This window comes from Leptopilina heterotoma, unplaced genomic scaffold (assembly GCF_015476425.1).
Source record: "Leptopilina heterotoma isolate Lh14 unplaced genomic scaffold, ASM1547642v1 Lhet_300, whole genome shotgun sequence".
NCBI lineage: Eukaryota > Metazoa > Arthropoda > Insecta > Hymenoptera > Figitidae > Leptopilina > Leptopilina heterotoma.
Window position 1 is genome coordinate 350,175 of NW_025111004.1, and position 72,089 is coordinate 422,263.

Below are 72,089 nucleotides of genomic sequence, written 5' to 3' on the forward strand. Positions count from 1 at the left end.
GCTATTTGTTCCAAATCTTCTTATCTCTTTAATGGATTATGAAAGCTTCTAATTTCCAATTCTTCAAAATTAAGTATAAAATCACGCATTTACATATTGAATTCTTTCATTTCTTTAAAGGGGAAAAGAAAAAAAAGAGGCAATTTATTTCATTTTTATCTAATTTCTAACAATTTGCTTTTATGAATAATTTAAAATTCAGTTTTTTACAATAACGGTATTGAATTATTTGAGAGATAATTGAAAATATTGAAATGGAAAAAAGGGGAAAATAAAAATTTGCTTTTAAAAATCGTGTTTTTCTGAATAATTCGTTTATGCAACAATAAAAAAAGAGGAAAAATCGGAAAAAATAATGCCAAAACTGTGGTTGACTCTTGCGCTCATTTCACACTATGTGTCAGTAAATTCAGCAAACTGAAATGTTTTAATACCTTTCGGCACAGCTGATTGCTTCGCATGTATATATATATATAAAGGTGATTCAGTCAAATCGGTTTCAATGCAACAAGCTTCAAACATTGGATTTAATTTTCATTCTTCGTAGAAATTTTGCAGCAATCATGCAATTTCATCCTATTAAGCGCAAACGATTTTCCCAATCATCAACGTTTATCCTTTAAATACCGCTTTTCATTTCATTCCTTATAGAATTTTCGTTATACCTAATCAAATATTTTTTATTATATTCCAAAGATGTGGGAATTTATTCGCGTATAGTTTATTTATTAAATACAACAATTTTAACAATTTTTTTTAAATTTAAAAGCTCTAAGAATATCAACAATATGAAACAATTATATACTTTTTTAAATTATTTTTTTTGTCTCAATTTGATATCCATAGAAAAACTGTGATTGGAAAAATATAAAATTTCTGAATTACTACAAAAAATTTGGTATTTCTGGGCCTAAAAACATTTTTGAAAAACTTGAAATCGTTAAATTCTGATAGAATTTCTTTTTCTTTCTTGAAAAATTCTGAATCAAAATCAATTTTAAAATAATACCTCAAATTTGCTTATGTAAATAAAAATTAGCTGGCTGAAGCTAGCAGTCGTACTTAGCACCAATGTTTAGGCGATAACCACTAATTAATTAAATTATTAAATTAATAAATGAAAACTTACTAAATAATGAACTATTTAGTGGTTATTGATTCTCAAATAACAAAACTCGAAGATTTTTTGAATCATTAAGTATTACTAAATTTGATAGAGAAGCATATTAGTAGTTGATGTCTAAAGATTGGTGCTGAGTACGACTGCTATAGCTTCAGCCGACTATAAAAATTACTTTTCAGTAAAATAATTAAATTTATTTTAAATAATTAGATTCTAGAATAACTTTCTTAAAGTTATTAATTATTATAATTAACTTAGTAAAACTTGAAAACTGTTGGAATTTTCAGAAATGATTGAATTTTAGAAGGTTTCAAACTAAAATCTTCGAAAATTTAAATTGCTGTGAAGCAAATAATAATTAAATGTTTATTTAAAAAATTATTTTAGTTTTAAATAACATTATCTAACATTCTGAAAAAATTAGGTTTCTAAGAAATTTTAATTCCATTTTTTAAATATACTTATTTTTAAAAAAAGTACTAAAGAAGTCTGAAAATATTCGAAATTATGTAAAATTGAATTGAAAATAATTAAATCTGTTAATGAATATCATTGAAGAATTAAAATTAAAAATAATCGAATTTTCAAATAATCTTAGTTTAATAATTGATAAATAAATGAATTTTACAAACAGCCACAAAATCGAATCTATTCATATGATTGTTCTTGAAAAAAATAGCAGGGTCTCAATTACACCAAAATAATTTAATTTTGAAAGAGAGAGAATTCAAATTTTCATTACTTAAGTAATTTTCAAATTCTTTTTAAAAATTGAATTTGCGAAAAAATTTACTTTAAGTTCTAGAAAATTAGCTTTTTAAAATATTTCAATTCTATTTTGACAACATTATTAAATTTTTATAAACAAATAATTAAAAGTAACTAATTTTATTTTTAAAATAGATAGACACTCTTAAAGATTTAAATTAAATTTTAGCTCCTAAAAAGCATATTTTTGTAATTTTTTAATTTTGAATTTTTTTATAGGGACCTTGTTACTTTTCTTTAATATTAGGTATTAATTTTTCTTAAATATTAATAATTTTCTTTATTATTAATTTTGTTAAAGGTAAAGTACACCAATGTTTTTAACTACATCAGGAATATATTTTAAATGTTCCACAAAATTATTTTTAAGGGAATTTTTTGTAAGGAATTCAATGGGCATAACATAAAATTAGTAGATTTTGAAATGGATGCGTAATTTTGTAGAAAATATGATTTTGAATCCAGAATAAAATTGCCAAACAAAAAGAATTGATTTTCATAATTTTTGAAGCATTTTATTTAAATCTTTGTTTTTATGCATAGTTTTCAAATGTTTTTTTTTTTTTTTTTATATAAACATTATTATCTGAAACTAGTTAAAAAAATAAATAAACGGATTTTCATATAAAAAATTGAATAATAATGTTATTTTTTATCATCTTCAGCCTAAAAGTAAAGATTTTTTTCAAAAAAAATGCTTCGAAAATTATAATTACCAATTTTTTCATTCGGCAATTATCTTATTGATTCAAAAACATATTTTCTACAAAATTACGAATGGATTTCAAAATCTACTAATATTTAAGAAAAATATAAATTCAAAAAGGATTAAAATATCTTCTGATATTTTAGAATATTTAAATTATTTTCTTGATGTAGTTATTCTCTTAATTTCCTCACAGAAAATTGTGGGGCATTATTTTGAAAAAATTCATCGAAGAATTATTTTTTCAAAATGTTTTAATTTTTATAAATGATTTGGTTTTGATTTAGACGCACAAAAAAAATTAATCCAAAAATTGTTTATTTTAATCTTTTTTAGTGTTAATTTAAGCTGTAATGCTTTTTAAAACCTCTGAGTTTACTGTGCTTCCGACTTATTTCACCCTCTTATTTATTCTTTTTTTAAAAAGAAGCAGATTTTCTTTTTTCTTTAGTTAAAGAAGAGATCTTTTAATTAATGTCCCACTTAGTTTGTGCGAAACGATACTTGTTTCCAGTTTCCTTAACTTCAGAGTATAGAAATGTATATATATACAATGGAGAGAGAGAGAGAGAGAGACAGTGAAGTTGTAAGCTGGAAATTTTGTTACTTGAAGATTGTAAGTTTTGTGTAACGAGACCCAGGGTGTGTGCATCCCTTTTTGTGCTATATATATATACATATATATATACATATATATAGTATAGAGCGCAAATTGGTCACGGCTGGTCTGTTCGATTCCAGGTTTGCCCTCCTTAGATTCGCCCTATATGCACAATGTCTACTGAACTATTAGTAACATTTGGCCTAAACCCATGTTACCATGCGAGCAGGTGGATAATCGTTCTGTCGAAACTACACTTTACGCCCCTCGTATTTCCACAATGTCAACCCTGGCCATTAAAACCACTTTTAATTACGTTCAAAAAATCTAATTACGAACATATTCAAACAAGAAAATTAATTTGCGCGCACACACACACATTTTTCACTGTCTCTATATAGAAGCTTTTTCATCTGAATAATAATAATAATTATTATTGTACATACAGTCGATCAATCAAAATAACTTTCAGTGAATAATTATTATTCACGGAAAAATCGTTTTGACCCTTTTTAGTAGAGGAACAAAAATTGTAAAGTTATTAATTATTATGTAAATATTCCATTTTGATAACTATATTCATATTAAGTATTAATTTATTTAATACAAATTTTTATACATAGAAAAAAAAATTATTTGATTAAAATCACCGAATACTCATATCTATTATTAAATAAGTATTTACTTGAACCAAATAACAGGGATTGCAATGATTTCTTTATGCAATATTAGATAAAAAGATTTTATTATTCAAAAAGGGGATTCTGTTTACAAAAAGGGGAATTTTTAAATTAAGTAAAAAATATTGTATTACAGCACATAAAATTTATTTTAAAGATTTTGTAACTTTTTCTTTTAACTTCAGCTTTTTTAAATCAAATTATTTTGTTTGTTAAACTTTTTCATTTATTGATATTTGTTTTATCTTTTTCCGTAGTCTGTAACTTTCTTTAAATTTTCATTCAAAATTTTTATTACAACGCTACTTTTGTTTTAAAATTACATAAATTTTACGATACTTGGAACTTGGAAAAATTTCGTTTAAAAATAGTAAAATTTAATGGTATTAAAAATTATTGTTATTTCCGAAAATAACTTATACTATTTTCAAAGACAATTTTTTTTATAAGAATTAGACAAATTTATTTCAAAAATAGTAAAATTTACTCTAAAAATAAGAATATTTAATAATAATTGAATGTTCAAGGAAAATTTGAATAATTTTTATTAAAACATACATATATTTTGACATTGAAAATAGTAAATATTGATATTCAAAATCGTCATTTACATAGTAAATTTAATAATACCAGTAGTAAATTTTATTGAAAATTAGTACCTGACACTGATATAATTAACATCAGAATCAAGCAAGTCAAGTGAAAAAGTAAATTGTTAAGACAACAGACTGAAACTATACAATATATATATATATATATGTATGTATATAAATGCGAGGGAAACTCGACTAGAAATTTTCCACTGGTGTTTCAGTATTACAGTTATTATAATCACCCCATTACGAGTGAGCGCATGCGCCCTATGTCTGCGAAACTCAACATGTAATACTCTGCACACCCTATTTTCTACCTTCATATTAAAACCGCAATTACTCCCAGCCGTTTTCAACTCAAGGACAGTGGAAAATTAGAATTACTGCTTTCCATCATAATCATCCTTCATATTTTCCACGCCACTTATTTTTCATTTCAATACAAAATACCACAATTTATATATGTGACCTGGTCTATGAAAAGGGACCTTACGTGTCAAAAAATCATTTTTTACTTTTTTGTTGATTCGGATAGGGTTTGAAACGCTCTTTAAGATGGTGAAAACCAAAAAATCATAAGTTGATTAGAAGTTTTAAAAAAAAAATTTTAAGTAAAAAAAACAAGAGTTAAAAATACGAAAAAACTGATTTTTTGTTATTATACAAATTAAAATAACAAAGACGATAATTTTTTATTATTTAGAAAAGTTGACAGTTTCTTTGACAACTGTCAACAGTTAAAATTCAAATTTGATATCATATTCGTAATCAGCGACCTCAAAAACCTTATTACTGTCTTTTTTACAAAAAACGATCACTTTTTAGAGAAGTTGACAGCAGTCAACTGTCAAATTGTCAATTTAACATCATATTCGTAATCAGCGGCCTCGAAAACCCTTACAAACATGTGTCACTTATTTATACTTATTGTTGCAAGTTAGAAAACTTAGATTATTTTTTCTATGTTTGGGGAGTTTGTTATTAATTTATATAAACAATTATTAAAAAAAAAATTTCATTACTGGTATGTTTTTTATTTAGATACTGTGATTCACGGTAAAGAAAATAAGCCTAACTTGATTAAAAAATATTAATATTTAAAAAAGTTACAAGGGTTTCTCTAAGTTAAACTTTAACTGCTGTTTTCTTAAAAACTTGTTTTCGCACGTAAGGTTCCTTTTCACTGTCCAGGTCACATATGGATAAATATAATTATTATTAAATATACCGCCCCTTAATTAATGTAATTATTATAGAAACTTTTCTTTTCTTTTAACAACTAACAAACATTACACTTTTAGGTAATTTGTAAATTAAGGAAAATTATAAGAAATAATTTCCCGGGAAGTATTTTCGAAAAATTTCTAGTGGAAGCTTATTGCAACAAATTAAACAAACTAAATTTTTTGCAAAATAGCTTAGAAAGTTAATCGTGCAAGCTTACGGAAAGCTTTCGACAAACATTCAACAATTTTTTACAGGCACATCCAAAGTTCTCATTCATCGCCCATTAGTTCCCTAGGTCAATAATTTGCACTTTATTACCCTAGGGCAATAATGTTCCTTTTATTAACACAATATTGAGCTTAAATTACTTTCGAAACCAGAATTAGTAAAAATGTTTTCTAATTTGAATTAGTGACTGACTTTCTGCTTTTGAATTAATAAATTTTACTAATAGAAATTAGTAGAAATTACTATTTATTTGGAATTATTAGGAAATTATTAGGAAAATTCACTTAACTATTATTTAGATTTTTATTTTGTAACAGAAAGCAATCTATAAATAAACTATTTAAGAAGAATTCGAATGTTGTTTATAATATAATTTTTATCTATATTGTAATAGTGAAATTCCAAAACATTATTCTAATATAATATCATGATTATTATATTATAACAATGATAAATGAATTTATATTAACTCAACTGCACAGTAGCGAAATATCTCTGAAAATTACTCAAGCTGTGAAAATTGCGAGTGAAAATTAATGATGGTTAAAGAGTCGAATTGGATCTGGTTGCCAAAATTTGCACGAAATTACCGCTTCCTTTGAATCATAATGACGTGCTGATGGCTTTTGGCGACCATTAGCTTTAAAGCTACCGGTAATTATTTACAGATACTAAATCATCATGGAAAATTAAACGCAATTTAGACTTATATACATTGATTTTATAGAATGAATCATCATTATTGCTTTTGTTGTCTTTAATCAAACTTAAAATTTTTACTATTGTGCTGATTAAAACATTATCTTTATATAAGTATAGGTATTTATGATCATGATCATGAACAATCTCAGATCTGATTGAACTTTATCCTTTTAATATTTAATAGTTTTGGAAATTGTTTTCAAATTATTTTGTCTCGTCTTCCAAAATTGAACAATGATCAATGATCAATCACATAAGTAGTCTGCCACTTAAAAATTTAGAGTCGTTATGTTATTGCTAAAATTTTTGAAAACAATGCAGATTTTATTTAAAGATATCATAAGCTAGTAAATCTACATTTTTCCAAACATTTTAACAATAACCACTCAAAATTTTCAAGTGTCTGACTTGAATATTGTTATCAAAAAATTGGAAATTGAATGTTTCCTCTTTTTTGATAAATAATCTTCAAAAAATACACAGGTGCGTTTATTATAAACAAAAATTGCATATAGAATTACAAGATTGTTATTCTTTAAATATTGATCAATTTGATGATAAAAAATCTGAGAAATTCAATCTTTCCTTTTGAATTTAAATGATTAACTTTGACTTAATTTGTTCTTAATTTGTTTGATAATTTTCTATTTATTAATAATTAATAATGTCCGTGGGGGTTAAGATTGTTTTTATTATTTATTCTTTTTATCCTTTTAGGCCACGAATCCCAAAGATGTATAGGCGCATTGCGCCTGCTTCTCTCACTGATTTTTATTTTGACTATCACTTTGACCATCGCAGTCAAAATCAAAGTCAAAGTAAACGTCAGTGAAAATGAATGTCAACGTCAAAATTGAATCAAAAATGAAAGTAAAACTACAAAATTGAACCCAAGTGTTTTATGTATATAAATATCTAGTGTTTTAACATTATGTAATCTTTTAATTATTGATAATTTAATGATTTAGAAATTTAGAATTTGATGCTTACTCTTCAATTCCAAAATGATAATTAAAAAAGTACAACACAGGCGTTTATTATAAATAATTAGCAAGATTTTTTACATCGTGAACCTATTAATCATTATTGTATAGAATGATGAATAATAATCCATAGTAATTTTACATCAACAATCGTTGGTCCAGAATTTTTACATCATTGATCCTTTAATCGTTGATCAATCTGATGATGAGAAATTTAATAGAATTCCACACTTCCCCTTCGATTACAAACAAATAATCGTCACATGGAAAGAATACAGCACTATATTTATCATCAATGACTATATCCATAATTCAAGCATCGTGATCCCTTAATCGTCGATCAATTTTGATCATCAAGAACTGTGTACAGCAGGGAGGGGGTGGACGCTTGATTGGGGGTGAAAAATAAAAAAAGTGAAGTTTATACAGTAGAATAGCCGAGATCGATTGAACCAGCAGCTAATTCGCCAACGATCGAGGGGGATCGGTGTCGCGAGCTCATCCGCTCGTACGTTCGATTGGCAGGCGGGGCGGTAGGCCAGCAATTACCTAAATGGTCGGGTAAACAATATCTGTGCGCGGAGTTAAGAGCACAGTAGCTGTGGCAGCAGTAACAGCAGTTCATACTCCCCCCACCCCACTCTCTCCTTCTGCTTCAATGTAGAAGTGACTAAATACCAATACCAACTCAATATAATGGTTGGCAACACTGCCTCGTCGTCACTCACACACGAGTGAATATTCTCCACCACCAATGTCAAGACACCATCACCATCAAAGCATCCAAGGAGCATCTATTGAGAAGGAAGCGCCCACTCTTCCGTCGCAGTGGTATAGCGGCGGTGGCTAAATCAAAGACAAACCACTTTAGCCAGTCCGATCTAGCGGGGAAGTTGTGTGTACATACCCAAGTATCTGGCGAAAGCGCGCGTGGGGGACAATCTCCCTCCCCCCTCTCTCCTTTCAATCGTTTTTGTATATATAGACACAATTTTACCATGATGGTATTCGTGAATGAACCAATGTCGTTGTGCTTTAGAGTGAGAGAGCACACGCAAAAGCGTTCAACGTAATCACGCACAACCATCAAAACCCACCACTGATACAAGCTCAGCTTTTGTACGATGCAACCCTCCGCATTTGCCTTAACTCCCATTGGCCGACGGTCGAGCTTTCTGGTAACCGTTCGAATCAGTTTCGCCACGCCCACGCCTCTAGAGGGAACAACCCCCTTTTTGGCTTTACTCTTCACTCTAATAATACCACCTATTCTGCCACCATGACTCTATAGAACCACTATAGACACCCTACGTACTAGTCACAGTCAAGACTCGCACGCCAAAAATCCAAATCATCAACGCGAAAACTACACCCCCACCCCCCTCTAATTTACTTAATTTTTGTGTTTGTGATTTTTTTTCTGGTGATTGTGAATAATCATTGAAATCTTGGATTAAGTGTCTTGTATTTGAAATCGTGTATTTAGATGATTAAAGTGACAGAATGTGTTGTTTCGAAGTATCACGTGACAGTTGATCATCATGTGGCATGCGGTCAGATAAAGAGCACTACCTCCGGGGATGTGGAGGATGCAAGAGGGTAGAACAATGTCACCTCTCGGACCGATTCTCGGTGAGGAGGTTGGAGTTCCTCTTCAGGATAGACGACACGTGTTACTTCAAGTCAGGACAGCTGATCCATTCTTTCGCTACGATCATTTACGATCAGAGCAAACAACATCGCCCCATCTTGCCGAGGACATTATCGATAATGATGGCGAGACGAAGATAAAGCAAAAAATTGAAAAAAACGAGGACGAAAATGAAAATGGTATTATCAGTGGTGATAGGCAAACAGAAAGAATCAGTGATAATCATTGTATTAGTAATAATAGAATTAAACGAATCACGTCGAAAAGTGAAGAGGACGATGATGAGGATATGGATGATGATGATGAGGAATTGGAGAAAAGAAATGGATCATTTCATGATGATGAAGATGATGATGAGGATGTGGAGGTTGATGTGTGTCGCGATGGTGACGAGAGTAATCCAAGTAGTCCCGTTGATTTGACTGCACCTTCAAGATGTTCCGATCAATTTTTACATCATCCATTTGCAACTCGTGGATTACATTCGTTTAATTGTCTTCAAAATGGTGCGAGTGGAATTGGTGTGAGTGGACAGGGGGGTCATTCGGTTTTTCTATCTGGACACGCGTCAAATGTCTCGACGACACTTGTCACTGTTTGTAGTGCCAGTAATGTTACGGAGACAAATGGACCTAGTGGTGGTAATATTATCACAACAACAACAACTTCTAGTTCTGTGCAATCAAATAAACGAGGACTTGCATTCTCAGTAGAGAATATTCTCGATCCAAATAAATTCACCGGCGGCCGCGTTATACACGGTCGTATTCAACATCGTCGACGGCGACGTGCCGGTAGCGTTCAAGAAGGTAATATTTTCATTACCGAATTTTTATATGAAAAATCACTAAAATTTCGAGAAACAAAAATATTTTAGTTGCAAAGTTGGAAATATTTTTATTAGTTTTAATAATTTTTTATTTTTATAAATAAAATATTAAAGTATACATTCATTATTGCATTGACATTCCTGGAATGTTCCACAGGAACAGTCGGAATATTTAATTAAAATTCCTGGAACTTTCCATTCTAAATCTGGGAATTTTGAAAATTATATTCCAGACACATTTTAAGAATATTAAAAATTCTGAACTTTAGAATTATATCTTAATAAGAACGCACCAACAGCATGGAGTATTTCATTCACATTCGAGAAATATTCCCTTGGGACATTGGGATTATTATATCCACATTTTTGTAATATTAAAATGTCCGAGCTTTGGAATATTCTTTTGAAAAAATGTAGTAATATTCCACTGAAATATAGTAGAAATATTTCATTGGAATATTATAGGAATATTCCTTTTAATTAATACTTTTTAAATTTATAACTTTTTGAGTTCAAAATAAAAAAAATTGATAAAATCATGTCAATTTCAAAATCAATGAATTATTTCAATATCACAAAAATTATTTATATTCTAACCAATACTGCTAATAAAAAAACTTTATTTTTACCAATCTTTAATGAAATATTCTGACAATATTTTGATGGTACATTCCCTTATTATTCCAAAAAAATATTAAAAGGTCGGACATTTTAATATTTCTAAAATATGGATTTTAGAGGTATTTTAGAGGAATTTAGAGTTTAGAATTTAGAGAAATCCTGTAGGAATATTCACAAAATTTTTCAATGGAATATTCCAGGAATGTGAATGTAATATTTCGTGCTGTTGGTTTTGTTTCTTAAGCAAACTTTATAGATAATAGTAGCAAACTCAATAAAGAACTCTATATATAGAGTTTTTTTTGCATGAAATATTCTATACACATTCCTCGAATACGCCAGTTGTACAATGTAAATATTCCCTTTGGATTATTCTGTTGGAACATTGGAAATATTTCACCAGAACGTTGCTAAAACTGATCATTGGAATATTAGGAAAGTTCTAATGGAACATTAAGAATATTCGAAAAATTGTAAATATTCAGAAAATTGGAAATATTCCACTTGAATAATGAGAACAATTCTCAGGAACATTCCATCCGTCTTCTTTAAATATTAATTTGTCCTATATTTGGAACATTTATTTGGAATATTGTAAAAATATTCCATGGAAACCTTTACAATGTTTCATTGAAACTTTTGGAAAGGTTTTATTAAAACACTGGGAATATTTCATAGGAATATTTCATCCACATTCCTAAAATATCAAAACATCCCAAATGTCGAACAATGATTTGGAAAATTGTAAGAATATTTCACGGAAACCTTCGGAATTTTTAAAGTATATGCGTATTTCATTGGACCATTGGTAATATTTCATGGGAATATTCCATCAATATTCGTTAAATGTGAATTCATATAATATTTGTAGTGTTTATTTAGAATAATATACATAAAATTTACGAATGTTCCAATGAATCTTTGAAAATATTCCATTGAACAGTTAGGAACGTTTCTTTGCAATATTTCATTGAATATTAATTTTTTTTTAAATTTAGAACATTTATTTAGAATAGTCTAGGAACATTCTATGGGAATTTTGGAAATATTTCATTGAAACTACGGAAAGATTTCATTGAAACTTAAGAAATAGTTCATTGAAATTTTGGAAATATTTCATTTCATTATTGAGAGCATTTCTTATTAGTATTCTATTCATATTCCTGGAATATCAAAACGTCTAAAAGTAATATTTATTTAAAATAATATTCCACGGGAACCTTGCGAATGTTCCATTGGAACTTTTAAAATATATATTTTTTTAACATCCCGTGTGGAAAAGCCCCCTGCGTGGCCCTCGCGTTTGCCCTCATCTTTGCCCTCGACTTACCCTCGACTTTATTTTTCAAAATTAAGTTAATAAATTAATTGTTTATTAATCAAAAACAAGTTTAACTATTAATAAATAACAATGTTATTTAACGATTTTTACTTCTTTTAATTAAATCGTGACCAAAAAAAAAAAAAATTTGACTCACGCGGGAATAGAACCTACGACCTACGGACTACTAGACAAACGCTCTAACCACTGTGCTAAGGGACCTACTTGAAAATTATTGCTTTATTGTAGGTGACTAGCTGACTTGCTTTTGATGATTCAATAAAACATTGTTGACACTAATACACCATAACAAGAAAGGTGTTTTTAATTGTTTAAAATAATTATTATCATTAATTTTTGTTATGTAAAAAAATATTTTTTGTTTGGACTTAGAAATTTTTGCAAGTCAATGATGTGGGCGATCCATGCGGGCCCCTCGCGAGGGCCCTCAAGGATTTGCCCCTATGTGAGTTCAATATTTTCGAAAAAATGTAAATAATCTGATGTTAAATATGTGTTTTTCATTGTTTATAATCATTATAAAATATAAACATTAATTTTAAAGTAATAAAAAATTATTTGAAGTTTGGACTTAGAAATTTTTGCAAGTCAATGATGTGGGCAATCCATGCAGGCCCCCTGTGTGGCCCTCATGGATTTGCCCACATGGATCAGCCCTCGTCGGGGGCCCTCACGTCGTGTGGGCTTGATGGGGGCTTTTTCCACACAGGATTAGAAATATTTTTTAGAAATTTTTCATCCATATTTCTGAAGTGTCAAAACGTCTAAAATTAGGAATACTTATTTTAAATAATATATAATTATTCTATAAGAATATTGTGAAAAATTCGAATGGAATATTATCAAATAATTAATATTGAAAATTTTACATTTAGGGCCAGTTTCACCAACTCCGATAAAAAGTTAATCAATGATTAAAGTCATTTTAACCGCCTATGATTGGTCGGTTAAGGATTTAATCATTGATTAACTTTTAATCGGAATTGGTGAAACTGGCCCATAGCCTCATAACTTTTTTATTTCAAAATAAATTGTTAGTTAATTAATACCGAACTAATTATTTCTCAATAGCACGAAATATTCCGAATGAGATTCTTAAAATATTACTTTGGATCATTACGAATATTCTAAAGGAATATGCCTACTACATTATTCCTTTAATATTCCAATAAAATATTCCTATTATATTTCAATGAAATAGTTCTACGTTAATCTAAAAGAACATTCCAAAGGTCGGACATTTTAATATTTGTAAAATGTTGATGGAATATTCCTGGGATGTGAATAAATATTTCGTGTTATTAGGGAAATTATCCATAAACTACAAAAAAATAATGATTTCTCATTTATTTAAAAAACAAATTTTTTTTGAAATTAAATGAAACGAGTATACACAAATAATTACTTATTGTGAAAATGAAAAAACATTATTATTAGATTTTTTCTCACTATTTTTAACTTTTTTTCTAATATATATTTAGAACTTAGTGCAACTATTTCGTAATTGTATAAAGATTACGAGAATGTTCATTCAAAAAATGATGTTTAAAACTCGTTAACTATTGATTTATTGAACCGTTATATTTAGCTTAAAAAACTATAACCGGTTCTTTGATCGGAATCTTCAATTAAATGTATTTTTTTTTTCTAAATTTCAATCAATAGTTCTAATTTCTAATAATTAAGTTCAAATGGAGATGAAATAATATTAATTAAAGCACGGATTAAAATTTCTGTAAATTGAAAATACTGGAAATAGATTTTTTTTAATGACAGAGGCAGCAATTCTGTTATTTGTGCTTTTGATTGCAAAATATTTTATTTCTGTTAAAAAAAGCTTTTTAAATGATAGAAATCGATTGCAAATTCCAATTAAATTCTGTCTGTTGTGATTAAAACAATTTTTATGTTTTTGTCAATTGACGAAACAATGTTCTTACAATGTTTTTTATTTGAAAAAAAATTACCAAATTTATCGTCAACATTGAAGGGGTAAAAAGTGTTTTTAAAAAAACGAATCTAATATTTTTTTGAATTACTTCTTCAAATAAATAAATAATTAAATTAGTTTCATTAATTTTAACAATTTTGGTCTATTTTTAAATATTAAATTTATTTTGATTCATTTCTATATGGGTAGTTCTACAAACGAGAGAATACATTATGTCCAAGGTTATTTTTTACATTAATTTTGAAAAAAATAAAATTATTTTCAATGGAAACTGTAGTGCTTAATGATTACTATTATGCCACAAAACGTTACCCGGTTTCAAAAAATATTTTTTGCAAAAAATAAGCATTCAAGTGCTAAATTCTCAGTTTCCTGGCATGTCCCAATGTGAAAATGAAAGTTAATAAATTATATAAATATTATTTTTAAGCGATTAAATGAAAATTTACACTTGGATAATAATTTCAAATAGTTGTACTTTACAAAGATTAAAATAATTGTTACATTACTGGATATTTTATTTAAAAGACATTATCTTGAATTATGTCCATCGAATTAATTCTCAGTTTCCTGGCATCATAAAAAACGTTAAAAATATTAAGAATTTTTATTCCGATTAATTCAATATTTTTCACAGTGCTTAGTAAAGGTTAACTAAATATGATATCACTTGCATTTTACTTAACTTGCAGTTCAATTAACTAAAATTGTGTACTTTGTGACCGAAATGGCCATTTGGTCAGACAAATTCTCAGTTTCCTGGCACGTATTTTAAAAAAAAATATTTTATGTTTTTATACTTTTGTTGTTCTAGGTGTCGTAGAACCTTATTCCCTGTTGACCAGTATTCCGAATTTTGTTATTAAGCCTTGTTTTTCAATTTTTTAGACGAAAAATGACCAAATTCTCAGTTTCCTGGTTCTCAGTTTCCTGGCACTTTCTGACAGAATTCACATGTGCTTAAGATGTAAAATTTACAATTTTTATTTTTTTGACTGGCCACTTTTAGGTAACTTTGATAATATTTTTAACTTGAATTTAACCTACTTTTTAAAACCTGAACGTAAAAAAAATATTGTGCCAAAATTTTCTTTATTTTCGTCCTTCGTTTGTAGAACTACCCATATGTTATTATTATTAAACAAATAATTTAAAAATTAATTTCCAATAAAGCTATATTGTTTACGAAAATAATTACAAAAATTACATTCGTGGATAGGCAAAAAATGAAAATAACGAAAAGGGAAATTTTCATTTATAATTTTTAATTAATAATAATTAATTAATTAATTAGTCAATAATGTACTAAAGGGCAGTTTACTTTTGCTATCGGCTTGTTTTTACTGTTATGATAAATAAGGAAATTATAACTAAATAAAAATCAAACTTTAATCCTTTAAAGATAATTGGTTAAAATAATTACTAATAATTGAGTAATAATAATTAGTCAAATATAAATAAATTAAAAATAGAGAAATTAAAAAAAAATTAAATTAATTTTTAACTATTGATTTAAATATTTCCTTACAATTAAAAAGAAATTAAACAATTAATTTAAATTCATAATTTTAATAAATTATTGTTATAAATATTTACTAATTTTATGTCTAATTAAATATTACTCTTGTAAATTGAAACTGAATTTCAAATAAAAAATTTTCGATTACCCAAATTTTGAGAGTTTAATTTTATCATCGCGACCTCACACAAAGTTTTTATTTGTCATAATAAATTTAACAAATACAGTGTAAAAAGAACGGAGATTATGAGTTTTCGACAGTCATCTAATAAATCTTACAAGACTGTCTGCTTAAAAAAACGATCCTGTATTGCCATGAAAAACAGGTATATTTCTGTCATTTCGTTGTAATTTGCTTATTTCCGACGGCTAATTTGCTTCTCATTTTATGATCCACATTCTCCGTTTATAAATAAAGTAAAACGTTAATAAAAATATTTTCAGTCTAAATATAATATTTTGACATGTATACAATTCTTAATAATATGAAAATTATTATTTTCGCAATCGTTATTATTATTTATCATTTTTTCTATTTATTCCATTTAACTCTTATTATAATTTCTGCTCAAATAATAATTTGTGTTTATAATTTACAAAATTTGATTAATTTCAGCAATAAATTGTTAATTATTTGTATCCTTTTATTACTCTATTTTATTTATTATAATATTCTCAATTATCGTTTTCAAAATGAATTGTTATTTATAAATTATATTTTCATATCAATTGTCAATAGAAAATTTTATGTATTAAACAAATTATTATCATAATAAATAACCGGTACTGTAATCATTACAAAATAAATAAAATAATACAAATAGAGAAATAATAAAATACTAAAATGATATTGTAATAATAACAGTATGATAATTAGTATATTAAGCAACAAGGGAAGAAAGGTAGCCATTTCATTACGGTGATTTTTGTGTCACGAACAGCTGTTATTTTTGTCCTAGGGTAAAAATGAACGCCATTTTCATTCGGTCGAACAAATAAATGACTTTACGCCCTGTCGTCAGCTATCTAAAAGTGTTATTTTTGTGCATGTGGGATAAAAAATAATTTTAATTTTAAATATATTTTATATATTTATTTATTTATTTATTTATTTAGTAATGTAAACGGGCTTATATTATTCTAGGGATCGATTATACAATTTCATTTCTATTTTGACTTTCATTTTTCCTTTCACTTTGAAAAATTTTTATTTATGCTTTCATTTTCACTTTTACTTTGAGTGATTTTTATTTTCACTTTCATTTTCACTTTCGCTTTTGACAAATTTTTATTGTTACTTTTTATCAAAGTGAAAATGAAAGTGAAAGCAAAAATAAAAATGTATTAAGCTGAAAGTGAAAGTGAAAGTACAAATAATAACGTAACAAAACGAAAATAAGGATGAAAATAAAAATCGATCAAAGTGAAAGTGAAAATGAAAGTGAAAATAAAAGTCAAAGTAAAAATGAAATTTCATAATCGACCCCCTGCAAAAAAATGTCTCAAATTGTTTTTTTATTTAAAAAGTTCCCTACTGCGGAAATAGTTTTATTTCGTCATTTATTTTTTGGTCTTTTTTGTAAACAAAAAAAAAACAACTGAAAAAGAAAGAAAACTTCCTCATTCTAAAAATAAGCGAACAAAAAAAATTCACTTCCTCGCAAATTTTAAGAGCAGAAGTGTATAGTTATTTGTGAAAGGCAGGATACGAGGAAAAGGACAACTAAAGTGTTGATGTAGGCGGATCTTTAAGAAACGGAAAGACGTAAGTCTTCTTTTCGAATGATGACAGTGTCTCGAGTTGTGTTAGATATTTTCGCAACTTCGTAAACTGTGCATCTTTATGACATCCGCAAAATTATTATCTCATTCTTAAAATTATATGCATTTAAGCATTTAAGATTTTAGAAACATAATCAACATCTCCGAAATTATACAAACATGAAATAAAATAATACTTGAACGAAAATAAAAATTTTATTTAAAAATTTGAGCAAATAATTTATAATTTAATTTATTTTTAATTAAAATGTTAATTAACTCCGATAGAAAAAAACGAAGTAATGATAAATAAATTCTGATGAATATAATTTACAGAATTTATGTAAATTTTTATTTATTGATTTAGTTACTCAAGGATAATTTAAGTAATTGAATAAAATAAAATTTTATTTATTAAGACATCCATTTAACTAAAATTTTCTTAGTGCGAAATGATAGATTGCTTCCGTTCGTCAACTACGAAATAACTTAATAAAGCGAATAACATACAAGACTTTTCATCGCGAAATTATCTTCAAGTGAAATTAACATGTTAACTTTTGGAACGATTTATTTTCTTTTTCTTTTTTGAAGATTGCTTGTCCGTTTTAATAGCGCTCGTTTAAAAACACTTATAACTACACTATATTCCTAAAAAGAGCCATCTGGCATTTATAATACTGGGCATGCGTTCTCAATTCCAAAAGAACCGTGAACACTCAGTATCTTCCTAATGACGGGATACACTGTTGACAAGTAAATCTCTAATATGATCGCCTCTCAACAAAAACCCACCGAGAACAGATGAAATATTGCACTCATTCCACGAACATTAATACCACTTAATTTCGGTGTTCTTCTTCAAAATTTCATTCTATCCCTCCTTCACTCTCATTTCCATCATTGTTTCCTAATAGCCAAGTGGGAAATTTTCCAAATCACTGACAGTCGAAATTTTTAAGGAAATTTTGTCGCCAATATTTTCCCATGTCAATGCCTAGTTTGAAATTTCAATACTGGTCCAATATTGGTCCAAGATTTAAAAAGACCTTTCTAACTAAGAGTGAACTATTTTACTGTTTTACTATTACCCAAGTGCGAAATGCCAAGACTGCAAAAACGGCCCATCATTGGTGCAGTAATGTCTGCCGAGAATTGGCAGTAGTTACTGGGCCATTATTGGTAACCAAAACGTCCCATTACTGGGCCAATGATGGTGCCGATGGTCAGAATTTCAAATTTTTTAAGACTGGGCCAGCTCTCGGCCCAATAACGGCACATTCATGGCAAAGTTTATCAATGTTTAATGTCAAAAGACAATTGCCAGTGATGTGCCGACCATCGGCCCAGTAATGGCTCATTATTGGCACTTTAATGGCAAAAAATTTGTATCGTTCATGGCAAATTATAATTACCAGTATTGGGGAGTAGCTTGGCTCAGTAACGGCATAATATTGGCAAAGTTGATCAATCTTTAATGGCAAAATTCAATTGCCAGTGATGTCACGAAGATCGGCCCATTAATGGCACATTAGTGGCACTTTAATGGCAAACATTTTGTATCTTTGATGGCAAATTATAATTGCCAGTATTGGGGCGTAGCTTGGCCCAATAACGGCACGTTATTGTCAAAGTTGATCAATCTTTAATAGGAAAATTCAATTGCCAGTGATGTGACGAAGATCGGCCCATTAAAGGCACATTAATGCCATTTTAATTTGGTATAATTTTTTATAAGAATTGAAATTTAAGAAACATTCAGGTATTCAATAAATTATTTATTTTGTATTTAAATAATTGAATAAGCTTGAAAAGGATTCAAATTAAAATATTTGAAACTTTGAATTTTCTATATTTTTAACTGTCAATTTTAAAGAATTAATTTTTTTGAAAAAGTTTAATTAAGTATTAATTTAAAAAAGAAGTTATTAATGTTTTCATATAATTTTACAATTAAAGAAATTCGTAAATAAATGTTACAGAAACCTTTTTTTGAGTAAAATTTTTCCTTTATTATCTAAAAATTAAGAAATTTTCAATTTCACTTTCAATTAATATTTGCAATTGACAAATAGAATTTATAAACATTTTTTTCCTTCATTTTTTAAAAATCTTTGAATTTTTCTTAAAGCAATTGTAATTAAGAAATAGAAATGATGCAAATTATTTCCTTAAGAAAATTTATTGAATAAATGAATGTTTTTTAAAATTTAATTCTCATAATTCAATTTTAAGAAACATTTAGTTATTCAATAAATTATTTATTTTTGCATTTAAATAATTAAATTCTCGTAGAATTTTGTAGTAAAAATTGATTTCAAAATGGATTCTAGTGAAATTTTCAGATAATAATTAAATATTAAAAATATACCATGAATTATGATATTAAAATTTTTTTAAATTCAATCGCCAATGATGTGACAAAGATTGGCCCATTAAAGGCACATTAATGGCACTTTAATGGCAAAAATTTTGTATCTTTAATGGCAAAATATAATTGCCAGAATTGGGGCGTTGCTTGGCCCAATAATGGCACATTCACGACAAAGTTGATCAATCTTTAATGGTAAAAGACAACTGCCAGTGTTGTGACGAAGATCGGCTCATTATTGGCACTTTAATGGCAAAAAATTTGTATCTTTCATGGCAAATTATAATTGACAGTATTGGGGCGTAGCTCGGCCGAATAATGGCACAGTATTGGCCAGTGTAGTGTAGCTTATAAGAACCCTTTTGCTTCCTCGACTTCAAGTCAGAGTAGCAGAGTGGTCAGAGTGTTAGGCTGTGGAGCGTCAGGTTCAGGTATCGATCCCCGCGAGAGGTAAGAATTTTTCAAATATTTGTAAGTTTGCGTTTAAATTAGGGAAATAAGCCGTATAAATGTTATAAATTAATTAGTTAATTGAATAAAAAAAAATTATTTTTATTTTTTTCTAATTTTGTCAACACTGGGGGAGTAATGGCAGCCAATATTGGGCCATTAATGTCTGCTGAGATCTGGCTGCCAATAATGGGCCATTAATGTCTGCCGAGATTTGGTGCCAATATTGGGACAGTAATGTCTGCCGAGATCTGGCTGCCGACGTCCAACCGCGGTTAACACCACAAGAGTCGGCGCAAAGTCGGGCCAATATTGTCTGCCAAGTCTCGATGCCAGCTTTGCCAATACTGGGCCAGTGTTGGGCCGCGTTGGTTTTCGCACTTGGGTTATTATTAAGTTGAAACTTATTTCTTAATAATAATTTAGTAAAACAGTCAAATTAATTAAGCAGTAAAAATATAACAATAAAAATAACAACAATAAAAATAATAATAATCAAAACAATAACAATAAAAACAAGTTGTAAATCCAAATGTTCATTACATGAACATTTTGCTTCGATCCTCTTTACGATCAGCAAAAAAAAGTTTGCTTCCTCGTGGAGGAAGCATTAACGACAAGTATATTTAATTTTTAAATCATTTTTAATACAATTTAACATTTATAAAATAAAGTTCATTCGTCTTAATAGAAAGAATAAAATTTTCTTATACAGTACTATGAATCTAAATAAACAAAAAAATTTTTAGTAAAAAAGTGAATTTTTCAACTTTAATTGTAATTAATTCTATAATTTTCAATATAATATAAAATTTATATATACATCAATCGATTCGTCTTGATACAAAGAATAAGACTTTTGATTTATTTTTCAACAGATAATAACATTTTATTGTACAGTAACATGATTTTTAAGAAAAAATGAATTTTTATTAAAAGTGCAAATTTCTTGTCTATAATTGGCTTTAATACTATAAATTTAAATACAATACGTATACATAATATATACCAATCGATCTGTCTTGGTGCAAAAAATAAGATTTTAGAAATAAATGAGTAAGATTTTCTTATACAACAACATAATTTTGCGGAAAGAACGCATTTTTTGATAAAAATGCGAATTTTTCAGCTTTAATTGTGATTAACTCTATAAATTCTCATACAATTTATACTTTGTATAGACCAATCGATTCGTCTTGATGCAAAGAATAAGATTTTATTATATATTAACTTGAATAACCAACTTCAAAAAATTTTTTTTTAGGATTTTTCAAAGTCCATCAATCCATTTTGAGATATTTTTATGATAAATATACTTAATGTGTCTTATACAACATAGTCCTATATAGAAGAAAATTTGTTTAAAAAATTTTTTTTAATTTTGTAAATTAAACGACTACAAAGCTTTCTCCACGAGGAAGCAAAATAACAAAAATAATAATAAATAGCAGGGACTTTCACGAAAAATTCGTGTCGTGCCCGTGCCGTGCCTTGGCACGACACGAAGTACGATTTGTAATTCGTGCCGTGCCAAGGCACGACACAAAGTTCGCTTGGTAATTCGTGCCGTGCCTAGGCACGACACGAAGTTTGCTTGGTAAATCGTGCCCGTGCCAAGGCACGACACAAAGTTCGCTTGGTAATTCGTGCCGTGCCTAGGCACGACACGAAGTTTGCTTGGTAAATCGTGCCCGTGCCAAGGCACGACACGAATTACACTTACTAAATCGTGTCGTGCCTTAAATATTGCTTTTGAGATTCTACACAATATTCCATGCGTGCCTTTAAATCGTGCCTTGGCACAACACATTTCAAAAATTTTTATTTGTGTCGTGCCTTGGCACGGCACGAATTACCAAACGTACTTTGTGCCGTGCCTAGGCACGGCACGAATTACCAAGCGTTATTCGTGTCGTGCCAAGGCACGGCACGAATTACAAAACGTTTTTCGTGTCGTGCCAAGGCACGGCACGGGCACGACACGAATTTTCGTTTTTTTTCGTGTCCGTGTCGGTCCCTGATAAATAGGTACTTGTCTGTATAAGATTAAAGTAGTTGAATATTATTATTACTTTTACCAATAAGATAAAACCAATATTCTGGCCCAAGATTTAAAAAACCAGTTGCAACTAAAATAAAATTAATTATTTTAATAATAATTAATAACAAAAATAATTATCATTAATTTCACTTTTCAATTATACTATTTGTATATATAGTTATTTTTATTTTTATTACTATTATTTTTATTATTATTTTTGTTTCTAAGATCGTGCCAATGCGTTGACCTAAAGTTCACATATCCAGTTACAACTAAAAAAAATTTACCATTCTAATAATATTAATGAAAACAATAATAATTATTAGTAACTATTACTTATGTACTTTTTACATTATTATTGTTGTTTAGTACTAAAATTGAACCAATTTTGCCCTAAGATTGGAAATATAAAAACCATTGCCAAACTTTGAATTTTATTGAATTTTAATTTAATTCAAAATAAATATTAATGAAAAACTATTTAGCCCAAAATTAATCATTATTATATTATGATTGTAACAATAAAGTATTATTGAGAATATATATCCACTTTAATTCGCTTATCGACGAGTTTTTCGCCATCTGCCGGATAGTTACATAATTATAAAGGCAGGAAATTAAAATTGAATAAAAACAAGAAAGTTCAATAGGGATAAAAATAATTCTCTGAGCAAATATTAATTTACTTTGTAATTAAAATTATTCAAATTAAAATCCAATTTAAGGCTTCACATTGGAAAATTGAAAATCTGGGCGCAATATTGGCCCAATCTTGGTAATGACCCAATAATGACAAATCTCAATTTTAAATGTAACATTCGATACTCATTTTTAATAGAGAAAAAGGATTTAACATTAAGTTAAATTAGAGAAAAAATATTTTACTCTTAATTCTTGTAGAGGAAAAAAAATTTGCCACTATAAATTGCATTAGAGAACAAAAAATCGGTACTGATTTCCAATAGAGAAATAAAATTTTATACTAAATTAAGGTAAAAGCACCGGTACTTGGACACTTTTAAAGTAGTAGCAAATTTAGCAACGATTTTTACAAAGATAATAAAGTTTTACTTGACAAAATTTTTATGCTTCGTTTGTATTATGATTAAAGGACTCAAATTAAAAGAAATTAGTCTAAATTTTTATTTTAGTTAAATATAAAATAATCTAGAAAATAAATAATTGCTTCTTTACCGTAATAGTTGGACATGCCATTTTAGGGGGTCCAGTAGTTGGACATGATAAGGACTAATAATTGTACATATAAGGAAATACGCATAATATTTATTTGCATATAATGTTTGTATTCGTATATTAGTTAATATTGTCAACTTTAAATTCATTATATATAGTAATATTAATGTTATCACTCGGTCGATAAATTAATAAAAACGATGAGATAGTCGATCACTCCAAGTCAGAATTTTTAAATTCATTTAGTTAGTCATTTTATATTAATTAATTTATTATTTAATTAGATTAATGCCTGTAAAGTTTTTGTTTTGGGTAGTTCTGACATTTAATTTTTTTGGATAAATTTTTGGCTTAGAAATTGAAAACTTGAATTATTTACAAAAGCTAATATTCAGAAAAGGTATATATTATTTTTTCATTTACATTGGAAGCAGTTTTAATTCTTTTTGTTACTGTCCATATCTATTGGTTCCATTTTTTTCAATGTCCAAGTACTGGAGCTTTTACCTTACAATAGAAAAAAATATTCGACATTATATTTTAGTAGAAGAAATGAGAAATATTTAACGTTGAATTCCAGTAGAGAACAAAATATTGACACCAAATTCCAGTGGGGAACAAAAATTTTACTCTAAATTCCAGTTGAGAAAAAATATCAACACTAATTTCCAGTAGAAAAACAAACTTTCCTTTGACTCTAAATTCCAGTGGAGAACAAAAAATTGACTAAATTCTACACGGAAAAAGTATCGGCACGTTAGATGTACAGGTTGTGTCAAATTTTCTTCTACATTTATTTTGCACGCCATCTGTGCCAGTTTGGAGTATCTGACGTGCATTATGTACGTCTGATATCTCGAAATGGCACCTTAGACGTGCAAAATGAAATGTACTGCTATTGACACTGTCCTCGGCGCATCTAATGTCCCGGAATTTTTTCCGTGTAGAAAAGAAAAATTTCACACTAAATTATAATGAAAAAAGAATTATTGAAACTAATTTCCAATAGGAAAAAATCTTTGATTTCAATAGAAAAAAAATATTTGACACTAAATTTCAGTAAAAAAGTGGAAAATATTTGTCTCTAAATTCCAGTGGAGAACAGAAAATTGACTCTAAATATCAGAGAAAGAAAAATTTAACACTAAATTCCAATGAACACAAAAAATGAACACTAATTTCTAATAAAGAAAGAAGCTTTGATTTCAAGACAAAAATATTTGACACTGAGTTTCAATAAAGAAAGTGGAAAATGTTTGTCCCTGAATTCCAGTGGAGAACAAAAAATTGACTCTAAATTCCAGAGGAAGAAAAATTTCACACTATTCCAATAAACAAAAAATTATTGACACTAATTTCCAATAAAGAAAGAATCGTATAGATTTCAAAAGAAAAAAATATTTGACTCTAAGTTTCAGTAAAGAAAAAATATTCAACACTAATTTCCAAAAGAGAAGAAAGATTTAAATTTTAAATAAAAAATAGAGAAGAAATATTTAACACTGAATTGTAATAGCGAAAATGAAGAAATTTTGACACTAATTTCCACAATAGGAAAATAATTCCAGTGGAAAGAAAAATTTTCTACACAAGATTCCAGTAGAAAAAAAAATATTCGACTCTAAATTCCAATAAAAAAAGAAGAAAATATTTTTAGTAAATAATAACTAAACGTTGAATAGACCTGACCCGTTATGAAAATACAATTAAGGATTGGAAAGGTCTCTGGGACGATAATACAAGAGGGGCGCTTGAGATTAAACGAAAATAAGATTTTGGTCGTCATAATAAGCGTGATCCGAAAAATATCCGAGACGACGACAACGTCGACGAGGAGGAGAGGCGACTGTCGGAGCGTGACGAATTGCCGAGCTAATCTGCGTTAACCAGTCTTTGAAGCCCATCATTTCACGTCCCTTTTATTCCCGTACGGGCCACCCTGCGTTGCTTTTTCCAAAACATTCGATGATAAAAAAAAGAAAAAAACCTTCTGTTCTTTTAACGCCCACGCGGGGAAATCAGGCCAAATCCATATAAAGCAATTGATTCCTGCCCCTCTCTTTTTCTTTATTTGCTCCCCAAGTCCGCAAAAATTTATTATCAACTAAATCGAAAATTGATTTCATCCTAATTCATGGAATTAGGATCCATCAATCTTATCCGATGGCCACAGCTTTTCCATTAAAAGTGCATCAGGCAGAAGATAAGGAGAATAAAAAAAGGAAGAAGAAGAAAAAGAAGAAGGAAAATAGAAGAAGAAAAAGAAGAAGAAGAAGAAGAAGGAAAAGTAGAAAAAGGAAAAATTAAAGAAGAAAAAGAAGAAGGAGAAGAAGAAGAAGAAGCGAATCACCGATTATATTTCGATTGCAAGTGCTAGTATTTTATTTTATTTTTTTAATACGCACAAGCCGAGAGAGGCGCCAAGTTTCAACGCGACGTTACCGAGAATAATATCGCATCGGTTGTTATGATAATCGTACGGCATCGCTTCGTATCAGGCCAAGCCGCCCAGAAAATTGGCTCTTCTGCATTACAATGACTTTCTCTCCCGCGTCTCTCTAAAATCCTCCCCCCTCGAGCGTTCATGCTTCACACTATGCTATATATTTATCCGCTAGATGTACATATATATGTATATAAGTGTTCGTGGGATTCAGCAACCCTCGAAATCTCGGCAGTGATTCCGCTTAGGCCAAACAACTTTTGACAGCGACAAAAAAATTTTAATCGCTAAATAATTCCTATTTTAATTGAAAAACAAAAAAAAATTCATCACTTGTAGAGCAGAAATGTTTGGATAAAGGGTTAGTTTTCGTGTTGACACATTTCAATGGTTATACACTGCAAAAATAATTGTCTTATTTGATATCTTAAAATAAGATGTAAGATGGAAAAATGGTATCTTACATCTTAAAATAAGATGTTTTCTAAAGTATCTTACTGATTTTTAAGATGTTTTATACGTCTTAGATATTTCTTCTATCTTAAAAAAGTAAGATACTTCTGTAAGTTTTTTAAAGTATCTTAAATTAAGATGTTTCTGTCTCAACAAGATGTTTAGCGATAGGATACTTGTAAATTGTAAGATGCGAAAAAAATTTAAGTTACTAAAAACTAAGATGCATAAAATGTCTTACATATAAGCCCATAGTTAACCTCAAAACTTTTTTCCCGAAAAATATGCTGAAAATGTGTATGAAGATGCTTTTAACATCTTAAATTAAGATATTTTAAATGACTAAAAAGTGACTACAATAACATCTTAGAAATGACTACCAAAACATCTTAAATAAGATACTTCTTTTTGCACACTGCAAATAAAAAAAATAAAAAAAAAAACATCTTATCAAATAAGACACTTATTTTTGCAGTGCAGTGTAACGATTTCAAACTAAAAACGAATTATTTTGTGATTGTAAACGGGTAATTCTCCAGATACTTAGATTCATTTTGCGTGTCCTCATGTTTTCCTTAATATTTGTAATGGGTCCAAAGTTAAAAAATTAATTAAAAAATTAATTTGTTTACAAAAAAAATTTTTTTAATAAAAATAGAATAGAATAGAAAAAAAATATTTTTGGCCGATTTTAAGAGGTCGACTAAAATCTCACGTGGAATTGCCCATAATTGTGTATATCACTTCGTATAAAGTGGCTCATTTCAGGTTAAACTTATTGAATAAACTATCAATTGTTTCCATTGTGTCAGTGAAAAATAAAACTATAAATTTTGTCAGTGATATTTAAATTAAAAAATTAATTATCATAATTTTTAAAATATTTTCTCCATTTCTATTATTTTAAAAAAGTTTATTTTTGTTAATCGAAAAACCTATTTGCTTTTATTAATTTTTTTTGCTTGATATGAAGTTGCCTTATATTTTGAAAAAACATCTACAAGAAATTTTAACCTCTTGCTTTTTTTACTTAGAATAAAAAATCGTTTTTAATAATAATATTACTGCAGGGTCAGTCCACTGACTTTCGTCTGAGAGTCGTTGCGACCATATTTTAAAAAAATTTAATTTTCATATATGTGAAACTCGATGATTTTCTGAGTTCATTAATTATAATATTATGTTACAAATTTTATTTCGTTTAATAATATTAATTATCAAAAGTAGGTGGTTCACGATGTGATTTCGTAACCTTAAATTTTTCAACTTTTTAAAAGACTCTTTATTATTCAAAAACTATTAAATATTAGGTGTTGGTACTTACCACAAATATAAATCTTTCCATTCTGCACGTACTAACGACCAAAATAAACTAAAAATTTTATTATTTGTGGACGAAAATTGATTTTAAAAATTTTTTTATTCAAAAAAATTACACTTTTTGTTTCACTTAATTACAACTTTTTTGTCAGACCTCTAAAAAATTTGGGGTTTTGCAAATATTTTTTTAAGAACATAATTTATCTTCTATTTAAATTTGACGAAGGTGTTTTTCTTCGTTCTTGAAATAATAATTAAAAAATTTGTGTTCAAAAAGTTTAATTAGTCGAAAGTCAGTGGACTGACCCTGCATGATTTAGGAACAGAAATGTTAAATATTTCAGAGCGTAATATTATTCTTTAGATCTTAAGAAATTAAATTTTTCTTTTTTTTATTTCCATAATTCCATAATTATTATAATTAATAATAAGAAGAAGGTAGATTTGTACTACACTGAAAAAATTCCTGTTTTAAGTGGATACCTCTTATTTTGAGGCATACTTTCCTCCCGAATGTGGCTCAAAAAACATCCTCTTATTTTAAAAGGATTATTCTTTTCTTGAAAGGATTCCTTTTAAAATGATAGTGAAGAGTAATATTCTTAATTTAAGAATAAAATTTAAGATGATTTAAGAAAAGGAATTTTCCCCTCAAAACAAGAAATAATTTTTTTCGATATAACTTAAATGTTAAATGTAAATGTAATTCGAATTTTTCTTCTTATTTGATGTTATTTATAAAGTTAAAATAGCTAAGTGGTTAGAAAACTTAAAAACTTTAATGTATAATGTAAAAATAATTCAGGTTCGATTCCGCATGGTTCTATTGTTTTTTTCCATGAAGTAAAATTATACATTCAGAAAATTGTTTCATACTTTCTATGAAATCGACTTTTATTACTTATTAAAATTATTCCCTGATTTTGAATTTTCACGAAATTGAATAAAATTTAAATTAAAGTGAAAATAAAGGGTTTCTCGCTTTTTTGGGGAAAAATAATTTAGAATAAATTGAAATATTATATTGTGATAACTTACATTATCGAAGAGACAGAACAGTCATCCTTTCTGTGTGATTGTATTGCTATTCGCTGTTTGTTGAAAATTTTAAAAAAATTGAATTCTCATCTAAAACAAAAAGAAAAAATACAAAACTATTAGTACTTTCTATTTTAAAAACATAAAATGAAATTTGTTTGAAATAAAAAAAATTCCCCCAAAAAATACCATTTTCTAAATTAAACGTAAAAAAGGCAAACATATAATTAAAATACTTAATTCGTAAAATAAACATAAAAAAATGTCATTCTAAAAAGTTAAGCTTTTTGTCAATTCACTATTTATTTTGTTTGGAAAATTATTTTTTATTATTGAAAAAAAGTAAATTTCACTGAGAAAATATTCTCTATTTAATGTGAGATTTAATGACAATATTATATCACTTCACGCTCTGTTTTTTCAATTTGTATCTCTTATCTGTATATATGTATATTGCTAAACGACTAATTAACAGGCATCTTCGATAACGAGAAGTTTTTTTTTTGTTTCCTTTGGGGAAAAGCCAGTGAAGCATGGAAAAGAAGTCTGATAATTTAGAAGCACGTGACCTTCTTCGTTATGTTCAATCACGTCACGACACAAGAGCAAGATTAATGACTCTAGACACTCGAAGCGATTCTGATGGATAAGAAAAATGTTTTGCCCGTGCAAAAGAAAAATCCTGGTGACAACCCATTAAAAATGGAGAAATATTACACTTATATAGAAGGCGTAAATTTCCTTGCCTATTACAATTTTTTTTTACTTTCTTCCAAGATTCTAATTTATTAGAATAAATTATTTCGTTGGAATTTCTTTTTGAAAATTTCTTTTATTCTCGATTTATCGATTCGTTATTATGTAGCACCAAATAAAAAATTAGTGATTCAACTAATTATTTAAGTAATTTAACAATTGTATAGTAAATTCAAAAATTGTTTGTTTATTTAACAAAATATTTTGTAGACTCAACATATTTATTTTTTTGGTTAATGAAACCATTCCTTTTGTTAATTCAATTATTTTTCCAACTTAGTATTTTTTTCTTTTTAACTTAATTATTTTTTTTGTTTTATTTATCCACTTATACGATTGATTCAACAACTTTGTTTAACTCAATTATTTTTTAGTCAACTCAATCATTTATTTAATTTAACCACTTATTTAGATAATTCAACAATTTATTTAGTAAACTCAACTTTTTTTTCAACTCAATTATTTTGTTAGTCAATCATTTATGTAGATAGTTTGAGCAATAATTTATTTGGTTAATTCAATCTATTATTTGGTTGAGTCAACATTTTGTTTCGCTATTTTCACAATTTATTTGGCTTAGACATCCAAAAGTATCTTTTCTTTGAAAGGTTTATGGAATTCTATCAAAAAGTTGTTTTTACGAAATGAATTTTTTGATTGGGTGAAAATAAAAATTTGGTTAGCTTGACAAAATTTCTACTCAAACATTTTGTTAATAAATTTTTAATGAATTAACTTATTTGATGAATGCAAATAATTCTTTTTATGAAATGGATTTTTTGGTTCGAATAAAACATTGGTTAGTTTATCCAAACTTTTTAGTCGACTGTAACCATTTATTTGGTGAATTTAACAAAAAATTGCTTTGTTGAGACTGACTTCTAAAAAAAACTAAAAAAAAAAATTGACCTAAATCTTTAATCAATTCTGTATGAAAATCCATTATTTGATCAATTCAATAAAAAATTATTTTTTTAAATTAACTTAGTCAACTTGATATTAAAATTCATTTAATTGATTAATTGAACGAAAAAATAATTTTTTTGATTGTTTCTTATAACTTTTTGGTTAACAGTATCAAATCTCTAAACAAACCAATAAATTTACTTTACTTTTATTATTAAAAGAATCTTTTGCATTCAATCAAATAAAAACTTTGGTCCATTTGACCAAACCTCGAATTTCCTATAATCAACCAATAAATTTTCATTAAATTACTCATTTATTTGATTACTTCTACAAAAAATTCTCCTATTTCGAAAATTTATTAATTTTAAACTTGAAAATTCTTTCATTTCAAAAAATGATTAACTTTAAATAAAAAAATAAAAATTCTTTCTCATCAAAAAGTGGTTCATTTTGAATTTGAAATTGTAATTTCCCTCATTTTCAATAAGAGAATTTTGGTTTCATACGGAAGTACTTCCTTTTTAAATCACACACACCCAGCCCCAAGCGAAACGCATTAAGAAACGAAATTCAATAAAGATTCAATTGCAGAACACGAAAAAAAGAGAAGAGGACAAAGAAAAAATCGCAGAGTGAGAAAATTGAATAGAAGGATATGTCAAGTAAATCAAGTGATATAATTAGATCGAGCTATCTTATGGAATAACCAACGGCATGAAATTGAATCTTGATTGCAAGTATCGTGTGTTATATCAAAACTGAAAAACTATACTGCTTTTTCTGCCACACGTACAGGGAGAAAAGAGAGAGAGAGAGAGAGATCATTGAACTGGAATCCGAATTAAAATTGGAATTGAGAAAATGATAACCGATACGATATCAAAAACCAAGTATATAGAAGGAAACAGTGCACCAGGGGGTGGAAAAAGGGAAGAAAGGGGGGAAAATGGAAAAAAATACCGAGAGAGTAGAGAAAGATAATACAGAATGGAAAAGGATTCAATTAGACACAATCAATCGGCGTCGAGCAGGTATATAGAATAGAGAAGGTCGGCTTGGCGGCCTGTATACGACGGGCAAGAACGATCGCGCGTTAACGAGATACAAATCCCATTACGGCGTAAACCTTCTCGATCCGTCGCCCCCTACGGACTGACAAACTCACCCCCTCGTCTCTCTCTGTCTCTCCCAAACCCAAAATCCCCTTATTCCTCACTCGTATGGGGTTACGGGCTATGGGCCACGAGCCACGCCAATTCGGATAAAGTCCCTTTTCTCTCTTTCTTTTCCTTCATCTCCTTCTCTCCTCTCTCTCTCTCTCTTCAACTCACCACTATTGCCCCGCGAGAACCACCCCCTTTACCCTTGTGCGAGCAACTCCCACGGGCTAGAGCCAGGGAATATCTGTCCCCGGGACATCTGCGCGTTGATTGAATCTCCAATATCCTCTCTCACCCATTGAATGAGAGAGAGAGAGAAAACGATTGTCCAACCGTTCATTCGGTTCGCATTGCTTCATACTGTTCGAATCTTTTATCGACTTGTACATAGAGAGAGGGACATACGCGAAACCAAGAATGTTTTATTAAATAAAAAGCAAAAAAGGAATTAATGAAAAACTAAAAAATTGTACATAAACAAAAAGAAAAAAAAATTTACAAGAGCGAGTTGCACTCGCAATGTTCCAAATGTTCAATTTACCCTGGATAGAAAATTTTATATCTCAACATGCTTTAATAGTTTTTTGGGTCGCTGATTTTAAATCTGGTATCAATTTTTCAAAATTCAAAATGTCGGATCCAATATGGCGGTCAAAGAAATTTAAGAAGTTGTGTTAAGCTTCTGGAAACATATTGGATCCGCCATTTTGGATTTTGAATATCTGATGACACATTTGAAATTAGCGACCCCGAAAATCCCCGAGTAACAATTTGCAAGCAAATCCAATTAATTAAAAAAATTTTCAAAAATTATCCTCCATATTGGATCTGCCATTTTGAATATTAAAAAACTGACATCGTATTCGTAATCAGCGACCCCGAAAATGTCTGAGTAACGATTTTCAAGCGAATCCGATGAATAAATTTTTTTTTTAAATATAGGCCATATTGGATCTGCCATTTTGAATTTTCAAAAACTGATACCAAATTCGTAATCAGCGACCCCAAAAACCCCCGAGTTATGAATTTCTTGCCAATCCGATAAATTTTTAAAAATTCTTTCGTCATATTAGAGACGCCATTTTGAATTTCAAAAAAAGGACATCATATTCGTAATCAACGATGCCAAAAACTCTCGAGTAACGAGTTTTAAGTAAATCTTATGAATTTTCAAAAAATTCGTCCGCAATATTGGATCCACTATTTTTAATTTTGAAAAACTGACATCAGATTCGTAATCCGCGACTACAAAACCATTCAGATACCTAGTGACAAAAAAATGTACATTTTTTTATTCGTAGATAAATGTATAAATTTATTAAAAAAGAAATTTCTTCCATTGCTATTTTAAAACCGCGATCTTAAAATTTTTTAAAGTACGGTATACATTAGTTTACATTAGTTTTCATATAGGTTAGCAGCTTATATTTTACCTTACAGTTTCCGAAAAAAATGTTTCTTTAACAAAATACTGTAAAAATTTCGTGATTTTAGTCGAAAAAATGCCCACAACTTTTTCAATTTTTATTTTCTTGCAATTTAAATGTCGAACTCTGAAAGAGAAAGAAAAAATCCATAAAGAATGGTACTGCTAAAATTTTTGCTATACGTAAATACAAATACAGTCTGTTTGATAATTCCTTTTTCTACTAATATTTCCTTATCAAGAATTATTGCCTGACCAACAACAGACATATACTACTGAAATGCATGTAAAAACTGATTCTAGAATTATGTAATTAAATTTGATTTTAAGAGGACTTTCTAGTGCAGAATTCAAATGAGATTCTTTTCGTAAAGGTTTTTTCTAGACAACAAAGCTCAAAAACTATTTTTTTGTGTTTTAAAATTTTTTATACACATGTTTTTGAAAAAATAAAAAAAATTTAAAATATTTAAAAAAAAAATTTAAAATTTAAAAAAAAAAATTTTTTTTTTTAAAATCCTTGACCAGAAAGTCCCCTTAGCAAAGTTTATTCATATTTTATTATTAATATTCATTTATTATTACTTATTTTGTGCTCTCTAAATACGAATTAGTAGTTTTCTACTAATGAAATAATGCGGATTCGTTTACCAATTAAATTAGTAACAGTTTTCACTAATTTTTAGTAATTTTCAACTAATTGCTTGTAGAAAACTACTAATTCATTAGTAAGTGAGCTTACTAATTTTAAATAGTAAAAAATACGACTTACCAATTGAATTAGCAGTTTCATACTAGGAAATAGTAGTTGTTTACTAAAAATTAGTCAAAATTGTTACTAATTCAAATTGGTAAACGAATCCGTACTATTTCATTAGTAGAAAACTACTAATTCAGATTTAGAGAGTTAATTAAATTCATAAAATAAATTTAATTTAATTTTTGTAAATTAAAGTATTCAAAGGAATGGAGACCTCTGGAAAAATAATTAATTAATATTTAAATTATTCAAAATTATTATTAATAGTATATATTCGATTTAGATTTTTAAATAAAACATGCCATTTTGAAAATATGCTTATTTGTTTAAAAAAAAGTCGAAATTTTCTTTTAAACAAATAAGCATATTTTCTAAACGGCGTGCTTGTTTAAAAATCTGAACTGTGTCGTTATAGAGAATCATTTATAAAAATCACCTAAGTCATATTATATTAAAATCCAATCGTAAAAACAAAGATATTCTTTTATCAATTTTTTTTTTGAAATTATAATATTTGTTTTCCTAAAAACACACAAAAAACTTAGTACGATTTTTTTTCGTGTGAAATTAGCTTTATTTATTCAATCATTATTAATTAGGTGCCATTTACAAGGGTAAAATTTGTTGTGTTATTTTAACACCAAATGCGGTGTTAAAATAACACTTTTTTCTGTGAAATTCTATTACTACTATTTTAATTATTTAAATTATAATTCATTCTTTTTTTAAAAGTCTGCGTTTCTTTGGATAAACGTCCTTAAGTAGTGTCTGACCGAAAATTTACTTTTACTACTTATAACTGTACTAATAAAGAATCGTAGGAATTCCTTTGTCTGTTTAAAACTGTTTCTCTTTACTGCTGACACAATAATTACAAGAATTTATCACATTGTCTGACTAAATGTAAACTTTACTACTGTGCGATTCCATGGGAGATTTCAGCTTTTTCGGAGTAAGTAAACCAATTGCAATGAAACTTAGGAATTTCAATCTACACATAAAAAGAAAGATTTTCACCAAATATTACGTCAAAATATTCAGCAGTCTTTGAGATGTCAAAATTTTGGAAAAATTTTGAAATCGTTATATCTTCTTTCCATCTTAACCAAATCACTTAATTCTTTTTGGAAAAAATTCAGCATAAAAAACGAAAACATTTTTTATATTATGTTTATAAAAAATTTTTATAAACAAAAAAGTTATTAAATAATAATTGAATAACTTTTGCACGACTAAACGAAATTGAAAGAGGCAAACACTAAACAAATCTTCGCTCTGGTTTTTTTAAGATTCCGAATAAAACATGGTACATCACGAAACATTTCTATACAATATTTTAATATTTTTGTTCACTTTTAAGCGTAAACATTAGAAGTTTCTGCTACTTTACGTGAAAATTTAGGTGCGCGCGCAGACCTCTCTCTCTGAAACCGGAAATTCGTAGATGATTAGAAAGAGAGGTCTGCGCGCGCACCTAAATTTTCACGTAAAGTAGCAGAAACTTCTAATGTTTACGCTTAAAAGTGAACAAAAATATTAAAATATTGTATAGAAATGTTTCGTGATGTACCATGTTTTTTTCGGAATCTTAAAAAAACCAGAGCGAAGATTTGTTTAGTGTTTGCCTCATTCAATTTCGTTTAGTCGTGCAAAAGTTATTCAATTATTATTTAATAACTTTTTTGTTTATAAAAATTTTTTATAAACATAATATAAAAAATGTTTTCGTTTTTTTATGCTGAATTTTTTCCAAAAAGAATTAAGTAATTTGGTTAAGATGGAAAGAAGATATAACGATTTCAAAATTTTTCCAAAATTTTGACATCTCAAAAACTAATGAATATTTTGACGTAATATTTGGTGAAAATGTTTCTTTTTATGTGTAGATTGAAATTCCTAAGTTTCATTGCAATTGGTTTACGAGTATTTAAAATTTGTTTAAAAAAGATTATATACTAATCCCCAGTAGAAGAATTTTGTCACTTTTTTTACTTGTTAATAAACATAAAAAATACACAAAGTTCAAACATTGGCTGACTATAATTGAACATTTCTACTAATACAGGATAAGGATGCATATTACTGCAGGATTATCATCGTCTGACTAATACTGGTATTTTTTACTAATTACTTCAACTTTTAAAAAATATAACAAATTTACTTCATGGAATTTAATATTTACCATTTTCACTAATATTCAAACCCTTTTTGGTGTCTATCTAAAAATGCCTTTCACTACTGAACTCAATTTAAAAAGAATAGAACTCTTTTTATATTTTCAACTTTCTTCCACTTGCTGCTAAACCTACAAAAAATTGACTTTTTCTACTTAAATGTAATTGTATTCGAATGATATTGAATATGCCCATTTTTGCGACAAACAAATATATCATTGATTCAATTGCATTTAAAGAAAACACGATCCACAATTTCTACACGATTTTTTACATCAAAAGAAAAAATTGCTCCAAAACTAATTGATTAGAATTAATTAAATTGTTTTCTTTTCAGATGGAGACTCGAGGGGTGAATTCGCCGGTGGCAGTGGCCAGGAGGACGAAATTTGTCCCGACGGAATGGAGGACATGGACGAGGACATCGAGGAAGAGGAGGACGACGTGGAGATGCGTGTTGGCGAGGAGGAACACGACAACTCGGGTCTCACTAGAGAAAATAACACGACAACACCGTCGAACTGTAAAAAAAGACAATCGTCCTCGTCCTCCTCATCATCTTCAAGCGGTACTCCCAGTCAAGGTCAAAATTGCCAAGGCCAAGGCAACCAGAACAATGGCTCGAGTGGTGGGACCGGCGGCAAGCCAAGAAGAGCAAGAACAGCATTCACCTACGAGCAATTGGTGTCATTGGAAAATAAATTCAAAACAACAAGGTATCTCTCCGTGTGTGAACGTTTAAATCTTGCCCTCTCGTTGAGTCTCACTGAGACTCAGGTGAAAATTTGGTTTCAAAATCGACGAACAAAGTGGAAAAAGCAAAATCCCGGCCTGGACGTTAATAGTCCAACTGTGCCGACAGCACCGTCGCATCCGTCGCCCTATGCGCCGGCATTTTTGTTCGCGGCCCATCCACACGGACATCCGCATCCACATCCGCATTCGCACTCACACGTTCATCATCCACCGCCGCCACCGCCACCGCCACCTGGCTATTATCATCCGTCGCCCTATCCTCCCACGGGACCGTCATTCTTCGGTCATCATTTGTCAACGACACCTGTGTCGGTGTCTGGCCCTCAACCTGTCACCACGTCGGCTGGTTTAACCCTCTCGTCACATCCGCATTCTCACACGCATCCGCACGCGTAGCGACCTGAACTTTTTGTCGTCTCGTCGTCAACGTCGTCAACGTCGTCCATTACGCGAATGAACGGCACGAAGTAATTCTTTTCTCCTTCATTTCTATATTAATTGTTAATTGTTATTTACTGTATTAATTGTTATTTTATTAATACTTTATACAGGGTGTGACAATGGAATGGAACCTCTTAAATATTTCTCAAAAAAAAGTATTTTGGTACAAAATTTTTTACAACAAAAGTTGTTAGGCTAAAAAAAATATATTAAAATTAAATAATTTCGCATAAGGCGAAAAGTTTAAGTCCAACAACTTTTGTTTCAAACATTTTGCCCCAAAATACAAATTTTAAGAAATATTTAAGAGCTTCCATATACTTTTACCACACCCTGTATATTAATCTTTATTGTATTAATACTTAAAATATTATAATTATTATATCATATTAATAATTAATAAATAAATAATTATTTTATCAATACTAAATCAATTGGCAAAAAAATTAAAATAACTATTTATAGTTATTGAAAGAAGGAAATTGATTTTGAAACCAAATGAAATTGAAACCAAAGAAAATGTTATCCTTAACCGAAATGAAAGGTATTTTTAAACAAAACGGGAAATATTTTTTTTAAACGAAGGAAAAAATTAGATTCATTCAAACTAAACAAAAAAGTTATCTTATGTTATTGATACAGTTTCTCTGTTCTTTAAACAAGACAAGGTTTTATAAAGCGAGAAAGAGTTTCTTTAACAGCATATACATGTATGACTGTTAGAAATTCAATGGTAATTTTTTTGACCACTTTTCTCTTTAAATATTTAATAAATTGAGCTGAAATTTTGAATCATCAAAGAAAAATATTTCTTGTTTAAACTGAAGAAAGCATTTTTTAAATATGAAAAAAAAATTTTTTAATATATTTCTTTTATTAATTTATTTTTTACCACGAGAAAAATTTTGTATTCTTGTTTCTTTAATCAAAAGAATATAATTTTTAAACTCTAAAAGAATTCTTTTTGTGAAAGAAAAGAAATAAGGTTGTCTAAACAAAGAAAAAAATTCTTTAAACTAAGCAAAAAAAATTTTCTGAGAAAATGTAAACTTTTTCCTTGAACGACAAAGAACAATTTCTTTTATTGTTTATTGGATTCAAAAAAATGCTTTTTAACTCAAGAAAAAAAGGTTTTGCTGAAGGATAAGAAAAAAATCTACAAATGAAAGAAAATTTTTTTAAGCCAAAAACATAGTTATTCTCTAAAGAAAAGAAAAACTTTTTTCGTAAATCTAAAGAAAAAGTTTCTATAATTGTTCCTTGAACCAAAAGAAAAATTTCAAGACATTTAAATAAAATGACAAAATTTCAAAGAATCACAAAAGAAATTTCTTGAAAGCAAAAAAAAACGTTTGTTTAAAACACAGAAAGATTTTTTTAACCAAAATGGAACATTTTTCTAAATTAAAAGACAATTTTTTCTTCAAACAGAGAGAAAAATTTGAATTTCGTAAGTCCACAGTAAAAAGAAGGTCTTATTTTAAGGCACAAATTCAGGACTGATTTTAAATTAAGATTTTTTGTTTACTGTGTCAGAATAAAAAAAAATGTCTTTGATTCGAAGAGAAATATTCTTCAAAACAAAAGAAAAAGTGTTTAAAAGAATACGATTTCTTTTAATCAAACGAAAAAGATTCTTTTCATGAACCGAAAAAATTCTGTTTCTGTTAATTAAAAGAAAATTGAACCAAAATCAAAAACCAAACTTTGAATTGGACAAAAAAATTTTTTTTAAAGTAAGTATAAAAGTTTCCGTGAATTATAAGTTGCAAATTCTGTATATTACTCAATCAATAAAATTTCTTAAAACGAAAAATAAAATTCTGTAGGAAATAAAACGAAAAATTCTTATCGAACGAAAGAAAAATTTTATTTCAAACTAAACGAAAAAAAAAATTTTTTAAACCAATGAAAAAAATCCTTGAATCAAAACAATTTTTCTTAAAACCAAAAAAAAAACTTAAAATCTTTGAAATCAATAAAAACAAATTTTTTTTATTCAAAGAAAAAATTTCTTCTTTAAAACAAAGGGAAATTTTTTAAAAATAAAAAATTGCGATTCCTTTAAATTAAACCAAAGATACTCTTAAAATAAAAGATAAGAATTTTTAAAGAAAAATTTCAGAAATATTCAATTTATTTTGTAAACAATTCAAATAAATTTATTTCGTAAAAAATCCCCAAAGAAAATTATTTCCTCGACGACCTTGACGATGAGTACCGATTTTGTATTATAACCGCACGTCACTCCAAAAAGGAGTTAAAAAGACTCACTAGTTATTAAGTTTGTAGATTTGAAGCCAAAAAGAAAAAAAATGCTCGTAGTCTTTAAGTCGTACATTTGTGTATATTCACTGTGCATATATTTGTGATTACGAGTGTGTGTACAAAAAATACCCTTGTAGAGAAAGAGAGAAAATGAGTGAGTGGAGTGAAAGTGAAAATGAGAGTGAAAAAAAAGAGTGAGAGCGTGTATAATCGAATAAAAGGGAGTGAATCCTATATTATATCGGATCGTCGTGGACGTTCCTCTGTAAAAATAAAACGGCATACTTTACGCTTGTAAAACATTCGGTAGCGATCACACGAAAATTGACCCTCGCGCGTTACCGAGACAAAAAAAATAATGCCTTCAGCGTATTCACGCGAAGCCCTCAATCATTCACACAAACACACAACACACACTATTTATTTTTTTTATCCGTCAAAAAAAAAGAAAAAACAGAAAAAAATTGCAATCACTACAATTATAATAATTAAACAACGCTTCTATTTTAAATGGTGCTTTTTCTCAAAATTAAATGTCGAAAAAAAGCAATATAATTTTTTTCTTTTTTTTTATTAAAAAAACAAGAAAAATAAATAAATTATATTCATTTTGTAAAGTGGCTGTGGTTTTCAATATATACATATATCTAATTTCGATTTCTTAAGTATTGTTTCTGTTAAATTAATATATCGAGTCAGAAAATAAATAAAAAGTTTTATATATTTCTAAATATTCCATCAAGTTAGTAGTTTTAGGTATAAAAAGCAAATGTGTATAAAAAGAGATAAGAAGAAGAGGAAGAAGAAGAAAAGTTGTTCTACTACTGAAATGGACAAAACAAATATTGCAAGATTCAGTATTTATACAAAGTAGTTCTATAAATAAATCATTGTTTTCATTTGATTCTTTAGTAATAAAAAATCCATGAAATTGAAAAATTTTGTTTGTTACAATTTTTTAATACTTTTGCTTTTTAATTCCCCTGGGAATTTAATTTTATTATTACCTACACGGAGAGAAATCTGTTAGGATTAATGCTCGAAACTTTTCATATACTTTTTCCATAGATTCTTTGATGCTAAAATCCTAACAGAGAGCCCATTTATTGCTCGAGTCCGCCTGAATATTAGGCGGAGTCGACTGATATTCAGGCGGACCTCTTATACTTTTCGCTAGTAAGTGCTTATGCTATATTCATAACCTCTACTCTATGCATTATTCGCAACAGATTTCTCTCCGTGTAATAATTATGCAATAATTATATGCAATATTACTTAATTTTTAAATTTCTTATAATTAAAGTAAAGAAGATTACAGGAAAAACAAAAATAATAAATACATAAAATTTACAATAGAATAATTATAACGAATTATAATAAAATACAAATAATCATAATATAATTACAGTGAAACCTGTCGAAATACAGCTCGATTTTTTAAATTTTACTACAGTAAACAATCCTTGAAAAATTGTTTTATAATTTAGTTTTGTAATATTTCTACAATTTTCTATAAATAATTGAGAACATTTTTTAATATAAAGAGAGTTTTAAAATAGAGTAACATTCCGACAAGTTCGACTGTAAGATTATTATTATTAGAATTATAATAAATTGTATCTAATTATAGTAAATTATAATTATGCTATCAATATTAATTATTATCTAATATTAATTTTAATAATTAAATAATAAAAATCAAAACTACCAATTTTGTGAATAATTATATTTTTATAAAAAATTTTCATTAATTAACTCAATTAGGAAAGTTTCTCCACTTTCCTGAATAAGAAAAGAAATGAAATTTTTTAAATAACAAAGTTTTCTTTCTCGTTGTTAGTTTACGTTTTAATTTTTTTAAAATTTGTGTTATTAAAGCAAATTTTAAAAAATTTGAATATAAAAAATTAATATTAATGAAATCAATGAAACTAATGAGATTAATGAAAGTAATTCAATTTAAGAGAATAATAATAAAATCAATAAAAGTAACTAAATATTGAGAATAATGAAATTAATGTGATTAAAAAAAAAAAAAAAAAAAAAAAAAAAAAAAAAAAAAAAAAATTAAAAAGAAAAAGAAAATTGAATGAAATTAATGTCATTAGTAGTAAATCAGTCTAATTTTTTTTAAATTTTCAACGATTTTCGTGCATTTTTTCGAATAAATAAAATAATTATTACAATAATTAAAATAATTAAAATTAACAAAACTAACAGATTAATAAAATTGAAAAATTGTTTTTCTGCATTAATTGAACAATAAATATATATAAGTAAGAAAAAATGGTCTTTGAAAAAGCAGAGGGATTATTTTTTTCCTTTTTTGCGAAATTTCTAGAAGAAATTTCAGTCGACACACCACTTAACTCGATCATTAAGCGGTTGGGCGGTGATGAATATTCTTCGCTTTGAGGATGAGAGAGGAGAGCATCTTCAGAAGACTTGACGCTCGGATGACATAATATAGAATCAACTTTGTTTCTAATTTCAAAGTGGTTACACGTTCAATTGGCTAAAAATCGTTAATTCACAAAAACCATTCTCTTATGTTCAAAATTAGAAATTTCCTACTTCTGTACGCTCACTAGAATTCCAAAACGATTCCTATAATAGTCATTAAAAAAAAAATACTTTTCAAAGTTCTAATTTAAATTCAATTCCAAGGAAAATATGTTTTTATTTTATGCAGAAAAGATAATTATTTTTAAAAGTATTCCAAGACCGATCTTTGATATTTTTCTTTTAGATGCAAAAAGTTATTTATAGTTTACAGTCAATATAGTGTGCATTATTTCCCTAGGGCAATAATGTGTATTTTATTTATTATTAGAGTAATAATGGGCACTTTATTGGCTGCCATTATTACTTAATTGAGTTACTTTATTGACCGCTCTGTTCTGTTAGTATATTTGCTTAGTGTCTGACACTGTATAAGATATTTTCTATACACCTTCTTTTCTTTACTTTACAGTCCTTGTGCTATTTTTTAAGTGTATTTTGTTATTTTACACAGTTTTCCCATTTTTAGTGCTTTTTGCGGCTTTTTGTGTAATTTTCCTAATATTTTAGAAAATTTTCTAATCTATTTTATTATTTTTTAGTCTGCTTTGTTATTTTTTTTAGTGTTTCAGTGCACGGAGAAAAAGGAATTGTTAAATCTACTAGCGGATTGTTAATATAGAACTAGCAAATCTGATTTGTTGTTGAAACAGTTTTTTGGTTCTCCTAACAAATCAAAATTGTTGTGATAACAATTAATTTGTTTGGAGAACAAAAAAAATTGTTGCAACAACAAATCAGATTTGCTAGTTCTATATTAACAATCCGCTAGTAGATTTAACAATTCCTTTTTCTCCGTGTGATTTTCTAGTATTTTGGTTATATACAGATTTACAAAATATATAATTACAAAATACTATGAAGTATCTTATTTTTTTTTTAATTCCTAGATTTTTGTTTATTTCTTAGTAATTTTATTATTTCCTCGTTTTTTTCAATAGAGCAGTCCAGTGTTTATGGCCCACTTTGTTATTTTCAATTGTTTTTAGTTAGGATAAGTCCGGGGGAGATGACCATATGGGAGAGATAGCCAGTCAAAATATTTTACAGAATTTGTTAATAAATATCACTTATTATGGGTTATTCTTCAACTTTTGGTGACTACTAAATACTAATAAATATAAACAACAAATTGTTGAAAAATAATAAAAATGTAAGCGTAATCCTTCTTCATATTTTTTGCATGGGTCCAAAATAATTTGAGAATTTCGGATTTCTTATTGCTATATTGTTATTTTTTAACGGATTTTTTAATTTCAAGTTTTATTGAGCAGTGCATAACCCGCGCTTCGATATAAACAAAAAATGAATAGAAAAATTATTTTATTTATTTAATATTTTGATGTTTACTTTCATCATGTTTTATTGGGTGAGATGGACATTAATGACTTTTATGTAAAATTTTTTATGTTAATGTTAGATATTTAAGAAATATTAAAGAAAAACAAATTAAAAATGTCTGAGAACAAAATAATTCATCTATAATTGGCACCAGAGATGGAGATATATTTGTAGGTTGAGTCGAAAGTTACAATCAAACGACATTGATTGTAGATTGAGTTTAAAATGTTTGGCTACATGCAAACTGCACTTAATCTCATGATAAATGTTCCAAATGTGACCAGAATAAGAGACAAGTAATTTGAGCGATTAAAAATTAAATTTAAACTAAAAGTAAAAAATTATAAGTATTGGCCATCTCTCCCGCACACATGTGGCCATCTCTCCCGGGCATTCCGAAAGAGATGGCCAAATGCACTTTTTACAAAATGTAAATTTTGAGATTGTTCCTATGAAAATATTTTATTTTATTTTTCGTTACTTCAAAGTTAAGTGTTCAATGTTTAATTATCAATAAAAGTTTAGACATATCCAAATCGCTTCTTTATAATTTTTACAGTACTTTAAAAAAACTATGGCAGGGCTCGAACCAGTGAAAGTATTTAAAAATACGGACTTTACGGACCAAAAATGAAAAATTACGGACCATTTACGGACCAATTACTGACAAAAATATAACTAGTCCGAGTCAAATAAGAGAACATTTTCAAGAATTTTTAATTAAAATTCTTCTTAAAATCGATTATTTTTAATAATTTTCGAAAAAGTTCTTTGACGATTTTCAAATTCATTTCTTTACAATATTCAATTTCACGAAATTTCAATTATTCGTAAATTCTTCAATTAAATATAAATATTGGAAAATATAATATAATATATATATTATTATATTAATTATTTATATTATTTATATTAATTATTATATTAATATATAATATAATATTTATATATAATATATATAAATATAAAGAATTATATCAACAAATTTTTTAATAATTGAATTCTGTTGATGAATGTTAATAAAATTTTTATGAATAAAATTATATTAAAAATAATTGAAATTCTGCCATAAATTTTATTATTTATGAAAATAATTGAATTATGGCTAAGAAATTTATATAAAATTTGTAAATAATTGAATTTCTGTGAAATTTTTATTATTTTCTGAAAATAATTAAAGGTTTGTGTAGAATTTTATTAAATTTTTTTTTAAAGAATTAAATTCTTTTGAAAAATTTTATTAGAATATAGTAGATACCTATTAAAAATCATTGAATTGAGGAAAATTTTTGAAAATAATTGAATTTCTACAATCATTTGTAATTTCTCCAAAATTATCCAAATTATATTGTACAATTTTCGGACTTTACGGACCTTTTTCAATCAAATTACGGACTTTACGGACTTTTTTTCCAAAAAACAGACTTTTACGGACTTCAAGCAAAGTTACGGACTTTTACGGGATTTACGGACCTAGTTCGAGCCCTGCTATGGCCATCTCCCCCGGACTTACCCTATTTTCTAGTATTTTGGTTATTTTCTGGTTTTATTTGATTATTTCCCTCTATTCTTTATTCCCTCACAGCACCGGGATATTCAGGATATCCCAGAGACGTCCTGGGGATATCGATTTGTTTTCGGAAGTTTGGATATCTCTGGGATATCCTAGGGACGTCCATGGATATCCAGAGGATAATCCAGGGATATCCAAACTTCCGAAAACAAATCGATATCCCCAGGACGTCTCTGGGATATCCTGAATATCCCGGTGCTGTGAGGGTTATTATTCGAACAATTTTTCTTTCAACTAGTCTTTTGTGACATTTAAAGATTTTTTTAATATTTTCGTTATTTTCTATTTTGCTTTGTTATTTTTTCTAGATGACTTTTTGCTTAATTATCCAATTATTATATTATAGTTAATTTTATTATTATTTTAGTTTATTTTGTTATTTTCGTTTTTTTTTCTTTTATAATTTTTTTTATTAGGGTAGTTGCACCAGTAAAAGAACAAATTGATTATTTATCACGATATTTCACAAATTATAGCTTTCAGCACTATATAATAAATATTTTTTTCATAACTAGTGCTAGCAGTTGCCAATTTTTGAACGACCACTTTTTTTGGAACAAACTGTAGGCGAAGCGAAGCTTTTGTTTTGTTTGTTTCAAAAAAAGTGCTCATTCAAAAATTGCCAACTGCTCGCACTCGTTACGAAATATACTATTAGTTCTTTATTTTGTCAAAATATAGTTTATGATAAGAAAATAGATTCAATATGCAAGTTATTTCTGAAAATAATTTTTTAATATTTTGGTGGGTTATGAACATGAGAAATGAACAAAGCATAAACAGAAAAAAGGTTACAAGTTTCAGGTGCAATTAAATAATATTTCTGGCTGTATAATCAAGAAAATATGAATAATAGTAAGTTGCAAAATTGTTTCAGAATATTTTTAACGTTTTTCATATAGTTTTTGTTATTTTTAGACACTGTATTAATATAAATTTGATATGTTCTTTCACTGGAAAATACAACTGTTCTTTTACTGGTCAACATTCTTTCACTGGTAAAATGGACATTTTTCAATATTTGATTAAAATTTGATATTTTATGTTATATTTATCAAATTTGTATCATAAGCTTCAAATTCTTCAGAAATTTTGCTATTCATTGCATATGTTTAAAACGAAATTCATGAATGTCAGTTAAAAATAAAAAATATTGAAGGTATACATTTCCTTAAATGTTCTTTCATTGGTGCCACTACCCTACTGTTTTGAATTTTTATTATCTGAAGGCTGTCCTATTATTTTTAAATGATTTTTTTGGTTATTTTCTAGTATTTTTGGCCAGTTTTCTAGTATTTTAATTGATTTCTATAGTACCTATATTTGGTTATTTTTTAATCTATCTTATTATTTTTCAGTCTTATTTCTTCTTTCCTATCATTTTTAATTATTTTCTAGTTTCTATAGTATATTTCACTTTTTTTTTAGTGTTCGTTATTATTTTTCTATCTTTCTCTTACGTCCTAATTTATTAACTATTTTACAGTTCACTTTGTCATTTCCTAATTTTTTGTTTATTCTCTAGTCTTCTTTCTTTCTTTCTTTCTAGTATTCTTCTAATTCTTTTTATTACATTTTCATTACTCTTTCAAGTTTTCTTCTCAAATTCCAATCACTTTATGATTATTTTCTGGTAATTTTAGTTGTTTCTTAGTTTTTTTTGTTACTCTTATTAATTTACTACTCCTAGTAGTTATTGTCAAGTTTTTCTATTATATATTAGTTTATTTAACTATTTTGAAGTCATCTTTGCTAAATTCTAGTGTTTATTGTTAATTTTATCATTTTTTAATCTTCCTTGTTATTTTTCGTAGATTTTCGATATTTTCTATAATAGTCCTTAGTGTTATTCTCTATCCTTTTCTGTTATTTTTTATTCATTTCTATTATTTTCCAAGTCGTTGTTCTTATTTTCCAATCTCCTTTAATTAATTTCAAATCCTATGTTCAGTGTTCAAAGAAAAATTAAAATTTCCTATATATTTCTAACTCTAAAAAAATACTTCAACATAATTGTCATTTAAAAACATTTCGTTGAAATGAAATTTAAAAAATAAAAAATAAATTCCGTATGAATTATTTTGTCACGAACTATTGCATTTTCTCTCGATTTATTTGAAAAATCTTTTTAATGAATTTTGAATGCATATTATTGAAATTCTCTCACAAATTGTTGTTCCATTACGTACCTAATTATGCTGCTCGCTATACCGTGAATTCCGCAGAGCGCTCAGCAATAAGATATTAATTTGAATAATATATATATGCACACAACATAGATATAATAAACCAACTTTTGGATTATCATAATTGTACAGAAAGATATAATTGAGCAAACTCTTCGTTTTTGCAAATTTAACAGTTAAATATCAGCCCAAATTAGATAAATTAGCTTGACACAAGTGGTAATTAATTCAAAGTGGTCTTTATCGTGCCAATATGGATTTTGTATTTTCAATGTACAGAGAGCCTATACATACATTAAATGTAGTATATCGATTTGTATATATAATTTACCAACAAAATGTACAATTTTTTCTAAAGGCTATAACGAAACAAGTTTCGAATTTAATGAATCTATTTTTCAACTTTCTTCATTTTTTTAAAACATTTATTTCTTTCATGTCAATAATTGAATGAAAAGTTTATTCTACTTTTATTTACAGCCAGTTTTAAATACACAGCACCTGCAGATAATTTGTCTACCCTAAAGGGTCTTTTCTTTTCAAATGGATCAAGATGTGATCTTTTTCGCTTTTGAGGGCGCTTCTGCGTAACGGAGATTAGGTACAATTCTCTTTGTCTTACTCTTCTTATCTGAGAATCCTTTTGAGGCAACTTCCCTCTTCCTCGTAAAACAGTCGCAGAGAGGAGAGAGGGCTAGAAGCGTTATCAGAGCAGAAGTCAAGAGAAGTTGGATTGACAATGACGACTGAGAAAGCTTTCAAGAGAGAGAGAGAGAGAAAAGAGAAGGATCGAAGAGGTATCTGACTGTCGGTCGGTTGCCGGACGATTCTCTCGAATTAATTCTTAGGGGTGGATTTGGGAAGGGGATGCCCTGTAAGGGGTATGAGTGGAGCGAGTGGACCGTGAAATAACCAACCCCGCTCCACTCACACCCCTCACCCTTCAATTCGAAATCCCGACAGTGGCGTAACCTCGTTACAGACACCGATTTACTCTTTCTTTGAATTCAGCTGCTCACTCCCCCCTCTCTTTACTCTTGAATTAAAAAAAAACCCTTCAAAATCCTCGAATTTCGTTTCAAATACGGAAAATCCATAGGAAGGCAAAAATAATAATAATAGTAATAAATTATAATAAATAAAAGAAGAAGTAAACAAATAATTCAAATAATAATTGAAGAAAAAATAGTAAATAAAATAAAACATTTATTTATTTATAAAAATAAACGTCACTAACCCTTCGCAGTAGTAAATAAAATATTGAATAAAATAGTAATAAATAAATTAATTGTAAATAAATTAATAAATAAATATGTCAGTATAATAAATAAATTATGAATAAAATAAAATAATAATTGTGACGCGCTCCGAAGAACGGTACCAAAGAAGCAAAAAAAATTTGAAGTTATGTTTATAATTTTTTGAATTACAATACTCAACGGGGTTCAACTCTCAATATAAACTAGTGATGTTTAAGTCTTCATTAATTTCTAAAATAATTAATAAAAGCGGAGTTCAGTTTTTACAATAAAAAAACTTTTAATTAAGATAAAAATAAAACAAACCTAACCTTAAAATAATTTGCTTCTTAGTTACCTTTCTTGGGAGCACGTCCCAATGTATTTATTTACAAAAATAAACGAAATAAACCTTTTAAAATAATAAATATAATATTTAATAAAATAATAATTTCAATAATAATAAAATTATTAATAAACAAAATATTAAATAAAATAATGTCGAAGAAATTAATAACTGTAATAATAATAATAATGGAGTACCTAAATAAACAGAGTTGCCACAAAAATTTAATTTTGTTTGTCCCTGACTTTTCCCTGATTTCCACACAAAATTTTGACTTTCTCCCTGACTCTAAAGAAAATTCTGATTCACTCTTAAAATGATTATAGATACTCAAAAAAATGTTCTATTACATTTAAAAACGAATTTCTTGAATTGTAAAATTATTCGTAAACATCAATAGTTTTTATTTTAAAAAAATATTTTATTATTATTATTTTTCCATAACAATCAAGGTTTCTAAAAATTTCAAATTTAAAACTTTTGAAATTTAATAACTTTTAAGAATATTATTATAAAACATGAAGATATCGATTGATTTCTTCTTGTTTTATAATAATTAAAAATGACCTAGCAATAAAATCATTATTATTAATTATAAGAATATTGTAACTTCAACTTTTTAAAAATTAATTTCATCATTTCAATTCAATTATTATTTTCTAAAATTTTTAATTAACTTCTTTTTCAAATCAATTAATTTTAATAATTTTTGAAAAAAAAAATGTAACTGAAATTAATTTTTAAATCAATTTTTATTAGAAAATTCTACGAGAATTCGATTATTTAAATAAAAAAATAAATAATTTATTAAATATTTGAATGTGTCTCAAAATTAAATTCTCATAAAAAATTTATCAACAACTTTTTAAATAATAATAGGATTTTTTCTACGAATGTTAGTAAAATTTTTAAGAATACAAAATTTGTCAAGGAAATCGATTAGAATTGCATTAAAAATAATTAAAATTCTGCGATGAGCTTTATTATTTATAAAAATAATTTAATTCCTGAAAAGAATTTTATTATTTATGTTTATTATTTATGATAATTGAATATCTGTAAAAATTTGTATTATTTATGAAAATAATTAAATCTCTGTAAAAAAAATTATATTATTTATGAAAATAATGGAATTATTTGGAAGAAATTCATAACAAATTTGTAAGTAATTGAAATCCTGTGAAATTTTTATTATTTATGAAAATAATTATGTTTACGTAGAATTTTATCAAAATTTTTTTTTTAATAATTTAATTCTATTGGAAAATTTTATTCAAATAGTATATCAACATGAATCTGTCTCTAGAATATATACCTAGTGTATATCTAGGCGATATACACTATTTTCAGTGTTTTTTCTTTGAACTAATCATGGAAATAATTCCTTAATTACTCTGATTAGTAGAGAAGCTAATATGATTTCTAATGAAATAAATTTCTTTGAAAGTAATGCCACAAGGGTCACATCATCAAGGCGTAATATTGTATTCAATATAAACTGAAATATGTAATATTAAGTTGCAATTTTTGCGAAGCATTTTATTATTTTTGAAAACAATTGAATTTTTGCAATCAATTTGTAACTTCTCCAAAATTCAATATTTTTTATTGATTTCAACTAAAATTCTTCTATAAATCCATTATTTTTATTAATTAATTAAATATATTAAAAAATTAACCTAATTTTATTATTCTACTTTTCATGACTTTTCCCTAAATTTCCTGACTTCCCTGACCTGTGGCGACCCTGATAAAGAACAATAAAATTAATAACACAAAATTGAAAAATAATTAATTAAACCACAAACAAGGTAAATAATAAATATTGTGGGTCAACCGGGCTGAAAAGTGGCTGAACCGTCCAGAGCCCCCACAGGCCCCAAACAATTGAAGTCTGGAAAAAAATTATTTCCACAGAAACATAAAATTACAGAAATGGCGAGGAGAGGAAAATAATAATAATTGAAAAGAAATTTTGCAATATTAGAAATTCTCTTCGAATGGAAAGAATAATTTTGGAAGTACAGTATTTGTTATATAGTTAATTATTATTATATCGGGACATTTAGAGTGAGGCATGCGGAAATTTCGTTAATGAGTGTGCCAATAGTTGTAGAATGAACAGTCGACGAAACTAGCGGATTATCCAGTCGAGGTCAGAATCGACCACGTTCAATAGTAGATGGGTAATTAACACGATTGGTACGACAACATCTGTGGTACCTGAGCGGTGATAGTGGCACCACTACCGCAGTAAAATTAACCGCAACGAGGTAGAATAATGGCTGCGCGAATGTGGCAATTAGTGTGAATTAACTAAAGATCCCAAGTCGTTAAAAAACTTTATATATACAATTCAAGAGAAAATAAGTTCTCTCTTTGTGCTCGCTTTTATGTATATATATATACGTCCCGTATAGAAATCACCATGCTATGCCTAAAATGATTATTGGCCCTAGCTTGGACCTAACTTGGCAACCCCTTTTTATATATCCTAGGCTGGTCCTAACTTGGTACTAACTAGGAGATCCAGTTATGACTTAGAACAATTTTTAGGAAAATAAAGTGTCAAAATTGATACATGAAAAACATGTAAAAATTGATAAATATTCTCAATTAATATTTATAAAATTAATTGATAATCATATTTGTTTAAACAATTTATTGTTTGACATAAATCAGAAAATTATACAAACATTATAAAATAAAGTTAATTTATTAATTTATTAATTCAGCAATTGTTTAAACATGTAATTGTTATTTACTAACTTTTCACACAATCAACCAAGAAACTAGCATTTTTTTCTAATTTTGCAATAAGTAAATACTCAGATTAGTTAATTGCAAAATTTTAAAAGACTACAAGTGTCTAGTCGCTTTATTGTCTCAAGAGTTAATAAATAACAATTTTTTGTTTAAACAAATACTGAATTGTTAAAATTATAAATTATCTTCATATTTCACTACTCAAGTGTAATAATCGCGAAGTTAGATAAAAAACTGCAAATTTTTAAGTAATTTGTATCAAGAGTTAATAAATAACAACATTTATTTGTTTAAACAAATAACTGAATTTTTAAAATGATAAATTATCTTCATATTTTACTACTCAAGTGTAATAATCGCGAAATTAGAAAAAAACTGCAAATTTCTAAGTCATTTGTCACAAAAGTTAATAAAACAGTAACATTTATTTATTTATTTAAACAGATACAGACTGCAATATAATTATCATTAGTAAAATATATTTTTAATTTCGTTCGCTGATTTTAAGTTTCGTTTAAGTTGGTGCTAAACACTAGAAGATATTGCAATTTGAATGTGGGCTGACCCACCCAGGTCCAACCCAGGCCCTACCTGGGCTTCCTAGTTTCATTAGCAAAAATTTCCAAGTCCAAATTTAAAAAATTGTTTGCAACAAAAAATTAATGTTTAAAATGATTTAGAACAATGAAAAACGTGTTTTTAACATAAATTTTTTGACATTTTTTTAAAAAGTGGGTCATCCACTTAATTAATTAGCAAAAATTTCCATATCCAAAAGACGAATATTTTTTTAGACCAACAAATTAATGTTAAAAATGATTGAGAACAATGAAAAACCTGTTTTTAACGAAAATTTATATATATTTTTTTCTTGATATAATATAAAAATATTAATTTTTGAATTTTTATTTGAATATTATTTTATTATTATTGTTGTTGTTAAACTATTTTTTTATTTATTATCGTGTATTAGTGTCAATAATTACTATATTGAATCATCAAAAGCAAGTCAACAACTCACTGACAATAAGACGTCGATGTACAGTTAGGCTCCGTAGCATAGTGGTTAGGGCGTTAGTCTCGTAGTCCGTAGGTCATAGGTTCGATTCCCGCTTGCGTTAGATTTTATTTGCTTCTTAGGTTTGCGTTTATTCCGATTTTTCTGCATTGTATTCGTATAAGTATGCAACTTAAAGATTATATATACTGTAAAATAATTTAATTAACAAATTTCTAATTTTTTTTTATCATTTTTAATGTATATATTAGAGGAATATATATTAATCTCTGCATATACTAACATATAACATTATTTATGAATTCGCTTTTGGTCATCATTTAATTGAAAAAAATAATAATTAATTAAAACTAATACTTATTATTAATAATTTAGGTTATTTTTTTAACAAATATTATAAACTAATTAAAATTATAATGAAATAGAAAATACTATCTGAGATGGTCCTTTCTAGGTCCAAAAATGGACCCATGAACTGGTCCTAACTAGGCTCCCAAGTTAGGACCAGGCTAAAATCGCATCACCAGCCATTGTTGGTCCAAACTACACTGCCTACTTAGGTCCAAGCTATTAACAGGGCAAAATATGTAGGACCATGCTAGGACCAATTTTCATTTTCCACACGGGGTCTTCTTAAAATAAAATACATTAGTTCTCTTTATTACTAGTCTCCAAACTTTTTAAAACGTTTGCACTCTTTTCTTTTTTCATGACAAATTTTTAAAAATTTAGATTGTAATTTTTTAAAAATATTTTTAGTTATACATTTGTTTTTAAATAAATTACAATAAATGCAGACACTTCCCAATGGGAAATTTACAACTGGCGGAGTACTGCGCCAGCACTGGCAGTACTGGCAGCTACGCTGACAGACAGCACTGGCATAACTCTGGGATGATAACGCTGTCTAACGCTGGCGAAGTACTGCCTGCCAGTGCTGCCAGACAGCGCTGGCGCAGCACTGGACCAGTGCTGGCTGAGAATATTGCCGCAATAAATGCCGTATTGTTATTAATTAGTCGTAAATTAATAATTATAAATAATTGAACAACAAAATGGTAAATAATATTAATAAATAGTTATTATTCATAAAATATTTCTCTTCTTAAAGAAATTGTATTAAAGATGGAGACTAACAATGGATATAGTAAATGAAGTAGAAAAAAATTGTTCATAACATTTAAAAATTAAATAATAAACAATTACAGTAAGTGTGCATTAGATTTTCATATTTTAGTACCTAACGATTGGAATCTAGAAATATCGCAAACCTATGAAAATAAACAAAATTGCTGACGAGGGGAATCGAACCTACGACCTACGGACTAACAGACTAACGCTCTAACCACTATGCTAACGACACATGTGTACAGTAAAGTATTAATATCTCAGTATCATTCAGACATACAATTATTGAGTCAAAGATGAGAAAAAAATAGGGATACGTTAAGAATAATAAATTGAAATAAAATAAATTAAACTAAATTTTTAATAATTAATTTAAATTACTTTACTTATTGCATTTAACATTTTACGTCATTCTTAAATTACGTGGTAATTTTTTAAAAAAATTTTATTCATAGTAAGAATAATTTATTATTTACAAAATTAGACAATTATGTTAAATTGTTATTATTAAATTTAATAAAAATAAAAAATGAACAACTGAAAAGTAAAATATTAATTTTTTTCAATAAATTTATATTTATAAACATTCATAAACTTTTTTTATGATTTTTTTCAAGTTTATGTAAAAAAAGCAATGTTGGCAAAGAGCGTCGTGAACAATTTTTCTATACTCAGCCAGCACTTGCCGCCGTGGCTTGTCCAAGCTTTGGCGAAACAAAAATTCTGTACTGCGCCAGCACTAATTGTCGAGGCTCGGCTAGACTACGCCGAACAATCGTCTGAGTACTAAGCCAGTGGTGAACATCGGCAATACACTGGCATTTCCCATTGGGTTCCTAGTCAATTTGTTATAAATAACTAAGCAAGTTAATAAATCGTGTATAAAAAAATTAATTTTCAAATTGAGAAAATTTTTTACTTTAAGAAATTCCAAATTACTAGCAAATATTAAATTCTATAAAGAAATTAGATAATTTATAAACAAATTAAATAAAAAATTTAAAAAAAATAAATTTTGTAAACAGATTAAAAAGTTCTTATTAAAGATGTAAGAAGGTCAATAAACAAATTAGATAATTAATAATAATTGGAGAGTCTATAAATAAAAGAAAGTCTATAAATAAATAAGAGTGTCTATAAACAAATTAGAAAATCTTCAAACAAATTTGAAATTATATTCTTATAGTGTCCAGCCCCTCAATTGTAAGTCTATAATAAATAAATTGGAAAATTTTTAAACACATTGGGAGTTTGTAAACAAAAAAGAAGATCTATAAACAAAAGAGAGTATCTATAAACAAATTGGAAGAACCTTAACTAAATAACAGTTATTATAAACAAATTGGAAAAACTTTTAACAAAGAATTCTGTCTATAAACAAAATGTATAAACCTTTAAACAAATAGGAGTGGCCATAAACAAAGGGGAAAGTCTAAAAATAATATAAAATGTCATTAAATAATTAACAGTGCTTATAAACAAATTGAAAAACTTCAAATAAATAAGAGGATCCATAAACAAACTGGAAAATGTTTAAACAATTTCGACAGTCAATAAACAAATGAAAAATTCTATAAACAAATTGAAGAGTCTACAAACAAATTGGATTTTATAAACAAAAAAAAGTCTCAACCAAACAGAAAGTTTATAAACAAATTGAAGAGTCTATAAAGAACAAGAAAAAAATTATTAAACAAATTAAAGAATACTTTAAACAAACAGAAAACAAATAAAATAATATATAAGTATATTAAACAATTAATATATGTGGACGTCCACATGAAAAGGGCCCATTTTGGCACTATTGGAATATATATATATTATAATATAATATATATATATATATATATATATATATATATATATATATATTATAATATATATTTTGGCACTATATGGGCGTATTCCTGGCAAAATTTGGAAAATTTTGAGTGGGCTTAGAACTTTTTTGGTTAAAAATTCGCTGAGTTACGAAATTTCAAAGTTTAGAACGCCACAAACCTCATTTCGAGAAAAACGGAATTAAAGATTGCGATACCAACTAATTGTTGTATCTCTGGTTCTTCTTGGAAGTTATTCAGATAAGAATTGTTTCCAGTGCAGGGCACCTTGAAGATAAAAAAACAACAGGTTTAAATTTTTAAAACCATCCCCCTCTTAATTTTCAAAAATTTCGTACTTAAGTACTAAAAATCGACAATATGGGCCCTTTTCTAAAAAGGAGAATTTTTCTATTAAAAAACCATTTTTTACAAGATTAATGATTAGGTACAATTTTATTGTGTAATTTGAAGAAAAAGAATATATATTAAACTTATTAAAACATTTTTGACAGTCTCTATTATGAAAAAAATGACGCAATATCCAAATTTTCATTTCGACAATTACGAAAAAAAGACTCTAACATCAATATCTCTGGTTCTTTTGGAAAGTCATTCAGATAAGAATTTTTTACAGTCCAGGGTACCTAAAACATTAAAAACCAATAGGTTTTAAATTTTTAAAACCATCCGCCCCCTCTTAATTTTGAAAATACGAAAAACCGAAAATATGGGCCCTTTTCTAAAAAGGAGAATTTTTCTATTAAAAAAACCATTTTTTTACAAGATTAATGATTATGTACAATTTTATTGTGTCATTTGAAGAAAAAGAACAGATATAAGTTTACGTTAGCTAACGTTAGCTAATGCTACTAACGTTAGACTAACGTCAGGGTGGAGTCCCATGACAGCGTTTTGCGTTGCGTTGTAATGAGAGAGAATGCAGGAAACGTATATTTGCGTCTTTTTCTCTCCCATTACAACGCAACGCAAAACGCTGTCATGGGACTCCACCCTAAGACTAATGTTAACTAACGTTATAATCTGATATTAGTGATAAAAAAATGTCGTTAGACTAACGTTAGACTAACGTTAACTTTTCCACCTGGGCAGAGTTAAGTCAATTAAAAAGTTTGAAAATCTACAAATAAAGTTATTATTATTGTTATTAAACAAATTGGGATTTGTTAATAAAAAAAGGAGTCCTGTCCAAAGCAAGGAAGAATCTATTACTTAATAATTCCTCTAATAAACAATTGTCGATAAATGATTGCGGTATGTAAATACAATACAATAAAATTGAAATTAATTGAAGATTGTTTGAGAATGGACAGTTGAATGTGAAGATGGATTAGTCATTGTTGAGATTACAAAAGACTCGAGTCGTGACGTGGAGTGTGAAACACGCCACTGTAGTGGAGTCTCCATTTAAGCGTATAATAGCTCAATAGATGTCGCATTCCTGTCGACGAATCACAAGGGGGCTCCACGATTCGCGCAGATGGGAATAAATAAACGCGGGACACGCGGCTCAATGCACTTTGGCTTAAGTAAGATAAAGCCGCTTCTTATACCGTAAAGTCTCGTCCCGAAAAACCAACCACCCACTCTTTCGTTCCCCAAAGTCCATTTTCAAATCGTCAATGCTATACATATACATATATGTATAGATAGATGTATATTGTACAGCTCGAATCAATCGATCGAAGCCCGTCAGCTTTATCTTTTCAGACCATATCTATATACAAATTCTGCTATTTTCTTTTTAGTTCATATTTGCAAATTTATCCAATTCCAATTTGTTCAATTCGAACGGATAAATTGTAATTAATTTTTACGATGATTAATTATTGTCATAGAGTATAACTGATTAAAAATTATTGCAATATTTGTCCTTGGGTGTAAATTTAATCCGTGCCTTGTCAGGGCCAGGTTTCGAAGTGTAAACTAATTGTGTCATACAACTTTTTATCAAAATTCCCCATAGTGGACCGGTTGGGAAGCACAAGATGGTTGCAATAGGGCTGCAAGATACAGACCTATTTCAGCCCGGTTACAATCAAAATAAGGCAAGACTGGATATGGTTTAGTTGAGTCTAACTCGGACCGAGCGTTTCTGTCTAAGTTGGCCCTGACCTGACCCTCTTAGGGCTAATTATGAACTAATTTAATAGTTTTTGCGGGAAACAACAGAAAAAGGCCTATTTTTATGTCTTTTGGAATATTTTTCATTAAGACCTAATGAATTTGGACCCGTTTGAAGATATTCCATCTACATTAGTAGAGTTGCATCTTAAAACATAGAAGTGATCCAATACTGGAATGACATACACCACCTGAGTTGATCCCGAGTTGGCTCTATCGAGGCTTTGTAAGCGCCTAATCCCGTGGGCTCGGTTACAATTTCCAAACTTGTCTTTAAATAAAGCTAGGTTTCATTTACCAGATCTGGCACTACAGTACCAGTTGTTTAACAGAATATTAAATCAACTATCGGTAGTAATTGACATCAATGTTACAAAAGACAGGGTCAATATTGGTCCTGTAGTACTAGATTATGATCCAATATTGATACATTATTAGTCATTTTTGGTCCAAAGGCCAAATTATGAATTTGAATATTGTACAAAATTGAAAATAGAAAATTTACCCAAATGGTCTCAATGTGGGTGCAATGGGAAAACTAACCAAGAACTGTCGTGGCCTAATCCTGGCCTCATCTAAATCTTGGTCGTAACATTAACCCTAAAGAACTGTCTCAATTAAATTTTTCCCACTGTATAGGGTGTAAAGTGGGGAAGCTTTTAGTGCATGCAAATATTAAGTTCTTCGGTTTTAAACGCCAGGGCTGGGTAGCTCAAACAAGTTTGTAATCGTGTGCTTGAAACAACAAACTTCTTCGAGATACCAAGCCCTGTGTGTTTGAAATTAGGAACTATTTGCATGCGCTAAAAGCTTGTTTTTCAACTTTTCAGCAATATATTTTACTTTGTTTCTCTCTAATTCGATTCTACTTTTCGAATATGTGATTTCAAAGGGAATCGAGTTTTTTTTAACTAGTAACTTTATTATTTATAATTATAATTTGTATTTATTTATTTACAAAAATAAAAGGAGAGAAAGTACTTTTTATACGTTAAAGTAAATGTATTATTTATTATTATTTGTATATATTATTTACTATTTTTTACATGATTTATTTTTATTTTTTACTATTATTTACAATATATACTATCCCTTTCATTATTTATTATTATTTTTTACCATTATTTATTCTGTCCCGTGCGTAGAAATTGACATATTATGGCCAATATATGTCAATTTTGGCCATATTTTGGGCTCATTTGATACCCGTGTATGTAACTAAATAAATAAATAAAAAAAAATAAAAAAAAATAAATAAACCTGCTAAGACAGGGCTAGATATTTTAAGCCACATCAGGGCCAGTTTTGGAAATTTAAATTTGTATTCGCTTTGAAACTTTTCTTTTTTGGCTGACTTTACTCGAGTTTTCTACTTAAAATAATCAAAATCGTCAAAAATTTGAAAAGAAATTTATCAAAACTTGGTTCCAATCCCGATTGGGACAAAAAATTAGGCCAGATTGTAAAAGCCACGTTTTAGGCCCAAATTTGGCCTTTAATTCTAAAACTAGACAATGTCTGAATATTTTCGTATAGTTTTTTTTCCTAACCAATTAGAGGCTGAACTGTTATAAGCAGGGATTAATTTTGTGGTTACAAATAAAAACGGGCCCCAACCGGGACTCATTATTTCTACAACGGGCAAAATTTGCCAATTCAGATTAACTTCATCGTAAAGTAGGAATTTCTTTCTGAAATCGCTTTAATAATATCCAAAATTGACGAAACGGTATTTTCTACTTTTTATATTAATTCCGCAAAAAGTGGCGCTATCTAGGCTTTTTTCTAAACAAGCTAAAATCAGTCTAATTTTTTTCACTCATTACTAATTACTTTTAAATAATCGAAACTGATGATTTCCTTGACATAATGGTTTTCCACTTTTTGTTCTAATTTCGCAAAACTGGCGCTATCACGGCTTGCTCCTAAAGAAGCTAAAATCAGCCTACTTTTTTTCGTTCAATATTAATTACTCTTAAATAACCAAAACGGATTATTTCGTTGACAAAACGGTATTTTTTGCTTTTTGTTCTAATTCCGCAAAACTGGCGGTATCTAGGCTTGCTTCTAAATAAGCTAAAGTCAGTCTAATTTTTTCTCTCTCAATACTTGTTACTCTTAAATAATAATCATCGCAAAAACATTAAATGACCAAAAACTGCTAATTTAAGTGAAATAATTGCTAACATGGGATAAGATAAATAACTATAGACATATAGACGTCGAAAATCAAAGGTGGTACCTTAGCTACAATTCTGTGAAGTTGGTCGTGTGCATCCGTACGTGCGCTTTCACCTACCCCTCAATTCGCAAGCACGGTACGGAATTTGGTTCGACCTCAACAGTGCAAACAGAGGCATTGATTTCGCCGCTTTCAAACACCCCTCGCAAAGCGTCAGTAGCAGGCAGGCAGGCAGGCAAGGCAGGAAGGAAGGATGTGGAAGGAAAGGGAAATCAAGAGGGATGAGGGTGTGAGGGGGACGGTTCCGGAAGGGTGGGACAAAAGGGAAGGAAGGGACCTGCGCATTTCAACGTTCCCATAACAAAATCCCTGTAAGCGCGATGACAACGCCAAACGAGACGATGACGACTATATATGCAATGACGACGACTACTACGACGTCGACAGCGGCAGTGGCGACCACGACCACTGTTCCTTGTCTGCATGGGTAGTCGGTTCCCAATAATAATGCTAATTGAAATCGAGTGAGCGGTACCGATCGCTATATACATATATATATATGGGCAATTCCACGTGAGATTTCAGTCGACCTCTTAAAATCGGCCAAAAATATTTTTTTTCTATTCTGTATTGAAAAAAAACAGATACGTATTTTTTTATTATTTTTTTAGAGGCCAAATTTTTGAGTTATGAATTTTTAAAATTTTCGCTTTTTAAATGTATGTATATTTTTAATGTCAGATAACTCAAAAAGTATTGCTTTTTTTCATTTTTCGACAAGAAAAAAAAAGTTTTGTTTTTCTCTCTACTTTCGAATAATCATAACAAAAAAATTTTTTTTTCATTTTTTATTAAAAAAATAAAAAAATTTTATAAACAAATTAATTTTTTTTAACTTTGGGTATGATAAATTTTTAATTTTCTTTTTTTAAAACATACCTGGAAATGATAAGAAGGTTTTGCAAAAAGTTTCAGAGTGGGCCTGACAAGTTTGATGTGTCCAAAAAAATAATTAAGCTCTCCGTGCAGGTCGCACGCACGTGGCACAATGGGATTTTTTTACATTTTATTATTAAAAATTGTCTAGAGCCTACAAACTTTATCGGATTTTGATTATTATTGAATTTTTAGGCTCTAAACAATTTTTAATAATAAATTGTAAAAAAATCCCATTGTGCCACGTGCGTGCGACCTGCACGGAGAGCTTAATTATTTTTTTGGACACATCAAACTTGTCAGGCCCACTCTGAAACTTTTTGCAAAACCTTCTTATCATTTCCAGGTATGTTTTAAAAAAAGAAAATTAAAAATTTATTATACCCAAAGTTAAAAAAAATTAATTTGTTTATAAAATTTTTTTATTTTTTTAATAAAAAATGAAAAAAAAAATTTTTTGTTGTGATTATTCAAAAGTAGAGAGAAAAACAAAACTTTTTTTTTCTTGTCAAAAAATGAAAAGAAGCAATATTTTTTGAGTTATCTGACATTAAAAATATACCTACATTTAAAAAGCGAAAATTTTGAAAATTCATAACTCAAAAATTTGGCCTCCAAAAAAATAATAAAAAAATACGTATCTGTTTTTTTTCAATACAGAATAGAAAAAAAATATTTTTGGCCGATTTTAAGAGGTCGACTGAAATCTCACGTGGAATTGCCCATATATCTTCGATCGCTTACACACGCAACGTCTCGAGCCTGTCAATGTGACGCAATCCAACACGCTTATACTCTGCGCGCCTGCTGCTGTGGGAATCTGAATTGAAATACGCCAAATGTAAATTTTCCAGGGCGCTTTTCATTTACATTTTCGTCAGTTTCCCCAGGCCGGGGTATTACTTTGTCACCGACTAAAGAGAGAGGGAAAGAAATTTAGGAAATGAGACTGAAATGGGACTATTTTACAAAACGAGTTGAAGGGAAAACTTTTTGTTGATAGAACTATCAGAGAAAATACAAAAATAACTATAACACTGAATTTGGTGTTAAAATAATTTACGCACACTCTGACAAAAAGTTATTTGTAAGCACCAAATTTTCCTTGAATACACCAAATATTATGTTGCCATACATACATATCTATTATACCTATTCCTATACAGTTACCTAAATGTTTCTTTAACAACATTTGCGTGACCTCCTTAAATACAAATGGTTTCGTGTTGATCACGCTATCTTTTGACTGGATCATCTAAATTCACATCGTAAAGAAGGAATCGTTAGTTAATGATATAATGCGGTACTTGGACGAAGGAACTTGAGAAATTTTGATTTTTAGCAAAATGGCGGATGTTGAAAGTCAAAAATTGAATTTTGACCAAAATTTTACTCACATTTTCGACTATGAAAAAAGTAATTGTAAAAAAAATCCTTCGTCCATGTACCGGACAATTATATATCAAATAAGTAGTATAAACTTCAAACCAATCAGTAAAGCCGTTCTCAAATTACAGTGTTCACCGACTCCCAAAACATGGCTTTGAGAGAAACGAGTTCAATAAGAATATCAATCTTATTGTAAGAATATTTCCTACTTAATTATAGAAAGTAAATTTATCATTCGGCAGAAAGAAGCTATCAATTATCCGAATCAATTTTTACAAACAAATTAAATATCTTAAATAAATCTCGATAAGCTCATGGGTTTCATATGTATTGACAGCACAGTCGTCCTAATACAGAAACCTGCTTAATCTGAAAAATATTTTCGAAATTAATTAATAATTTTAAAATTATCAAAGAACTCAGAAAAAACGGTAGCATGGTAGGATACGAGCCCATGACCTTTCTATTGCCGGTAGACTGCTCTGACCACTGAGCTAATTAATTTAATTTTAATTTAATTTCCTACTCAACTTAAGTGGGGCCACTTAATTTAAGTAGGGAATATTCTTGGCTCCTATTTAAGAAGGAGCTTCTTAAAATTATATTACCGTTTTTTCTGTGAATTCATTGACCCCAAAAAACCCTGAGTAACAATTTCAGACAAATATGTTATGGAAAAATATTCTTCTGGGATGTGCTCATGTAACTTTTACTTTCACTCAAAAAATTTTCACTTTCACTAAAAAAGCTTTGACTTTCACTCAAAAAATTTTCACATTCATTAAAAAAATTCTCAAAAAAAAATTTTCCTCACAAAAAAATTTTGACCTTCACTAAACAAATTTTGCCTTCACTCAAGATATGTTAAGTTTCACTTAAAAAATTTCAATTTCCCTAAAAAATTCTTATATTCACTTTCACTCAAAAATTAGCACTTTCGCATTCACTAAAAAAATTGATACATTTGTTTAAAAAATTCTCACTTTTACTCACAACATTTTGACCTTCATTATAAAAATATTTACTTCAAAAAATTTTACTGTCCCTAAAAAATTCCCACTTTTGCTCACAAAGTTTTGAAGGCAAAGTGGAAATTTTTTGAGTGTTAGTGAGAATTTTTGCGTGAAATTGAAAATATTTTAAGTAAAAATTCAAGTGAAAAATTTTAAGAAAAATTTAAAGTGACAATTTGGTGAAAGTAAAAGTTATGTAAACGCACCCCGGTTGCCTGCGGATTCGCCATTTTTGATTGTTTAGATTTTACAATAAATTTTAATTCAATGACCTAAAAAAAAACCCTGAGACAACATTTATAGACAATTACGTTAATGTTTAAAAATGTTCGTCGCCATATTGGATCCACCATTCTGAATTTTGCTTTAAATGCGAATTCAGTGACCCTAAAAACCTTAAATATGACTTCAATACATTTTTTTAGAAACTTTTTTTTTTATTTTTTGTGTCCCAAAAACGATTTTTTCACCAGACTGCAAAGTGCGGTTGAATTTACACCAATAAGGATTAAAATAATAGATTTTTGAAACAAAATGTAAAAATGAAAAAATGTATGAAACGATCCATTATATGGTTTGTAATGCTTTGCCTGATTTGAACCTAGTTTGGCCAGATTTGAACCGAATTTTGAATCAGATTACAATTTTTCTAAAAAATGGCTTTATCTCGCAAAAATCAGGAAAAGGAAAAAATTAGGGTAGAAAAAAGAAAAAGCGACATATTTTTTTCGCCAATTAGTGACGGTTATGGAGTCCGGACAAATAGATATTTTGTTTGATTTCCATAGGAATCGAGGCTTTCTATGTGAAATTTGGAAAAACTATCAATTTAAAGGCTGACAATGCAAAGATTGATCTACTGGAAGTAATATTTAAAAGCTTTTAGATTTCTTATAATGTCCGATACCATAAAGATATTTCTATTCCTAATTCATCTTGAATTCAATTTCTAAAAATCCAAAGGCTCTCAAGTAATACCTGGAAATCCACAAAACTTTTTAATTTTATGTCTGACTTAACTGCAATTCATCTACTGAAAATTTCTATTAAAACAACTTATATAAACGTCTACTAAAACTAAAAAATAATATTATTTTTTAGTTTTAAAAATACCAATTGGTATAAAAATATAAAGAACGAAAATAATAGAAACGAAAATAATAATAAACAAAAGTAATTATAAGAATAATAATCATAATACTAATAGTAAAATACTCACAATTATTGAGAATGAAAATAATAATGCTTTACTAATTATTATAACTACCTATACTAGCAACAATTCGCGCGGCTAATTTTTTGCTTACTTTTTAAAATAAAATTAGCAATTATAAAAATAATAAAATTTAAAAATTTTTTATTCAAATTTTTGGCGAAAACACTAAAAAGATTCAATTTTGGATAAATCACAGATAATTGCAGAAATTCAATTATTTTCTATAGTAATAAAATTCAATTATGTTCAAAATTAAAAAAAAATTCTCGTCAAAATACCAATTATATCTTTATAAATAAAATTCTTCCCCAAAGTTCAATTATTTTCAAAAATGTCAATAAAATTTTTGTACTAATTTCAATTATTTTTAAAAATATTTCTTATTTCAATGATTTTTAATCACTATTTTAACCTTCGCGCTACCAACGATTTTTTATAAAGCGGGCTCCGACCAAACGCTTTTTTATTTTTATTTTTCAAAAACGATTTAAATTCATTAAAGTTCTTCCATATAATTATGTGTTCAATACAAATACTGTATTTCAATAGTCTTTTTATGCATATTGCAGATAAAAATTGAATTATTATTTAAACAATTTTTAAACAAATTATTGTTGTTATTTACCATCTTTTTACTGAATGCACTTAGAAAGTTGCAGTTTTTTCCTAATTTTTCAAATTACTAAATTGTTTAATTTCAAAAAGGTTGGAATTTGAAATTTTTGAATGTCTTAATTCCTGTGGAAAAATATGATAATTAAATATTGATTTAAAAAAAAAGTTATTGATGTTTTCGACCCAGTTAAAAAAGTTCTATAGATTCATTCTATAGAATGACTCTATAGAGCATTCTATAGAGAATTCTATAGAATATTCTATAGAGGATTCTATAGAATATTTTACAGAATTTGTAAAAAAAAATATTTTTTGTGAATATCTTCACGAATTCTATAGAATTTGACTAGAAATATTTTTTATACAATCCGTGTAGAAATTAAAAAAAAATATTTTTAGATAAATTCTACAAAATATTCTATAGAATATTCTATAGAATGCTCTACGAATAATTTTACAATTAAAGAAATTCGTAAATAAATCTAATAGAACACTTTTTTGACTAAAATTTTTTTCTCTATTTTTAAAAAATTTTAAAAGTTTCAATTTAATTTTCAATTAAAATTTATAATTGACAAATAGAATTTATAAACATTTTTTTTCTTTATTTTTAAAAAACTTTGAATTTTATTAAAGCAATTGTAATTAAGAAATAGAAATGTTGCAAATTATTTCTTTATGGAAATTGAGAATTTTCTAAAAAATATTAAAGAAACGGAAATATGTACCTAATGTTTTTTTCCAAAGAAAAGAATCAGTTTGTGAGCAAAATTGATATTGAGAAATAAAAATTATGCATAAAATGGGTATATTTTATATTTTTTAATCATAATTTAAATCATATTTTAAAATAAAAAATTTAACATTTATTTAAAATTTTTAACAATTAACTATTTTATAATATTTGTTATAAATAAAAAGGAGAAGAATTTGCATAATTTAGATCAGTCAAACGAAATTTGTTATAAAAAAGCAAGACTATTCCACTACAAAGAATATTTCATAATTATGCTAAGCAATAAGTATCTGATTATAAACAGCATTTTCTACTTTACAAATGTGAATACTTCCTCTTGTAAAATTCATTCTGGCAACTTACTTTCCCGTAGACGTCGGAGTTTACGGGAAACTTAATTCCGTGTATGAAAATTTTGTCCTGGCTCTGACCAGGGTCCAGTGAGGCCGACATTGATCCAAGACGAACCGTATGTTTCAGTACAGATCGGAGGCAAATTTGATTATGTTTAGCGGAGAGCGGAGTTGAAAGTGCCGGGGGTAGGTTGTGCCGTTGCTTATATCTCAAAAACGAAAAAAGATTTTTAAATAATTGAAATGAGATATGTATTATTTTACGCCTGCGCACCTTTGGCAGCCATTTTAATTTCATTTACTACGCGAAATAAACAGTTGTTAGTATTTTGGTGCTTTATGGCGCTATGTATGTATAAATTTCCAGGTGTGCAACTTTTGGTCTATTTTTTAAATGATTAAAGCTATCAATGCGCTTTTTTAACTAAAATGATTCATATTTAATTGGGAATCAAATAGTATATTATACTTTTAACAGTTTAATCAACTGGTTTTTTCATATTCGATAAAAAGTGAAAAACTGCGCAATGGGGCTAATTCCACGTGAAACATAGTTATTAGTTGTATCAAATGTAATAAATTAAAAAAAGGAAAAAATGGCATTTAATATCTGCTTTTTGACCTAGGTGCACAATATGCCGCGTGCGAGCGACCTGCACGCGGAGATTAACTATTTTTTAAAATCCATGAAACTTATCAGATTCACTCTACAATTTTTTGCAAAAACTTCTTAGTATTTTAAGGTACATTTTAAACAAAAAAATTTTTTTATCGAATATCTTAAGTTAAAAAAAACTTAATTTGTTTATAAAAAATTGTTATTTTTTAGTATAAAATGGGAAAATTTTTTGTTAACATATTATTCAATAGTAGAGAAGAAATCAAAACCATTCTTCTCTTGTCAAAAATTAGAAAGAAACAATATTTTTCGAGTTATCTGATATTAAAAAGTAGGTAAAAAAACATTCAAAAAACGAAAAATTTTGAAAATTCGTAACCCAAAAATTTGGATTAAAACGTTGCACAACCGGCCCCGCAGCGAGAGTCGTTGGGACGCATCGCCGCGCTGCAAAAAATCACATTTTTATTGAAAACTATGAAAAATTGTTAAAAAGTATAAATAAATTTAAAAACTACATAAAATTCTACACCAAATAGTTCAAAAATAAAAACAAATAGTTGTTATTTTACTATTGTTTTCTTTCATTTTGGCGAAATCGGCACTTTCAACCCCGCTCTCCCCTATACGATTGAAGCTAATATTTCACTCTGTGTAGAAATATTCGAACCTTGTTGCAAAAGAAGAATGAAACACATGGCCCGATTAGCGCCCAGTCTGAACCTACCAATTCCAACCATGGCCTGATTCCGAATATTTAAAATGAAACTGACTAAAGTTGAGTTTGATCTTTTGGACACAATCGAGGTTTGCTTTCAAAATTGACTCCAAACTACAGACAAAAAACTTGTCCAACCCCCTTCATCTAGACACGTGTGCATAAATACTCTTTTTTCTAACCTGGCCCCAATGTGATTAGATATAGTTTACACAGAATGGGACAAACCTGGCTCTAAATGGGTCTTAATTATTTCTGTAAATATTTATTTTTCCAGGCTGAAAAATATAAATTATATTAATTTATTCTCAAGGGACAAGTAGTTCCAACAGTAAAACCTGGCTAGCGCCTAACAAAAACTTCAAAACAGGAGAGAAATAACAAGAATTGTGTGAAAGAAGAAAAAAAGTAAAGAAAATTGACTGAAAAGCTTTTAAGTGACTAGCATAAAATGATGTTAAACTACACTGCTGTTATATTATATCTTCTCAAAAGAGAGAAGAGAGAGAGAGGGAGAGGGAGGCCATTGATGCAGTTTCTCGACTACTATATGAAACCACTTTATAGAAGTTTCAGGTTGATGCATAACTGATAATCTTGATAATCTCTTGGTAGAACAATGGAAACGCCAGAAGTGTTGGATGGCAGGGTCGCTCTCTCCTGCCAAGAAAATAGCAGTCAGGGTGGAAGTTACATGGAGGGAGGGAGGGAGAGGGTGGTTGGTTGGGTAAAGTAGGGGCGGCGAAGCGAACGTTTAATAAAAGATGCGCAGAGATAGCGCCATTACCCCGACCTGCATTATTTACAGGGTATAGAGCAACTCTCTGGCCGCGTTCCGCCGCAGTCGTGGCGTTAGATAGGCGTGTCGTCGCCCCCGTGTGAACCGGCCCATCTACCTGCCAGTTCACTTCTCCACCTTGCAAAATCTACGCGAAGGGACGAGATAACCCCCACTCTCTCTCTCTCTCTTTCTTTATCTCATTGTACTGCGAGACAGAGACAGAGAGAGAAAGCTCTCTAGAACAAGAATCCAGAAACGTATGCTTATAAATAAGTCACTTTCCACAAAGACTAGGAATGTCATTTATAAAGAATCGCACTTTCGAGCCACTTTTCCACAAAAAAAAGAAAAGAAGAGAAGAGAAGAGATGGTTTACATCTACCAACGTCATGTGCTCTCTCTCTTTCTCTCTTTCAAAATTATGCATGTCGCTCTCGAGTGCTCTAAATTTTTTATGCTTATTTTTCCAAGTTGCACTCCTCACTCTTTGCATATGCTAGTTTTTCTCCTGCAGCTTTATTTCTAAGATTCCAACGATAAAACATCTTTCATTACAAAATTTTTTTCCCTGCATTGATCGCTTGTAAAAAGAAAGTAACTTCTCCCGCGGTAAAATGTATTTTCTCCAACTTTTTTTTCTTCTTACAAAATTTAACTCTATTACTATATGATGAAATCGAAATTCAGCTTAAGAGAAATTATCAAAAATGTAAATTTATCAAAAGTAAAATTTTACTAAAATGAAAATTCTGCTTAACAATAACTTTAAGATTAGTAAAAATTCGGATAAACAGAAATTCTATCGATCTACAAAGAAATGGAAATTTCGTCAATACGTCAAAATAAAATTTCTACTGAGAGCAAGTTTCATGGCATTTCCTCAATGAATGATTGGATTAAAGTTCAAACTTTATTGCCAATAATGGCTCATGATTGCGAGTGTTAAAAGGAGGAATAATTTCAAATTCTGCCAAAATCCAAATATGATAACAAACTTGGAAATTAGGGGAGCTTGCGGGTAATGGGAGCTTTTAAATTTCACGTACTTAGAAACCTTAAAATTCGCTGCAATGTCTATAAAATCATCTACAACCTTTCTTAATATCATTCCAAAACGAACGATCACATTCTTGACAGATTTTTAGTAAAGACAAGGGAAAATGTATATTTTTTGAGTTTTCATTGTAAATGTCTAGATATGTATACATGTATAAAAATCGAGATAATAATAAAATTTGTTTATGTTTTTATTTTTTTATTCAAATTTTGTCCTGTAAGAATTCTGTGGGGTAATGGGAGAATTAGTGTCAGCCCAAAGAATTTTCGTTACCATGTTACGGCTTTCGTTACTTCTTTGAAGATTGTAAAAAATATCACCTTATAAAAAAAATTTTTAATTAAAAAATAATTTTTGGTGGAAAAAATGTAAAATTTAAATTTTTTTCAAAAATTTTTTATTCAATTATAATTTAGGAAAAAATTTATTCTAAGTCTAAAGTTTTGGCTTTATTGTAAGTATTAACACTTTTTTCTATTAGAAAACAAAAAATATTCCTAAAAAATAGAAATTTTTTAAATTTTAAGTGAAAGCTCTCAATATCCCACAAATTGGGTAATAGCAGAAAATGTATTTTTTTTTAAATTTTTTTTTGGAAAATTTACTTTTTTTAAGTTTTTAATTAAACATAATTAAAGATAAATAACGAAATGAGTAGAAAATGACAAAAACAATCTATTATTATAAAGATAAGTTGTTTTTTTTAATAATTTTCCTTAAGGGGCTCCCCACGCTCCCCTACTTAACAGCCATAAAGGAAACTTCTTTTAAACCTGGCTGATAATTGGCTAACTATTCGAACAATTTTCAAGCGAATATTGACCCAAGTTTGTTAATGTTAAAAGGGTCATTTAAATCCAACATTAATCTAATATTCATCCAAGAAATCAATAAAGGAAAAAAAATAATTTTCAAGTAACGAAAAAATCAAATTTCAATCTTGATAGACAATTGACTAAATAATGGACCAATATTATTGACAATCTTGGCCCCAAATTGCAAATTTGCAATTAGTAAACTGAATTTTTAAAAAATTTAATTTTTAATTCAAAAGAGAAGAAAATGTTAGTCATCCCTTCTAATAATTGGTAAAACATTGCACTAACTCTTATTTGAAAATTTTGTTCTAATTTGCGATTGTAGAAATTAATCTTGCATTTAAATATTACACAAATATTGTGCCAAGATTCAAAAAAAGAAATGTCAACCAAAAAAATGTTAAAGCTTTGAATTTTTAAGCTGAAATTTTTAAATTTTGGATAAAGATTTTGAATTCTTAAATTTTGACCAAAGATGAGAAATACCATGTTTGAAAATAGAAAAAAAAATTAGCACACTTGTGGAACGAAAACTTTATTTTGACAACACTGTTAAAGGGTTAAAAAAATACATTAGTATAGTAGTAATAAAAATAAATAAATAAAACAATAAAAACAATTAATAATAATAATGAAATAATAATAATAAACCAAAAGTTATTAATACTTAATTTAGTTCCCTTTAATTTGAATTTCGCGACAAAATAATTTACCAACTCTCCGTCAGGTGGCAACAAAACTCGTTCATAAACGAGATGAATTTTTCGAACTATAAGAATCAGGTCGAAAACATAATATAAACATAATATATTGTATTGTATTGAAATGTGTCTATATTTTGAGTGTAAGAGATATCAATTAAAATATATTTCAAAAGGAAGTACTTATTATTATTAAGTAGCATTGTGTTATTCTATTAATAAAACAAATATACTGAAAGTTTTGTTCTATAAGAATATAACCTAAAAATTCTTTTGAAAAGTTTTTTCGACTCTCCTGAAAAATTTCATAATTGTGAGTTAGCAGGTTTGCACTCTAAACCGTCGAATATTATTTTCCCTTTTTAATTACATTTAGAAAATAATTATATTGTTAGTAAGAATAATAATGAAAATAGTAATAATATTAATAATAATAATAATTAAAATAATATAATAGTGACAACAGTAATATACCCCATAATAATGTTAATAAATAACAAAATACTAATTACGAACATCTCTTTGAAATAATGAGGTTTAATCTTTAATTACAGCAACTGATAAATGTATGTCAATTAAATTGATTTGAGTCCAAAATGCCTTATTACGACTCCTTTGCGGTCTTGAAGTATAGCATTTTGTAAAAAGAGAGGGAGAGAAGGAGAGAGGTAAGGGGAGAGTTTCGCAAGAGATTAATGAGCAAATGTGTGGTCGCCACGAAATGGTGTTGGCTTTTCCTAGATGCGCGGTATTCCCTTTGCCTCTCCTCGACGGCCATGGAAGCGTCTCGTAACGAGGAACATTACTCCCGTGGATGGAAAACGTCGTTAATTACCCTCGGCATGGTAGTATGTTATCCCTGGACCTTCCTGCGGTTCGCCCAAATTGCCTTCTCACTTCGCAGGCGAAGATCGCGCGATTACGGCCTTAATTCCCGTTGCGTGTTACTGTCTCCCCATTTTCTATTATATCTCCATCTCACTCTAACTACTTCACTTTCCATTTATTACACCGTCTTTGTCTATCATTTTATCTTCTCTAACGGCTATCCCCTACCGCTTTCTATCACTCTCAATCTCTCCTTATCACTGCAATTTTTGGTGAAAAATATTTAACAATAATTCTGTTAAATGGAAATACTGCAAAATGGAAATTTCTTAATAAATTCTTAATAAATTATGCAAAAAGAATTTTGGCTTAATAGAAATCAAACAAAAATAAAAATCGATAAGTAGAAATTGGACTAAATAAAAACTCTAATGAACTTTGACGAAATGAAAATTCTAATAAACAAACATTGCAGTTAAAAAAATCTACTGATGAACTTTGACAGAAAAGAAAATTCTGCTAATAAACAATTTCCATAATGAAAAATTCTGCTAAATAGTAATTCTACTGAACTGCAGCCAAATGAAAATGTTGCTAAATAAGAATTCCGTTAATACGTGAAAGTAAAAATTCTACCGAACTTTAGCGAATAAGAAATTTTCACTTTAATTTTTTCTTTCATTTTGTTAGCCTTTTATTCTAACTTTTAATTTCACTTTTATTTTCACTTTCACTTCAGAACTTCAGAATTTTATTTTC

General features: G+C 28.1%; 1 protein-coding gene across 1 annotated transcript; it reads left to right on the top strand.

The window, feature by feature from the left end:
• The first annotated feature begins 8,916 nt into the window (after nucleotides 1-8,916).
• LOC122504494 lies at nucleotides 8,917-37,100 on the top strand. The gene is made up of 2 exons (XM_043615631.1): nucleotides 8,917-10,071; nucleotides 36,118-37,100. Exons 1-2 carry the CDS (start codon nucleotides 9,192-9,194, stop codon nucleotides 36,930-36,932), a joined length of 1,695 nt encoding a protein of 564 aa, XP_043471566.1. The 5' UTR covers nucleotides 8,917-9,191; the 3' UTR covers nucleotides 36,933-37,100.
• Nucleotides 37,101-72,089: the final 34,989 nt, after the last annotated feature.

Bases quoted from the DNA above. Each gene is read 5' to 3' on its own strand.
- LOC122504494 (XM_043615631.1), top strand. From the start codon at position 9,192: ATGTGGAGGATGCAAGAGGGTAGAACAATGTCACCTCTCGGACCGATT. The intron at 10,072-36,117 runs GTAATATTTTCA...TTTTCTTTTCAG, and splicing joins TGCCGGTAGCGTTCAAGAAG to ATGGAGACTCGAGGGGTGAA.